We start from the raw sequence: 71,656 nt of genomic DNA, 5'->3' as shown, positions 1-71,656 counted from the left end.
CAGGTCTAATTCAGTAGGTCTGAGGTAGGGCCCAAGAACTTGCACCCTTACAAGCCCAGGTGACTGGTGCAGCTGGTCCATGGATCTCACTCTGAGAAGCTCTGTGCTAAAGGACTCAAGTCCTTGGAGGTCAGCATACAGCTAACATCTGCCCTTTGCCTGGTAGACTTACTGTGAAGCAAATGAAATCAGCTCCATGGCCCTCATTAGAGGGGCTTCAGCAACGTGTTCATGCGGGGTCATAATTTGTAAAACTTGTAAAACCCAAGTTGGTTAAGACCATCATCTTCCACTCTGACAAACGCTCCATTACATTTCCCTTTCTGCCGGGTGATGTGGAGGAACCAATGGCATTTGGGGGATGGTATTAAGGGGAGATTGAATTGGCCATCCATTTGGTTGGCTAAGTGGGGTATATTTTTGTGGTTTCCAGCCACTTGCATGAACAGAGTTACCGCAGGTGGTTCTAGTGTAGGAAGTTGCACCCCTTCTGCTGACCTTCCAGTACTAAGTAGATCAGAGCCTTACAGACGTTCCATAGCACCAAACACAGAAGTATGTAGGTCGTGGGGGAGAAAGGAGGATTGAAATGGAATCTGTGAGAAATATTTCCAGTCATCAGACATTTATAATTGTAAGTGGAGGGTTCACTTATTAAAGGTACCTGGTCAAAATGGAAGCTCTTGCCTGTAGAGATCTATATGGTGATTCAGCTAATATAATTATAAACAAACCGTCCTCTTTTCTTTTTTTTTTTCCTTTTGTAAAGAGAAAGATGTTTTGATAAAGCTTGAAGACATTGTTTTACCTGAATTTGGCAAGAGGTTTTGAAATGTATCAATAAAAAACAAGTGAAGAGTTACGGTCCAAATTTGGATATAGAAAAGAGGTATTTCTTTTGGTCATCATTAAATTTATTTATTTAAAAGCTAAAAGAAAAATCCAGCTAAAAATTAATGGAATGTAAAACAAAAGCCATTAGTTGAACAATGTAGTGATCAGTAGGAATTATGCTGACATTTAGAAGTAAGTTGTAGCAATTGTGTTTCTTTTTATTAAACCAAAAGTAGTAATTCATTAAAAGAAAGTAATACATTTTGAGTGGAAATAAAGAATAGACTCTCTGAGTTGTTCAGTTATCTGATTAATGAAGAGGAGTCTATTCTATGAACAAAATGGAAAATATTTAACTCCCACTGATTTGGCACAAACCACAGATAGTGGAATCAACAACAACAACGCAAACCTCATAAGAAACCTTGGTGACAAAATGAGTGTTACCAACACAAAGATTTTTTAGAGATTAATTAATGTACAAAAAAAGTTGAAAAGTCCTTTAAAAAGTCCTTGAAAACCTACTGTAGAGCACAGGTAACTGTATTCAATATCTTATAATAACCTATAAGGGAAAAGAATCTGAAAAAGAATATATATATATATATATATATATATATATATATATGTATAACTGAAACACTTTGCTGTACACCTTAAACATAGTAAATCAATTATACTTCAGTTTTAAAAAGTCTCACCTCTGAAACTTTTCCTCAGAAAAATAAGTCCCTGAAAGTCCTTTATTGTATGAACAAAACTCAATAGATGTTTTCCCAAATTTGACAATAATCCTAGAACTCAACCAATAACAAATTGAGCAACTACACAAAAATTTTTTTAAACTAGCAATAGTTTAAAAAATTTGGTCAATATCAATCAACAATGCTGGAAGAAAGACTGAATTATCTTTCTAGTCTCTTTATAGAAAAATACGACAAAATCGCCATCTGAAGAAAGTGAAAAGCCACAAAAATCCAGGAGAAACAAGCACTTATAGAGGACAATCAGATAGTTAATTAAAATGTTTTTACAAATTTTGCAGTGTTTGTGCTATTTATTGGCATTTTAAATATAATGATTCTAAATTTAATGATATATTATTTCTTCTATCATTTGAAATATTCAATTTAAATATTCATTTGTATTTGCAATTATTTTTTCTTTAAGAAGGCGTATAAATTGCGAGTTTTAGGCTCCACAAAGCCAGAATTTACCCCCATCCTTCTCCCAGTACTTATGAAGTGAAATGAGAGAAACTTCTGTAAGCAAATGGACCTAGGAAATGCTTTCTTTACTCTTGCATCCCCAGCACCTAGCACATAGTAGGTGCTTAATAAAACTAAAGTAAAAACTTGTTAAAGAGTAAATGAAGAGTGAAGCCATGAGCAAATAATGACGAGCAATTATCCAAGACAGAGCTAGCTATAGCATCAGGAGGGGTGACAGAACCCACATAAGGCAGAGCACACCCTTTGATGAGTGCCACTGAGGTGGGGAGGTCGTACGATGGACGTCAGAGGAGAGAGACCACCCAGGGTCGAGGTAGTTGGGACAAATTCATGGAAAAGTCACTCCAAAGCAGAAGAAAGGAGAGGAAGTTGGGGTTGGGTGGTCTCCTTGAGAAGGGACAGAAGGCAAACCACTCGGGATGAGTAGGAAGGTCAGACAGGAAAGTCTGAAGGGAGAGGTTGGAGCTGCTTTGGGATAATCAATCATGAAAGCCAAGAATACTCGACCAAGGAGCTTGGCCCCATCCTAAGGGGAGAAAAGACCATGCGAAGAGTCTGTGTACGGGGAGACATATTTGTGTAGGGTTCAGAATGCCTTGTCCGCAGGGCACGGAGGAGGGCTTGGAAAGAGAGACCCCAGGCAGGGAGACCAGACCAGAGGCGATTCCACCAGCTCAGGAGCAGGTACACACAGGCCAGGGCTGCGGAGGTGGGGTGAAAACAGAGAAGGGGGTATGGGGCTGAGACACAATGGAAAAAAGAAGGGCTTGGAGGTTTGTGTGTTTGCTTTGAACGTTTATTGAACACCTAGTGTACAGCACATGCTTTTTCATGGACCACTTCATTTAATCCTCAAACTCCCCTGAGATAACGGAGGCCATCATCCCCATGACACACGTAAGGAAAGAGGGGCTCAGGAAGTGATCCCCTCACTACCAGACAGGCAGGATTCAGGTCCGGCAGTCTGAGGACATTTCCTTCTCCTTTCATGCTCATTGCAGACCCCACGCCACTGCAGGGGCAAAGGGAGAGGTCGAGTCAAGAACAGCTTCTGACTTTGCCCCTTGGAGACTGTAGGCCGTCTGCCAACGAGCCGGGCGGCGGGAAGGAGAGGATCCCCAGTTTAAGGAGAATCTTCTAGAAGCGTATTTCTATTTGAACAGCTGGAGGACAGCTTCTTTGTCCTTGTTCTCCCAGTCTGACAAGTATTTTGAGCCCTGGGACTTTGAGAGAACCACTCCGCAGCTGTCCCTGACATTTCAAAATCTGTTCCCAGTTTGAAGTAAGTGGAGTCTTCAGTCTTGGATGTGAGAGTTATTGCAAAAATAAACGTTGTAGAAAGCAGTTTATTTCAGCTTTTCTTCCTTGTGGCAACTGACCTTCTAAATAAGAATATGCGATACAGACATGCTTCCCTGTCTCCAGCGAGGGAAATTCTAGGCGTACAGATCCAACAGCATCCACGGCTGGGTGGTCCCGGATCTGCCTCCCAGAAAGGGGTTTGCTCTGCCTTGTTCCCCATTGCTGGGCCACAGTCGCCCTGGAGGGTAAGCTAATAAAATGCGAGTACTTCTTCCACGTGTGTATTTTCCACTTTCTCCAACTGTCTGAAGCTCCATCCTTGGGGAAAATTCAAACACTGAGGTATTCTCTGGAGAGATGTACTTCTCCTGTTCAGTACAGGAGGAACTATTTAAGTATTTACATAAATAGACATGTAACAAAGCATGTTGATTTATTTAAATATTTCCTGACAGGCCCCTTTTAACATCTTATATTAATCTGCCAAAGACAACTCACTACAGCTGAAAAAAAAAAATCCCCCCTTACAAAAATCAAAAAAGCTGATCACTTTAAAAGTTCCTCTTGCTGTGGAAAGTGTGAAAATTAAAGAAACACAAAAATGGTGATACTATAACAGGAAGCTGACTAAAGGCCCTGCAGACATTCTTGATGGTTTAAGGAAATGCTATCAAAAATGAAAGTAACAATCTCTACTGACACCAATTAGTTGAATATTATCTTTAAACTTTCATTTTCAATCGCACACGTGTTATGTGGTCATCGTTAAAGACCCAGATGTTATAGAAATACACTTCTAGAACATCCCTTCTTTCACTGGAAGGAAATCCACAGATTATTGGACTGTTGTGATAATTACATATAAACTTTTCAGCATAAAATTTATAGTATATATTCCAGGGATACAATGGTCACTGCTTGCTCAGAAAGTGCAAGGCTCTTGACCGCGTTGCCTTAGCTACATCACAGACCTCCTGCATGTGTAGCATCCATCTGAGTCCATCACATCGCCCACGTGGGACCTGGGGCCAAGAGGAATCAATGCAAATATGCTGGTACTCATCTGCTCATCATACTATGAGTAAAAATGTCCTTTGTTTCATGTCTTGTGCCAGCATCCATGAACCAATAACAGGTTAGCTTCTTAGCTTTTGCAAATAAGGTAAATCCTCTGAATCGTCACAGTTCTTAACAATTGTTTAAGAAAAAATAACATCAAGGTATTATGAAATTTATAACGTAAATAGAAGTTAAATGTGTGTGATAGAACAAAGAAGGTAAGAGATTAAATGGAAAGGTGTTACTGCAAGTTTCTCACGGACGCATACTATAACCTCTAGAGCGGCGTGGTCTAATGGTAACATACCATAAACCAGAAATGCAAGCTGCATATGTAATTTTAATTTCTCTACCAGCCAGTTCAGAAATATAAAAAAGAGGACGTTAATTTTAGTATTTTATTTAACTCAGTATCTTGAAAACACTATCATTTCAACATGTAATCAACATAAGAAATTATCTGTGAGATGTTTCACATTCTTTTCTTATACTAATTCTTCAAAAATGAGTGTATATTTAAACTATCAGCACATCTCAGTTCATTTTAGCCCCGTTTCAAGTGCTAGTGTAGCTAAAGCCTCGCCTATTGGACCCCACAGCTCTAAAGCCACCACTAACAACAGAAAACAAGGAGGGACAGTTAAAAAGCAGGCAGAGGAGATAAAATGGAATACTAAAGAAATACTATATTAATCCAGAAGAAATCAGGAAAGAAAAAACAAGTACAAGAATCGATGGAACAAATAACACATCTAGGCATGGAGGATTAATCCATTCCTTCCAGGTGCAGGGAAGGTGAGGAGCTGGCTCAAGTAATGCAAATGAAGAGTTTTAGTCCCAAATCTACCATTAATAATTTTGGGGAATTTAGACAGGAGACCTCATCCTTCTCATTCTGTACTTATTCCTTTATCATATAGTATACCTGTTTATCGAAGCAATAGAGTGTCATGGTTCAGAAAATGGATTTGGTTTTTAGCCCCAGATTTGTCTCGACTCTGCCCCTATGTGACCTTGGACAAATCGCTTAATTGCTCTAAAGTTCAGTTTCTTCATCTTTAATATGGGTACTATTTAAAGTCCACCTTAAATCTACATAAAACACAGTGCCTGTTATCTTAGAAGCCCTCAAGAATATTCGTTGTTTTTTTTTTATTATCATTATTATTATCATTAAGCCAGATACGTGTCTAAGGACCATGAACTATGGGTTAGACACCATTCAAGGCAGCAATGAGTCAAGTGTGAATGGCAAAGCCCCTTTCTTCAATAGAGGAGCCAGACACATATCTGACTGCCCACTTAAATAGCTGTTATGAGGCTAAAGTAAGAAAACAGAGAGAGGTATTAGGGTAAAAATATGTTGCTGTGTCAGCGTTCATATTATGATGTGCAATCTTTTTCCTTGACAAAGCACGGTAACCAGGGAGCCTGGAAAAATCATGAATCAGGTTCTGTTCTAGTCATTCGTTCCAAAAATTAGGAGGCTTTATTCTACAAGTGAATGGGAAGTAAATTATTCTCCTTTACCTCAAAAGAGCAGTTTCTACTTGTTCACCAGGAAGCTTGAATCTTCTGAATCTCACTGTTGGGGGCTAGTATTCTACTGATATTTTTCGTCACCAGTATCCCTTTTACAAAAGTCTTGTGGTCATTCCCATCTATGACCTAGCCCCTAATTTACAGAGTAAGAGTCATTCCACAACGAGGATTACCAGGTTTTTAGCGCCAAATACATAACAAGCACTTTCCATATATACTCAACCTAGTTTTGTTTTCAAACCTGAAACATGGGTTTAGCAAGCTTCCCTTCATAGATGAGAGTCTGGGACTTGCCAAGGTCACACAGTGGTCAGTCGTGGGGCCGAATGAGGATGAAGGTCAGCCTGACTCCACCCACCCCTTACAAAGCTTCCTCTCCTGGTGCTGCTTAGGAGAGGTTGAGCAACAGTCTCTGTCAATAGTAAAAGTCATGCCGTGGAAGAATTGTAAGTGACCAGTGTAGAGAGTGCAGTATGTTACAGTATGGGCAATTTGTACAGTGTGATTGTGTGTGTGTGTGTGTGTGTGTGTGTGTGTACCAAAAAGATATTTCACAGAATGTCAGTGCTTATCTCTGGGTGTTGAGATTATGGGTGATTATTTTTCCTCTCTCCAGCTTCCCTGCCCCATCTCCCTGCGGGGGAGGGTTATCCTGTGTATCTCCAAAGTCCTTCATTAGAATATATTACTTTAAGAATGAGAAACAAAAAGAGAGAAAGAGAAACTGCGATGTACTTTCGGAAAAAGATGACATCACACTTTGTGAACTTCCTGGGGATCCCAGACCCTCAGGCGAGGGAGAGCTCTTGCTTTGCCTTACCCGTGAGATGACTCACTAGGTCGAGAAGTCCAGTTGGCAAGGCCACAAAGACAAGCTTGTTGGGCTATACCCTTCCTCTATACTTCATCTATTCAGTCTGAAGTATTCTACCAAGTACCTGCTCTGTGCTAGGCATTGGGCATACAATAGGCAGGAGGAAAAGAGAGAAAGAGAAAGGAGGAAGGATGAGAAGGAGGGAGGGAAGAAGAAAGATTTCTTATATATCATGAGGGACTCTGATGTTAACCAGATGGTGGCCTTGAGCAGTGCTGTGAAGAGGTGACATCCCCCCAGGTGCACAAGCCTGTTTTAGGGGGAGTTGCCAGTGGTGGCAGTCATGGCTCTGAAGGAAGTTCAGGCATTAAAGCAAGGAAGAGGTGTGAGCATTCCAGGGCAAGTTAACAGCCTGTGCTGGAAACGCTGGGTCAGGAGGGAGCAGGGTTGCTATAGAAACAGAGAGAGGGCTGGGGGCAGCAGGGGCTTGGAACGGGAGAGACGAAATCAGGGGCAAGGCCTTATGGACGCATTCAGGACCCCCGAAGGGCTTTGGATCTGAGAGGGGGTAGGAAGGATCCTGGGAGACCCTGAGGCTTCCCGTCCCGGGTGGCAGCGGACGGACATGGGTGGGATGAGCGATCCTCACACAGTCACATGGAAAGCGCTTGGTAATGGACAGACTATTTTTAAGGGACTTCATCTCTGACTCCCTGCTGGGGAGTCTACAATCTTAAGTTTCAAAAGCTCGAACAAAGGAAAGACCAGCTTTTTGAGCAGGAAGTGACAACGCAGGGCTGTGGCTTTTTAACACAATTAAATTCTACGTGAGCAGAGGCCACAGCCATGGAAAGTACTGTTTTGCCTGAAAAGTACAAAGTGATTTTTCCCGCTTTATTCAACAATAACCTTACAATTGGAGCTGACACAGTCAAGCTTCAAAGCAAAAGCAAAGAGCTAAGTTTGTGAATATTAAGTGACTTGCTGCGAAACGGTCTGACCTTTGTTTCAGTGGCATCCGGTGGACACAGGAAAGGGGATGCTTATTAGACCTCTTCGGGGGCTGGTCATCTCACAGGCCACCTTCTGTGGCCTCTTCTCTTCTGAGCTTTCGAGGTCCTGTTTTCCATCGTGACTTCACATTTCTAGTGGGAAGATATTTCTTCTAATGAGAAGGTGTTTACATCCCAGGAAGGTCCATCCGTTTAGTCACTTGCCAGGGGGTGTAGGGCCTGAATTTGGCTGAAGTGAAAAGTCTGCAAACTAGATTACTGAGAAACTCTTGAGCCTGGCACTCAGGGCATCTCCCCGTATATGGTTTCCTCTAAAAACGAAAGTATTAATTAAAAAAAGTTTACCATTTATTAATTATTATTGACTTTTTCAAAGGTAAAGAAACTTACATTCAGAGAGGTTATGTGACTTGCCAATGCCACACAGTAGAGGCAAGATTTCAGTCCAGGCCTATCTGACTACAAAACCTGCTCCCTCTGTACGACTCCAACTTGTCCTCCTCCCCCATAGCTGCAATTCTTCTCTGAGGGAGGCCAAGGTCCAGCCCACTCCTGGAAGCTTCGCAGGTCATGTCTCATCAACTTCCAAGTAGTGGGGATAATTTGCTTCAATATCACTTATAGGGGAAGATAAGCAAGCAGAAAGGCACAGGGGAGAAAGGATAATTTTCTCAGGGGTCAAGAAATTGGGTTCTGGGATCCAACCATCTGACTTTCAACTTGACACTAATACATGTGTGATCTTGGACTAGTTACTAACTATGCCTCTTTTTTCTCATCTGGAGAACAAGGATTAACATAATACAAGCCCAGAATCCCTTAACTAAAATCTTTGGGAACAGATGTATTTTAAAGTTTGGAATTTCTTGATTTTAGAAAGGCAAGAGGATTTATACTTCATAACACCCCCAGTGGGGTCGGGTGCAGGACCCATCACCCAATAAACAGTCACTTTAATATTTCTGCAGTGAAACAAATGAATATTCATATAGTGAGATAAATGAAGACTGTAAATTAAACCTATTAAACTGATGAAATGTTATAGTCTCATCAATTTAGATCAGATTTTCTACCAAAAGGGTTCCAAAAACATATATATTCTTTCCTTTTTCAGGACCTGGGGATTTCAGAGTTGTGGATGGGAGAATCACAAGGTTATACCTACCTTGTAAGGCTGTTGTGAGGATTAAAGAAGTGAGGAAATATGCATATTAAAGTGTTTAGAAGAGTGCCCTGCATATAACGGGTCCAACACACTTGGTTGCTCTTATGTATTCCAGAGGAGAAAAAACACAGGCCACTTCAAAGATTATCATTTCTATGTCAAAATTACCGCTGAATAATAGGGAATAAAAAGGGAACAGAAAGCTCTCCATTGTACCTCTTCAGAAGGATCCTAGGTGGATCCAGCGGCCACTGCCAGGAGAGAGAAATGAAGAAACTCTCCAGGGGTCTGATGCAGAGAACAGGTAAGTTCATTTATTCCAGCTACCACCTGCCAATCCAGCAAAACGTGCTCTCAGATAATTTGGCTTTTATGTGACAAGTACCAATGCCCCCATGACTGGAAGTTTTTGAACCAACCGGAATTCGTGGCACTATTGAAGCCCAGGCCTAGGGCGCCAGCTGCGACAACGAATCAGGAATCTTCTTTATACCACGGAAGAGAGATCCGTCCATTCGTTACCACACTCCTGGTTTCCTCCCGAATGCTTTTCCTTCAGCTTATTAAAATCACTTCGATCTTATCCGAATGAAATCTTGAGAGCATTCTCGACTTGAGCAGAGGTTTAGCTACAAGTTGCTGGTTTGTCCCGTGCTGTAGAGAATTTTTAGGCAACGTGTATCAGTCCTTTCAGACTAGACCTTCCCTCCCTGAATCTCGGAGCAGTTTCTTCTGCCCTAATCAGATACTGCAATTTGCTCTTTTCATCATTGGAAAATTGATCAGATTGACCTACAGAGCCCACCTCCTCCTTGGTCCAGCATAGGTGTTCCTCAAACAAGCAAAATTCATTTCTGTTTGTAGTTTGTCATAGGACTTATAGATCCGTTTAGAAACCAAGTACTTTGCATGTAGTGTCTCCAGGATAATTAAATATTAATAAATGTTGCTTAAACATTAGTAATGATAATAAACGGGGCAATAATAAGGAAATCGGGGAGCGATATTTCAGATAAGCCTGCTACAGTTTGTCTGTTGGAGCAATTATCAGAAAGCCCTGGTGAGCTTCCAATCTGGGGTCTTTTTTTTTTAAGTTAGTGTATATATGCAATAAGTTGAAAATATTTTGGAAAGCTCCGTCCAATTTTCTATGGAAAACCCAAGCAATCTTTCAAGAAGCAAAGTCTCTTTAATAAACAATGATACTAAATAAATCTGTTGATTGTTGTCTCCTCCCACTAGAAAGTACCCTCTGTGATAACCAAGACTTTGTTTTCTGTTTTCCTGGCACTTGCGATCATAGCTGCCATGCTGGAGTGCTTCGTAAATATTTGCTGAATAAACGAGGGAATGAATCTGAAGCAAGTAGATGAATAGATGCACTTTTCCCTGTTTTCTGTAGAAAGCAGACTGTTTCTATGCTTTTCTATCAGATACAGACATATACTCCATGATATCAAGACTCCAAGGGGTTTTAGCGGGATCTCACACTTTCCTTGGGATGAATGTCCCAGAAGCCTGGGAGACCGTGGAAAGACTCTACTGAAAAGCCTAGCTGGCCGGTACCAACCCTACAAGATGCTCGTGTAGTCCACATAACAAACAGTAGGTGTGAAAATAAAGAGCAAAACCTCAGCTGTTAGCCCTGGAGGGGGTTGGGGGGTGGCGCTAAATGGTGTTACACAGGAGGTAGCACAGCTTCCTGACTTCTACACACGAGGGGAACGGTTTTTCGGTGGCACTCAATCTGGAAGGCAAAAGTGAGAAGAGATCACACCTGTCTCTTCCCTCTGAAATGTGGCAGAAACCCAGGGACAGGCCACAGAGAAAGGGAGCAAAGCGGCAGTGCTATATGAAGGGAAAATGTCACCTAATATCATAAATGTTGGAAGGGCATTAAAGGAGAGCAGCCACAGTTGAACGCAAAAGACGGTGAAGACACATTTGCCTCTATTAGCGAGAGTCCTCTATCAGCAGGGTTGTATAGTCAGGGCTGTCGGCCAGCAGCTGGCACGCGAAAGGTGGATAGAATTGGCCTGAAGCCCCTGCCGTGCACTGCGAAAGTGCGGGGCCCACGCTGGGACTGAACCACTTTCCAAAGGGAGCTGTACTTCCTGGGGAAACACAGCTGAGGCCAACGTGAAACCCTGTCCTTTTCTCAGTACACACACACGCACACACATGCACACACATGCACGTGCACACAGGTGTGCACACGCGCATTCCTGGAGTGTGTAAGTCTCCACTGAACCTGTGAGAGTCACAGGGTGGAGAGGGCATCACACAGCAACCCTACAGCAAGCAATTTAGAATCTGTCTGCCCTTAGATGACCTTGGGCTCTCCCGGCTGCTTCCTCCTGCCCGGCAGCTGCGGACTTTCAGCGGCTCACGTCTCCCTCCTTCCCTCCACTCCTTTGTCTCTCCTGTCCCTCGCTCTCTGCAGCATAATCCAGTAACCTGGTGTAATATATATATTTTTTTGCATAGTTCTTTTTTCTAACATCTTTATTGGAGTATAATTGCTTTACAATGGTGTGTTAGTTTCTGCTTTATAACAAAGTGAATCAGTTATACATATACATATGTTCCCATATCTCCTCCCTCTTGCGTCTCCCTCCCTCCCACCCTCCCTATCCCACCCCTCTAGGTGGTCACAAAGCACCGAGCTGATCTCCCTGTGCTGTGCGGCTGCTTCCCACTAGCCATCTATTTCACGTTTGGTAGTGTATATATGTCCATGCCACTCTCTCGCTTTGTCCCAGCTTACCCTTCCCCCTCCCCGTGTCCTCAAGTCCATGCTCTAGCAGGTCTGTGTCTTTATTCCCGTCTTACCCCTACGTTCTTCATGACCTTTTTTTTTCTTAGATTCCATATATATGTGTAATCTTATCTTCTCCTGTGGAGGCGCTTCACCCTCACTTCCTCATGTCACTGGACTCTTACCCTCAGCCTCCCTTTTATTCTTAAAGCCTCTCCTTAAACATCAGTGTTTTCTTAAGAACACTGTCAGTGACAGCCAGCCTGACGAGAACGTTTCCACCTGGCAAGAAAAGAAAGGCGCCATCCCCAAGCGAACCTCTGTGGAAAGAAAGCAGCTTGAGACACAGAGGAAGAGGATTATTTAAAAGAGTAGAAGAGAAATCTGAACGAGACAGAACAGCACAGCTTCTTCAGCAGGACATGCTCAGGGGCTGGAAGTCAACACCAGAGCCTGATGGTATATTCAGTTCCATTTCCACAGATGTAACCATATTTTAAATAACCATCATAAACCGATCCTAATTTTATTTTAGAGTTAGGGAACAAGACCTTCTCAACTAACTCTTTTGCTGTCTTCATGAAGCTCCTAATTAAAGAACTCCTCAAGACACTACGCGCTAATTGAACTAGGCGAGTCATAGCTGATGATTTCAGGTCAATCGTGGTTCTCAGTAGCAGAACTCCTTAGAGAAAGTGGCTTATTCCTATTCCTATACAGATGTTCTACAAAATGTTGCCTGTCGTTTAGCAGAAGAACGTTTTATTAAGAACTTAGATGAGCGGCCTATTCCGGAGCTTCCCTGGTGGCGCAGTGGTTGAGAGTCCGCCTGCCGACGCAGGGGACGTGGGTTCGTGCCCCGGTGCGGGAAGATCCCACGTGCCGCAGAGCGGCTGGGCCCGTGAGCCATGGCCGCTGAGCCTGTGCTCCGCAACGGGAGAGGCCCGCGTACCGCAAAAAAAAAAAAAAAAAAAAAAAGAACTTATTTGATTTTTAAAAATTGTACACTCTGCAACAGGCCAAATCCCATCATCCAGAGCAGAGGTCCTCACACCTGGGGCCCCCAGCCCGGCAGCAGTGGCCTCACCTGGGAACGTGTTAGAAATCAGGTTCTCAGGCCAGACCCCAGACTTCTTAGACTGTGTAATCTGTGTGAATGAGCCTTCCAGGTGATGGTGATGCCCTTTCAAGTCTGAGAACCACTCCTCCAGAGCCACCGCGTCACCAGAGTCCATATTTCTAGACGTCAGTGCAACCCCTGAATTACGATTCTTTTCATGGCTAGGTCCTTTGATTTACAAAAATCTGTCGCCTGGCCTTCAAAGGAGGATCTTGTTTCCCTCTTGGGGCCGCTCGTGGTCTCTGCCTGGGTTTCTGCTCCCTGCCCCGCGCTCCGGGGTCCTTCAACTGGTGGGCGGCGCTGCTCTGCGGGGTCGAGGGGCGTGGCCTCAACTGCCCCCCTGGCTGACTGTTCACAGCTGTCTCAACAAGGCGCTCTCAGAAGTCCCTAGGGAAAGCCAGGCTCCACCTTGCTGTCCTGGAATCAGCGGCACTCTCAGGCTTCCTCCGGAGCCCACGGCCCTCCCCATAAGTTCTCACCCCCTGAGCTCCTGTTCTCAGCCCATCCGCCCTCCCACCCACACAGACTAGATGGGGCTACCTTGTCTCTTCTTACAGCAACTTACCCACCTCTCGGGAGGGGCTCTAATTTCCCCTTGAGTCTCACAAAAGCCAGCGGTCCTTCAGCTGGAGCGTGTGTCAGACCCATGTGATGGGCTTATTAAAGCACATCTGCAGCTCCACCCCAGAGTTCGTGCTCCAGTGGGTCTTTGGTGGAGCCCAAGAACTTGCATTTCTAACAAACTCTTGGTGGAATTCATACTTGTGGTCCAGGAACCGCACTTTGAGAATCGCTATTAAAAGCCAATGTCACTGAACTTAAGAAAATCAATCCCCAAGTGACTATGCCCTGCTCTCTCCCTAGAAATCCAAAGTATCCATCAAGTAAGTCAACTTATTTGTTTGTCTTCACTGATAATTAAATTCCACTTATTACAAAAACAAGTTTGGAAGTGCCTTTAATTCTTATTTAAGCCATGGGCAGAAATCGTGAACTTACCCAGGGCGCTCAGAGAAACGCTTTTCCTCCCGAGGGAAATAGTGTTTTCCGTGGCTTCTAAAATCTGCCGGCCTTGGTCCTGACTCTGGTTCTCTCAAACTACGGTGGAGCTGAGGCTGGGCGTGGGGAATCAGGGTTGAGAAACTTTGCTGTCACAATGCAGGACCACAGAGGAAGGGGGACAGAGAGACAGATTCTTGGCTTTGAAAAGAAAGTGGGACATGACATTAGTAATCCTGCCACTGACCAACACAAGTCTTCAAAGGGAGGCCCTCACCTCCCCGCCCTTCCCCCCCCTTCCCACCAAGCTGAGCCCAGAAATAGAACCCAGCTCGCTTCTCAGGGCTCTTCTCTCCATCTCGTCTCCAGAGACCACAGCTACTGCCCCCCAGAGCACTGCCCTGTCCTCCCAGCTGCACAGTCGCTTCTGAAATCTTAATCCTGGAGCTGAAGCCGGAGAAAAGTGCCAACAAGGCGAAAGCCTAATTCCAGATCCCAAATGTCCTTCTGCAGCCCCCCAAATGCCAAACGCTGCTGGCCGGCCCCAGCCAGGCCCCTGGGCCACAGCCCACATCAGAGGCCCCTGGGAACAGGGGACCCAGTGATGGAAAGCATGTGGAGGCCTGTGGTTTCGCTTTCCTGAGTTCTCTGCCCCACCCGGGGGCAGGGCTGTAAGGAGGGTGGGGCAGGAAAGAGGGCTCTTTGGGGGCCCAGTTATAAGGTCCTGCATCACTTGCTAGCCCCTCTCTTTGAAAGCAGAAAGTCAAACATTAGCCACCCCGGACCCAGACGAGCCTGACGCGTTGATTCAAGCGCCAAAGGTTCTGGGGAACAGCATTCAGAGGTCTCAGCTAACTGCCTTTTGCTTCTCCGAGTGGTTCCCCAAGGAGCATAAAATTTGAGAAGTGAAACTGAACATGTCCCCCCTTTATGAGAGGAGGGGAAGCACCCCGAGGGCCCTTTCTCTTGGGCCAGTTATTCTTCTGTTGGTCACACACAGAACCTCGCCATGCAGGTGCTCATGGCCGCCTTTCTTGTCTGGACTCTGCTGTCTCCCCAGGGCCGTGGCGGGGAAGCCTGGCCTACACACACGGCCTGCAGGGATGAGAGCTTGCAAGTCCTCTACCAGAGCTGCGGTAAGCGCTTTCTGAATGTCCATTTCTGTTCATGGGGAAATTAAGGCCCACAGATGTGAGCTGCTGGAGTGTTTTGTTGGGGTGGGGGAAGGGTGAGGGGGACAGTGGCCAAACAGGTCTGCGAGGACCCCTGGGAGCCCTGGGCAGAAGCAGTGATCGGCCGGGAGAGAGCTTAAGAGTATGGCAAGAGGAACAGAAAAAGACAGTGAGAGTCTAGATACAGCGATTCATTAACATCACAGAGCCCGAAAAAGAACAGACTGACCGGTGAGTCTACCAAATCGTGAAACGTCGCCAGTTCAAGATCAGGCCCAGAGCGGCTGGGCCCGTGAGCCATGGCCGCTGAGCCTGCGTGTCCGGAGCCCGTGCTCCGCAACGGGAGAGGCCCACGTACCGCAAAAAAAAAAAAAAAAAAGAACTTATTTGATTTTTTAAAAATGAGATGCTTCTGTCGCCTCCCTCGGTTGTACACCCGGGACACCTTGCCAAGTTACTTCATTTGCAAGTTGAGTGAAAAGGTCATTTACACCGAAGGAGAACACTCCTGTCCTGATGACACTCCCAGAGCTTCTATCACAGCAGCAACATCATTCATTCATTCAACAAACACTTATCTGGCAGCTGCCGATGCCAGGATTTTCTCTAGCGCTGGACATAACAAAAGGGAATGAGCTACGTTACCCTATGGGGCAAACGTAGATACCAACCAAAATTGCAATCTAATGAATAGAATGCTGGGAACTGCCATAATCAGTGTCGGAACCGAGTCTTTGGAGTGTATATTCATCTACTGGAGCTGTTAGAACACCACAGACTGGGAGGCTTAAACAGCAGAAGTGTATCGTCTCACAGTTCTGGAAGCTGCAAGTCCAAGATCAAGTGTCGGAAGGGTTGGTTACTCCTTAGGCCTCTCTCCTTGGCTTGCAGACGGCCGTCTGCTTCTCCTGTCTTTGCTTGGTCTTTGCTCTGTGCCCACATGTTCCTAGTATGTCTGTGTCTCTTCTTATAAGGACATCAGTCATATTGGATCAGGGCCCACAAGTATGACCTCGTTTAATCTTAGTCACCCTTTGAAGACCCTTACTCCATATACCGCCATATTTTAAGGTACCGAGGGGTAGGACTTCCACATATGGATGGGGTTGGGGAATTCAATCCATAAAGGGGGCCTGAGTGACCAGAAAGCAGCCCAGTCTCAGGATCACAGCTTGAATGAAGATTAGGGGGACTGGCTCATGAAGACAGTGTGAAATAGGCCACTTTGGAGGTGGACAGGGGTCAGAATGCTGTTGGACGGTAGGAGGTGGAACGGAGACGCCCTTTAAGCACCCAAGTCGGCTGCGTGGTAAGCTGAGGAGTAGTGTAGATGTTACACTGAGCAGAAGCCGATCCCTACGGCGGCCACCCGAGGAGCTGCCTCAGAGAGGTCCACATTTCACTCTTTAAAAAAGAAGGAACATCGAACATTGAAATGCACACACACATTTTTTTAGCGTAAAAGAGAAGGAATGGCTGGATGCTGGAAGTGTTGATCCCCGGGCTCCTGCTCTGCCTGCGGGGATGGGATGCTTTCTGCTGGCACCTGTTCATTTCAGATGCAGGACCCGAAGCAAGACTCGAGATGAATGCCCTGCTCAGGATTTGTTTTTCCAATTCGTCCTCCCGTGAACAGTTGCCATGGCTGGTCGATCCCTCAGACCAGCCTGACGCCTGCAGCATTCGTCCAAGCCTGGCAAGCCCCTGCCGTGAGAGACGAGAGGAGCAGATGTATCAGGGAAAGAGTGAGAGCTTCTCACCCACCCGCCCAGGGAAGACTCCTCCCTCTGAAGGGGTGGTGGCGCCGTGGGGTCGAATGCTGAGCACAAACCCTGCTCCTCCGGGCACTCAGCAAAAGGAATGGCGGAGACGCAGTCCTAGTCCAAGAGTGGTGGGAGGATGAGACAAGCACTAGGGTACAGGCTGTGTGTGAAGGGCTGCAACAGAGGCACAGGTCCAGCACCAGGGGACATGATGGCTGGAGAGGGTGAGATTGGGACCTAAACCCATCGGGGAAAGGTCATCAAGCTTGAGTTCAACCTTAAAGGATGATACAAACAGTAATTATAGCATCTCATGTTCATAGAACGTTTATAGGTGCCGGGCACCGCGCTAAGGGCTTTCTAAGGGTTATTCTCATTTACAGATGTGTAAATGGAGGATTAGAGATGTCAGGTAACTTCTCCGAGGCCACAAAGGTAATAGTGGCAGAATCACATCCCCAGTGGCACAGAGGAGGCGTTAGGTAAATATTTGTGGGATTAAAATAAATTGATCCCAGGCCTGTCTGACTCCAGAGCCTACTCTGAATCACCTGCCGTCTAGAATTTTGTCAGAAGGCAAATGGAGTGGAGGTGGGCAGCGGGAAGGAGCATTTCGGCAGAGAACAGCGTGTGTGAAGTTCGGGAAACGTGCCCAGGATTAGAGTTCACGGAGCTGTGGAAGGGATGGGACGTTGGGGAGGGTGAGAGATGAGGTGGGAGTTGTGGGCAGAGCCCGGGTATGATGGGTAATTTTATGTGTCAGTGTGACTGGGCCATGGGATGCCCAGATAGCTGCTTAAACTTCATGTCTGGGTGTGTCTGTGACGGTGTTTCCTGACGAGATTAACACTGGAATCAGGGGACTGAGTAAAGCACATGGTCCGGCCGATGTGAATGGGCCTCAGCCAGCCTGCGAGGGCCTGAGTAGAACACAAAGGCAGAAGAAGGTTGAATTCACTCTCTACCCAACTGCAGACCTGGGGCCCTGATCTCCCACTTGCAGCCCTCCTGGTTGTCAGGCCTTCAAACGACACCACCAGCCTTCCTGGGGCCCCAGCATGCGGATGGCACATCGTGAGACTTTTCAGGCTCCATCCTCATGTGAGCCGACACCTTGCAATAACTCTCTTTCTAGAATAGAGGCATATATGTAATTCCATTGGTTCTGTTTCTCTGGAGAGCCCTGACTAATACACCAAGAGACCCAGACAAGGTTGGGCTGTATCCTTTTGGCAATGAGGAAAGGATTGCGTTTTGGCAAGATTCCTCAGGTAAGGGTAGGAGCGTGGAAATGAGACTGAAAACTGTTTGAGGCTTCAGGCAGGATTTGTAGCCTAGAGAATCAATCATCCAGGAAAGAAATCACGGGAGCTAAAGAGCAGAATTTCAACAGGCTTCATGTCAGAAGGAACCTTTGGTGTACACTGAGATCAGCAGAGAGGAAAGCAGTGTCCCGGGAGCTCCTCTAGGGATGGGCCTCCCTCCTCTCTTGAGAGCCTTTGAGCTCTCGGGGACTGAATGGCTGCATACCCCTCAGCAGATGGAGATGCCCCCTCCGCAGCTGGATTCACAGCGGGGCCGCCCCTCGAGGCCTTCGCACTGATGACATAGACATAGTATGTGATCCTTCAGTTGTGATGCTAAATCCAGGCCTGGGGGTTAGACATCCCTGGGCACATCAGGGGTCCCGACATGTGCACAGATGTGGGAGGATCAGCTGACAAAGATAAAGGATCTACCGTCTTCTGGGTTTAGCGCAGAAAATCCTTCATTTTTCCTTTCTCTTTTTGTTTTATCATTTTAGTGGGAGGGGGGATTTTCAGCTAGAAACTGTTCTGAATAAGACAACAATCCTCGAGGTGAATGAAAGAATTTCATAAACAGTTATGCGGCTCTGAACACAGACCAGGAAGTGAGCAAAAGTGTCTGAAAAAGCAGAAGTTCTGCTCTGTCCAACCGTTAGTGCCGCAGCAAAGAAGAGAGGGGCAGTCTTCGTAAAAGCCAAAGGGGGAACAAACGCAGTCAGGGGCCTTTCTTTTGTTAAATCGTAAGACAATTTCCAGGGCTAGAAAAAGCCCAGGGGCCCCACCCCACATACATGCCCCAAATGTCCACCAATGTGTTTACTGAGGTGCTGCTTCTATCACACAAAGATGTGACGTGTATCACAAAAGTGCACGTGGTCGGAAGATGAACTAGATGGTAGGGGAAGTGGTGGGGTGGGGAGGGGGGAGGGGAATAATAAAGCCGGGGGGGTTGGGGAGGTCAGGACACTTACAACAGAGGGGGCAGCGGCGTGAGGGATAGGAGCTTGGGGTCTGGAATCATTCCAACCCCTAGGCAATACTCTCTGTTTCCTGTCTTTGATTGTAAAGTGGGTTTCCTTGGTGTTTGGTGGCTTTAAAGGACGTGCATTGATTCTTTTAGAGTTTTGGAGGCCAGGAGTCTAAAGTCAGTTTCACTTGGTCAAAGGGCACCCTCACTTGGAATCTCCAGGGGAGGATCCTCTCCTTGCTTTGTCCAGCTTCTGCAGCTACTTTCCTGCATCCTTTGGCCCACAGCCCCCTCCTGCGTCTTCAAAGCCAGCAGCATTGCACCTGGCCTCAGCTGTCACATTCCTTCCTTCTTCTGTGTCAAGTCTCCCTCAGCCTCCCTCTCGTGAGGACACTTGTGATTAGGATAATCTCACGACCTCAGGATCCTTATAGCTTAATCACTTCTGCAAAGTCTTTTTTGCCACTTAAGGTAACATTTACAGGCTCTGGGGATCGGGGCATGGATATCTTTGGGAACAATTATCCAGCCCACTACAATAGGGCTTATCATTTTATCGGCATCTCAGGGCTGTGTGAGGATTAAGTGAAAAGGACTGTGTGAACAGTGCTGGGCACATACTATGTGCTCAGTAAATCTTTGCTGCTGCTGACTTGTAAGATATTTCACCATCACAAGAGGTGTATTTGACTCTGAGCTTCCTTGAAGCCAGATCAAACAAGGAAATTACACTGTTTACAAAGTCAAGCCAGTTTTCAAGGAGATGTCCAGCTTTTCCTGACCCTGGAATAAGCTGTGAGAAGCATTTCTCCCTGGAGCAAGTGGCATCTGGAGAACATCTCTACAAGAGATGCCACAGTGACTCACATCCACTGCTTTTTGTGGTGCCCCTCAGTGTAGACCAAGGGCTCATTACCAAAATGAAACTCAGGATCGATTTTGCAAAAGCCCACAGTAGAACCGTCCTTGAATGCAGCACGTGCAGGTCTGGGTTGCTCAAGGGGAATTTGGACACCCATAGGAATGAGTGAGCCGCAGGTGCTCCAGGACCCATCCGTAAATACCATTCTTGTGACCATTGCTGCTGTTATGGGGTTTTTGATAAGGGTTGGAGAGCAGAGATCTAAGTTGTGTTTTCTGGCAAGAGCCTTGAGTGTACACTTCAGTGTTGTCAGTTAACCTGCCTTGACGTCAACCAGGCAGAGAGGAGAGTCATAAAAAGTAAAGGACCTGTGACACATGCCCAAATCACTTCATGTCCCCCTTTTTGGTTTCTCTGATACTCACAGTCAACCTGGCCGTTCACTTGGCTCCTGGGGGTCGTCTAGGGCAAAGGTCAGCAAAGGAAGCCCACAGGCCAAATCCCACCTGCTGCCTGTTTTTGCACAGCCCACGAGCTAAGAATGGCTTTTACATTTTTAAATGGCTAAAAAAAAAAAAAAATCAAAAGAAGAATAATATTTGTGACATGCGAAAATTACATGAAATTCACATTTCTGTGTCCACAAATAAAGTGTTTCGGAACTGTGCTACAGTGGCAGTGAGGAGTGTGACAGTGACTGAGGGCCCCCACAGCCGAAAATATTAACTATTTGGCCCTTCATCGAAAAAGTTTGCTGCTCCCTAGTCAAGGTCAGAAAGAACCTCTCAAGCTCTTCACCAGATCAGAGCCTCAGGTTCTGGGTCTCCTGGATGATTCTAGCCATAAAGAAACTCCATGGCCAAGTGAACTTGGCACCAAAACCACCACGACTGCAAAGGACTTGTAGGATCCCGTTGAGAGAATCGTCGTTGCCATAACGATCTCCTGCTTCTGAATAACGTTTTACAACTTATAAAGTTCTTCCACTTGTAAGGTCTCGTTCAGTCCTCATGAATAGCCCTAGGAGGTATGAAGGGTGTGTATTTCCATTTTCCAGATATAAAAACAGAAGCACATATATATTAAATATCTTAACAAAGTAACATACCTGAGCCCTTGATACAAACCAACCTAAGTGACTCCATGCCCGGTGACCTAAAGCTGTTATCGCGGAACTCTGATACGGAGTAAAAGCCATGCCAGCTGATCCCAGAAACATAGCGTGGGGACAGGGAGAAGGCCCAGCTGAAAAACGAAGTCTTTGGGTGAAGAGGTGAAAACCATAAGTACTAGCAAAAGGAGGAGGAAAAAGAGGAGGGCGCAGAGGGAGAGGGAAGGAAGACACAGGGAGAAAGGGGGCTGGGCAGGAGAGAGATTTGTCTTCTGAGTCAAGGGTTGTTTCCCCCTCCCACCCCTCCCCACCAGTCTCCCCTCTCTGCACAAGTTCAGAGCTGGGCCAGTATGGCTCTTCCCAAGTGTCCACCAGGACCTGTAGCAGCCACAGAAGACAAGGAAACCCACATCTATGTTTATCAGCCTTGGGTACCGAGTCCTCTTTTGCGGCAAGGTGTCTGGAAATGACACCTCCCAAATTAAAAGAAGCAAATGAAAGGCCATTCTCCTATGGGTGAGAACAACACATTTTACGGCAGAGCCCTCCTGCGCGGATGTCATGCTCACCTCATGGGGAAACCCTATTTCCCTCACACCTGAGAGCAGCTTCCTCTGTGAAGAAGCTGGGGGAAGCCCCATCTCCGGCAGTAAGTTGAGGGCTGTGGGTGGTACCTGTGGGACAGACCAGCCACCTGGGATGTCCTAGGGTCAGGGGACCATGGCATCTGATCGCTGTGATTCAAACTTGCAGCCAACACCGGCTCTCGCCCCCTGAAGGGATCAGCTTTGTCCACTTCTGCCCAAATCAGTTTCACTTTATCTGACCTCCAAAAAGTCCTTAATGACAAAGTCAAAATCAGGTCACATGCGCCCGAATAAGCCATAAGGAGAGTCACACAGGACAATGCATCAGACTCTAAGAATGCGAAACGACGCTGGCCACATTTCCTTCCGAGCAGAGGGTGAACCGCGATGGCCTGGCTGCAGAGCGGAAGGACTTTGATAAAATATCCTAGGAAAAAAATTGTTTTAAACAGCCTGGAAGGAAAGGGAGGGGGGAAAACCTCCTTTCCTCAAAACCTAATAATTCTTCAGTAAACGGAGCATAAAACAAACAAAAGAAGCAATGACATCAAGAAATAATAATATGAATGGAAAACATCACATGCCACGTAGTCATTTAAAAATACTTTAAAAAATTACACGCAGAAAGCAATTTCTCTGTTTATTTTCCTAGATTAATAGGGATATAAATACCGGGCAATTAAAGAAAAGTAAACAGTCAGAGAACCAAAGATGCAACTTCAAAGGGAAAACTTAGGGCCTGCAGGATTCAACAGCTAGTGGCCTTGAGCAGAGTGGGGCCTTTTTGCCAAACTTAAAGACAGGAAGTTGATTTAAAAAAAAAAAGAATGTCAACATTGAGATGCAGATTTTTAAAAATGGGAACAGGAAAAAGTCAAAACTGGACAGGAGCTGAAGGGGAAACAGCCCAGCCCACAGATGCGCTTCTGCCAGAGACCCTGTGTTCCTCCCTGTTTCCCTCTGGTTGTTACCATTTATGGCCAAGTCTCCAAGGTGGTGTTACTTCTCCTAAGAGCTGTTTAAGAGATGCTGAGTAACTTACTGAATAGGGACCTATGGAGACAAAAGACCCAAGAGTCTGTGAGTGTAAGAGGCTCTTTCCATCCTCAGGCAAAATCGGAGGGGCAGCTTAGCTCGAGTTTGGGGAGGAGCCTCTTTGGAGAGTTAGCGATGAGGGAAGACCATCCTCCAGCTCTGCAGCTATTTTGGTAAAGACTACAACGCAGAGGACACACTGCAAAAGCAGCCGCCAGTGTGAGGTCCTGGGCCGGGCTGCAGACTCAGGCCGGCAGAAGGGGCAGCGCGGGTCCAAAGCAGCTTTTTTCTTAGAGGCCGAGGAAAGCGAAGGAGAGAGTCCCCTTCCCAGCTCCAGCTCTTCTCGCTGGAGCACCTGGCAGAGCCCGGCAGGTACCAGGCTCCCGTCACCCAGGAGCCCCAGGCTGGCAGCGCCCTCAGCATCACTGGTGAGAGCAGTCGGAAGGCACAAAGCAGGGGCGTGCTGGTCAAGCATACAGGTGGGGAGTGGCGGCGGGGGCACCCTCCAAACCTCAACCCTAAACAACAGTTCAGGGAAAAGGATAATTGAAAGAAAAGGGCCACCCACCCAGGAACTGTGTGCCATCTGGCTTAGCGTGCGTTCCTTCTCTGGGATGCCTTGTGAAGTGAGAGCCCAGGCTCCTGATCTAGTATTTCATTCTGGGGTCCTAGAGTAGCCAGGTGAGCATCCCTGGAAGTACTCTGGGGTCTCCCAGGAAACAAGCGCTATAGAATTCGCGCATGCGTCTGGGTGCAGCCGGGGTGATTCCTGCGCAGTGGGCAATGGGCAAGCCTGTGTCTGCTGGCCTCCTTGTGAGGGATCCAAGAAGGCCGAGTTGTGCCTCCGTGCCCTTTTGAAATTCTGCGCCCGTTTCCCCTGCGGTGCCTCTCCGCTTCCGGAACAGAAGGAAGTAGTAACCAGGCCAGGAGGTAATGGCCAGGAGGAAAATGAAAAAGACCCTCAGCCCAGAAAGCACTGCTTCCAAGCACAACTTAACAGTGGGAGATTCACACAGGCTGTCTGGGGACCTAGAGTGAGGTCAATGGGCTCCCTTATTTGAAGCCTGGCATCTCCCCTCTGGCCAGGTGGGAACTGCGCCAGCCCCGGCGACAAATCCAGACGAGAATGATCAGGGTTCCCTCTGCCTGTTCACCATTAGAATCCTTTCCCGTAGCTGGGAACTTTCTTATTCGGAGGGCTTCTCCGTATGTTTCAGTGCTCAATTTCATGCCTCCCGTACTGAATTAAAAATAGCCCTTTAAACAATTAAACTCTACTTGCATAATTAATAAATCAAAACTTTGTAAATTTAACAAATTACTTTTATTGCAGGCATATATCCATGGGTCAGAAATTTTTTAATAGAATTCTCTTAAGCATGTAAACAAATACAGCGGATTTCCTTAAATGCTTTAAAATCTTTAAAGGCAGAGGCAAAGCAAGCAGAAGTTATCGCGGTGATTGTTCCATTTACTATGACCCTTTCCTTAAACTAGTGTCAAAATATCGGTACTATGCGCTTAACTTTATTTCTTTATCATCTTTACATTGATGTTTATTCTCCCCTGTATTCTTATTTTTCTTGGAGTTATAAAAATACTTAGTGCAGTATTTTCCCAGCTGTCTAGTATGTTCCAGACCAAAGATGAATACTCTCACTCAGACCAACCAGGACGCAGGTTTTGAGTCACCAATCAGTTGATCCTAGGCCTGGCGGCACCGGGTCAGCAAGTTGAGGTCTCTGTACTTAAACTTGACCTATTACATCCTGAAGACCTTTTCAGCCCCTTGCTTTCACAGGGTTCCCTGTATGCCGCTGCTCTTTCATCAATTGATGAGTGTTTTGCTGGGTCATTGTGATGCCATCCTGGCATTATTATGCATTAACCCAGCCTGTCAGCATTGCTGGAAACGTACACCTACCACCCTAATGTCAGAAATACAGTGAGAGGGGTCATTTAGAGGAGATGATGGATTTTGTCTGCACAGTTGAGGCTCATCTTTACGACATTTAGCTAACTCATCCTCTTAGAACATAGCACTGGACTGTCTCTCTACTTGTATATTCTGTGTGGTTTCTGGTGCTGACTTGACTCTCGTCCAGCTTTCTATCCAATTTTTATATGAGGCCACTTGAGCTGATCAATCCTTCTGTTCTAATTTTTCCCAAGCACTTCTGTTATATGTATATACATATACTTTTTTTCTGGCTTATTCACAATGCTTTGTCCTTACTACTACCTACTTACAAAGATAGAAAAAAAATTCCGTGGTTCTCTCCACTCTGTCCAAACGGGTGGGGACTCTCTGAACCTCTAAGAACAAGGCTTCGTGCTCATCCAGTGTTTGGGATGTGACGCAACTCCCTTTTCATCTTTGCTCGGGCTGCCTCACGCAGACAAACCTGTGAAATGATTCTGAAAGAATCGCGAGCGTTGAGGTCTTCAAGAGCCCCAAACAGCAGGCAATGCCTTTCTTCCTATTCCCAGAAACTGCCTGGTATCGCCCCAATCAGCAGAAGCGAGCAGGTCCCCGGTGATCTCCTCCCACCTGCCCCCTCCCGGTCAGAGATGGTCCAACAGGGCACCGCCCCCTGCCCCCCACAGCGTTGGCTTGCCCTCTCTTTCCAGCTCCGTGGCCAGTGTAGAGGACTTTGGTCTGTCCAGTTACAGTTTGCTGTGGCTGTAGAGCTGCTAACGGACAGGAAGGGAGCACACTGCAGCACGGGGGGAGGTTCCTAGAGCCGCTCTTGGTGGAGCCTTACGCTCCGTGAGGCTAAAGGATCTGTTTCTGACCGTGGCCTTGTGGCCGTCTTTTGTGGTCACGGATGTAAGTGGCCTCGAAAGGAGCCGGGCGGCCAGGGACTGTCACATGACCACCTATTTATTTCTCCACCAGCCTGGGGCTCTGCAGGCAGGTGGGGAGGGGTCAGCATTCTTTCAGTCCCCGCCCACAGGCTCAGAGCAGCCGGGGGACCTCTTACGGAACTGGGAAATGTGCTGGCCAGACAGAACCTCAGGGCTTCAGTCCGAGCACCTCCGTGTTCAGAAGAGGAAACTCGGAGCCAGAGAAGCAATGTGTCCCGATCACAGCCACAGAGCAGGGTGGTGGCGGCCCCATCCCAGGACCCTCCTGGGCAGCTCTGCGTCCTGTCCTCTGCATAAACGCCATGATGTGAACTCACCCAATGTCAGGCCAGAGATACTGCGTACACCGCGACCAGATCTTCCCCTTCATACTCACACCCCCGAAGTGCACAGGATCCTCTTTCTAGGCAGCCCTTCTCTTAAGGCGATGTGCCCTCATCCCTCCCTGCCAGGCCCCTACAAAACAAGGGATTTTGTGTATACACAAGAGCTAAGGGGGCTCGTTTATAATACTGAGAGGACCATTTAGTTCCATAAATGTCCTAACACTGCAAACTTTACATACAAATGACATAGTTTCATAGAACAGTGAAGGCGAGAGCTCCCCTGGCGCCAGCAGGCTTGGGTCTAGAACCTGCCTGGTGACTGTTCCAGAAGGGTAGTACTGGAGACTCAGTTCTCTGGAGTCTAAATTCTAGCCTGACTTATACGGAGCTGATGGAATTCCAGCAGGACGGAGAGTGGATAGGAAGATCGTGTTCCAGGGTGAACAGCTTTTCTGCCTCACACTTGGCTTTGGTTTTAACTAAATGAAAGAACAATTCTTGTGTCAGTGAGTGTGCATGTTTCCCCCAAAAAAAATACCTGAGGAGAAAATTGCCAATGGCTCTCAGTTTACTTGAAGCAGTGGTTGGACAGCAAGTATCAAGTGTCCAATTGTGTCTGAGGTTTTAGAGCTGGGAGCCAAAATAATGAGCAGAAGTGTGTAAACACTGCCTGCTCTCGGGGTCTCAGCGGTGCTGCCTTCCTGGGGGAGCGGACCTTCAGAATTCTGGAAAACGGTGACAGAGAGAAGACCATGGTTCCCTTCCTGCAAAACTCATCAATTCCTTACATCTCACCCATTCCAGAAGCTATAGGGCTCGGCTCAAACGCTCAAATACACTCATGGAAAAGGCAAATTATGAAGGAGGTGGGTCAGTTGTAATTTACAATAGAAAGTTACAGGGACTATAGCTCTCCTCTCATCTCGAAGAGGAAACTACTATTCAGCTCCATCCGATCGCTGTGTGGGATTGTGGGACTTGGGATGTCTAACCTTCTGTTATACTTTTTCAGAAGAAAAGTTCCTAATCTAGAAGGACAACCTCCTAATTTATGAATACAGCAATTAGTCTAAGTGTTTTTTTTTTTTAACATCTTTATTGGAGTATAATTGCTTTACAATGGTGTGTTAGTTTCTGCTATATAACAAAATGAATCAGCTATACATATACACACATCCCCATATCTCCTCCCTCTTGTATCTCCCTCCCACCCTCCCTATCCCACCCCTCTAGGTGGTCACAAAGCACTGAGCTGATCTCCCTGTGCTATGCGGCTGCTTCCCACTAGCTATCTGTTCTACATTTGGTAGTGTATATATATGTCCATGCCACTCTCTCACTTCGTCCCAGCTTACCCTGCCCCCTCCCCGTGTCCTCAGGTCCATTCTCTATGTCTGCGTCTATATTCCTGTCCTGCCCCTAGGTTCTTCAGAACAGTTTTTGTTTGTTTGTTTGTTTGTTTTTTAGATTCCATATATATGTGTTAGCATACGGTATTTGTTTTTCTCTTTCTGACTTACTTCACTCTGTATGACAGACTCTAGGTCCATCCACCTCACTACAAATAACTTAATTTCATTTCTTTTTATGGCTGAGTAATATTCCATTGTATATGTGCCACATCTTCTTTATCCATTCATCTGTCGATGGACACTTATAGCCTAAGTGTTTTTAAACATTGTGCAGGCCAAAAAACACATCTGAAAGCTAGGAGCAAATCAAGCTCTAGCCATTTATGGCCTCTGCTGTAGAGAGGGGAGACTTTAGTCTGGTTATGCCTTTTTTTTTTTTTGCTACCTAGACCTGAATGGCTTCCCTTCCTGGACTCAGAGTATCTCTAAAAAACCATCTTACAGTTCAGTTTTAACATCACTACCCTCTGTATCAAAGTGACGTCACCATATGAATCCCCAAGAATGCCAAATATGTAAAAGTTAGGTAACCAGTTACTCAATTTGGAATATTCTTGCTGGCCTAAGAATCAAGTATTCAAGTATGTCCAGTCCGTGCTATTTCCATCATCATCCAAACACCTGGAACTGCCAGTTAGATTTTGACCCAGATCTGTTGAAATGCTTCTGGCCACCTACAAACTTCACTAAAATGTGTATTTCTAAAAAAACGCTAGAAAGCAGGAGGCCTAGAATATAAACTACTCTAAAGATGAAACTATTTCTTTGCATTTGTCTTTGAAACCACAACAATTAGCACCATATACATAGTCAATATTCGTTATAAAGTAGAGGAATAAGCTTAAGTGTTAAGTTTAGAGTTTCCTGAGAAATGATCAGTGACACAGGAATTGAGTGCAAATTTATTTAAGAAATGATTCTGGGAAGAACCAGAAGAGAGTGAAAAAGTGAGGCAGGGAAGAAAAGGAAGCCAATCCAGGTAACCACTGTGGGCAACTGAAGCCTGGTCCTTCTGGGGACCCCTGGGAGACCCGTGAAACATGCCTTATGGTGGTCAGGTCTGAAGGGAGAAGAAATTGGGGCATTGGTCTAGCAACTTCTATCTGTCATGGTTGTTCCTGGGTACACTGGCTCCCCAGCACTACTGGCTTGACAGTGTATAGAACAAGCTCACTCCCACACCCAGAGAAAGCCCTCAGGCAGTCATAGGTATCTGCAGGAAGGCTTTGGAGAGAATAAATCCCCTTTGTGCATTGGAACTTCTCATATACACAAAAGCATTCATGAAGAGGACGCAGACAAAAGAGAGACAAAGACAACCCACAAAAAGTGGCCATTGCAGGTGAAATGGGCAAGCTTCTGGTCTCCACATCATGAAAAACTGTCTTGCTATAAAACATCTGGGTACGATGTGACACAAATCTTTTTAAATGCATAGGTAAGCTTGCATGAAAGAACGGGAGGTTTCCAAGAGCCAGAGCTGAAAGAAAGCACAAAAGCAGAGTGGAAAGCCAGCACCGAGGCTATGTCTGTCCTCAGAACAGGTGTTTGACTCCGTGGGCCAGAATGTGGCTTCAATGGCTCTGTGAGAGTCTGGCAAGCATGCCCTGTGCTGTGCAAGATGGAAATCAATCCCATCATGAAACAAGGACCGTCAAAGAGTTATAGCCACAATTAAAAGTGGACCAAAAAAACCACATTCTTCAGCAAAATGGAAGACAAAGAAACTTACCTGACTCTGCTTGGCCTCTGGAGAAAGTAACTCTTCCCTGAGAAGCAGTAACTCCAGACCTGATATCACCACTGGTTTGGGGCTCAAACCTCTATATACAAAAATGTATATTCCCTTCGTGATCCAGGAAATCCCAAGCCTAGAAATTAAATTAAAGTGGGTCTTGATTGGGAATACCTGGGACATATTGACAGAAGAAAATGCAAACTTTCTCTGGAGGAATACATACTCTCAATTCAGGTTTCACATGATTTCTGAAGATTGAGCTCACGATCCAAAATTTAAAAACACAAGGAAATAAGCCACCATGAGGGAAAGTCAGCAGAAAAACAAAAAGCTAAATTATAGCCCTATATGTTTTAGATTTGGAAAATATAAGATACATATGAATATGAAACTGAGAACATGTCATTTGTTTAAAGAAATAAAAGAGGGAATCTAAAACATGAGCAAGGAAAAATACAATGTAAAAAAACACATCTGAAAGATTTGAAAAAGAATCAAAGAGAAACCCTTAAAATAAAATATTTAATTGTTGAAATAAAAAAATCATGGCTAGGTTAAAACACAGATTTTAAAATAGCTTAGAGAGAACTAATGAACTGGATGAAAGGTCTGGAGATATGACTCAAAATGCGTCATGGAGAAATCGAGAGATATGAGCTACAGCTATAAAACAAAACAGAGATAATAGGGAAAAGGCAATTTCTGAAGAAAAGTACTGGGATTTCCTGGAATTCATGAAAGACATGAATCTTCAAATTCAGTAAACACAACAATTCCCATGTGGGATTCATAAAAAGAATTCCACAACTAGACCCATCGGAGTAAAACCACAAATTAACAAAGGGAAAAAAAATAACTGGTATAAATATATAGCAAGAGAAATCATGTAGCAAAAAATTATATTTAGACTGATAGAAGATTTTAATATAGCAACAGCAATATACTCAGAGAAAAGAGAAAACAGCAATCGACTTCAACTTCTCTATTTAACTAATTACCACTCAAAAATAAGAGTGAATTAAAGACTTTTTTTGACAAACAAAATCTAGAGTTTGCCACCAAAAGACTCACAGTAATGGAACTTTCTAAGGCAGGGGTCCCCAAGCCCCCAGGCCGTGGACCACTACTGGTCCATAGCCTCTTAGGAACAGGCCCACAAAGCAGGAGGTGAGTGGCGGGTGAGCAAGCGAAGCTTCATCTGCTGCTCCCCATCGCTAGCATTACCGCCTGAACCATCATCCCACCACCACCACTCCCCCCACCCCCGCATCCCATCCGTGGAAAAATTGTCTTCCACGAAACCGGTCCCTGGTGCCAAAAAGGTTGGGGGCCACTGTTCTAAGGGATACTTCAGAAAGAAATAAAATGTTCCCAGAAATAAGTTCTGAAATGCAAGATGGAATGGGAGAAAGGAATTAATACATTAAAAGAAACAATGAATGATAATAATATCTAATTTGAAACAGGAATGTATTTGTTTCCTATTGTTGCATAATGAATTACCCTAAAATTTAGCAGTTTAAAACAACAACCATTATTATCCCACAGTTTTTAATGGCTGAATAACTTACATATATATAACTATAATAAAATGTTTATCCACTCATCCATCAGTGGACATTTAGTTTGTTTCCGTGTCTTGACTATTGTAAATAATACTGCTGTGAACATGGGGGTGCAGATATCTTTCCAAGTTAATGTTTGTGTTTCCTTTGGATCTATTCCCAGAAGTGGAATTGCTAAATCATATGGTAGTTCTATTTTTAATTTTTTGAGGATCTACCAGATTGAATTTTAAAAATAAGCTCTCTGCTCTTTAAAGAAATGTACCTAAAATACAAATCTACAGTAAACATCACACTTAATGGTGAAACATTGGAAACATTCCCTTTAAAACCAAGAACCAGAAAAGAGCACCCACCATCACCAGTTACATTGAACATGACACTGAAGGCCCTCACCAGCACAGTAAACAAAATGTTTAAGGATTTGAAAAGAGGATACAAAATATTATTATATGCATACAATATGACTGTCAACATAGAAAAACCTAATTAAAATTTATTGGAATTAATGGGAGTTGAACTAACAATTTATTTTGAAATCAGTGTATTATATTATTCCAAGAGATAGCTAGCATACGTGGCTTTGGTTAATTCACTTTCACAGATGTAGAATATATCATTATTTGCATAGACTAAAATTATATACATTCTCCTTTTTTAAAATATTTTTTAAAACTTATTTATTTTATTTATTTATTTTTGGATCTGTTGGGTCTTCGTTGCTGAGCATGGGCTTTCTCTAGCTGAGGTGAGCAGGGGCTACTCTTTGTTGTGGTGCACGGGCTCCTCATTGCGGTGGCTTCTCTTGTTGTGGAGCATGGGCTCTAGGTGCATGGGCTTCAGTAGTTGCAGCACGCAGGCTCGGCAGTTGTGGCTCATGGGCTCTAGAGCCAGGCTCAGTAGTTGTGGTGCACGGGCTTATTTGCTCTGCGGCATTTCGGATCTTCCCGGAGCAGGGATTGAACCCGTGCCCCCTGCATTGGCAAGCAGATTCTTAACCACTGTGCCACCAGGGAAGCCCCTATACATTCTCCCTTTAATAAATATTTAGGTTGCCTCTAATTTTTCACAATTACAAACGGTTGTGAGCACCTATTATTTATGTCTCCTTATGTCAGAAAATGCTTCCCAACCCAGGACTTTTCTTTCCATTTCTCTGAGGCTTAGTTAAGCCTAGGCAAAGGTATGTAGAAGAATTTCTCTAGTTTAACCAGTTTTGTCTAGTAATGTTTCCATACAATAACAGTTTTTAAATGCTATGTTCTGAAAACACACGAACAGATGGCAAAAAAAAAAAAAAGGCTGAACGATATCCAAATGGTTCCAATGATGGCGTGAAGGAGATGGGTGAGGTGTTGAGTCAGGTCTGCTTGAAACTTTGCAGTGATCAGCTCACGTGCTGCACTGAACTTGTGTGCAGGTCATTGGGGCAGGTAGTCTGTGGTTATTCAGTAAGTGCATGACTCATTTATTAATCTGAAGTCAGGTTTCCATCTTATTTTTCACGTCAGTTTGCAATGTTCCAACAGAATTCTTTTTATATTTTTAGCAAAAGTATTTTTAATCCTCTAAACAGGAGGAAACTAATAGGATTGTGTTGATTCAGGAAGCAGAGAAATGAGTTCTTTTCTTAATTAAGAATTTATTTTGCTGGCAGAGGATCCAAACTAAAGGCAGCTGGTTCTTTTCTCCTCCAGTATCGACCAGTGAGCGCTTGTAGACCTATGTCATTCCTGTCACGGGATTCTGTTCCTGGGTGGTCCATGCCACACAATGAGAAACATCCTTCTCCTTCCCATCAGGGAGAGCTCTACTGCAAAGCTGGGACATCCAGCAGATTCATTCTGGCTCCATCTCCTAATGTGAGACATGCAAGAATAAGAGGTGAACCAGTTCTGGGAATTTGGAATCCTGCTTCCCGGATTTCAGTACAAGACATCCTGGTGGAAACTCTCATTGGGTACCGACTCCACCTTCTCAGTAAATCTCCAGGGTGTTTTTAGGAAGAGTCGATTAAATGTTCTGGAGATACTGTGCCTCTTATTCTCTCAGGAAGGATGCATCTGTGATCCCCCTTGAACACTTCCTCTCCCTTTCAGTGCCTTCTGTTGGGCACTCATGCTCATTCCATATCAGGGTGGTCAATTCAGAAACAGTGTCACTCTCTGGACCCTTTTCTGACTGCTAACAGTGAAGAGGAGGGTCTTTACACGTGTTATGGACTGTATTGTCTCCCTAAAAGTCATATGCTGAAGCTCTAAACCTCAATGTGGTGGTATTTGGAGGAGGGGTGTTTGGGAGGTAATTAGGGTTAGATGAGGTCATGAGGGTGGGGCCCTGTGATGGAATTAGTGACCTTCTAAGAGGAAGAGACCAGAGAGGTCTCTCTCTCTGTCTCTGCCATATGAGGACACATGGAGAAGTCAGCAAACCAGGAAGAGGGCTCCTACCAGGAGGCAAATCAGCCAGAATCCTGATCTTGGACTCCCCAGCTTCCAGAACTGTGAGAAATTAAGCCACCCAGTCTGTGGTATTTTGTTGTGACAGCCTGACAAACTAAGACAAACCATCAGCTCCGTCAGTAGGCTTGCCTCCTAGGAAAAGTGTACATTGATGTTTCCTCCTGTGACTCTGATGGGGGGTTGGAGGCAGCAGTGGACACTTTGTTACCCAGTGTGGGGAGAGCAGGACTCAAGGGGGAAGAAGTATATAGTAAGTTGCTCTCACACTAGAAAGCGCTGGGGAAACAAGTCATAAGAATTAGCACTTGTTCTGCAGGCCTCCATGTGACGGCATGACAAGAACTTCCTCAGGGGTCCTGAACACAGCGCTGGGAAGGAAGGGGGGCTATGGAAGGAAACCCCCATCACGGCTGGTCATCCAAGCCGCCCTCCACCAGATGGACATTAACAACCATTAGCCACTGCTGCGTGTGCATCTCACAGCTTCTAGGAGTTGATCATTCCTGAGAACTTCCACCTCACGTCATGGAGGGAGTTTTGCCTGAACCTTGAAGGCTGAGTGGGCAAAAAAGTTGTCAACCCCCTGTAGTTGTTGACTACAGCCCCTTTCCCGATTCCTCCCAGGGAACAAGCTTCTTGGGCAAGTGTTTCTCTTAAGAGGGCATGCCTACTAGGCTGGAGGGAATGTTATATGCACGGCCACTGTGGAAAACTGGCTGTTTCTTATAAAACCAAACATACGCTTACCATATAACCCAGCAACCCCAGTCCTGGGTATTTATCCCAGAGAAATGAAGACCGTGTTCATACAAAAACTTGTATGTGAAAGCTTTATTTCTAATAGTCCCAAACTGGCCAGATGTCCTTCAACAGGTGAGTAGTTAAACAAGCTGTGAAACGTCCACACTACAGAAAACAACTCAGCCACAAAAACGAATGAGACACACAACCACCTGGATGGGTCTCCAGGACACCATGGAGAATGAAAAAAATCCAATCTCAAAAGGTCGCATATGAGGTGATCATTTTGTAATGTATAAAAATATTGAATCACTATGCTGTATACCTGAAACTAATATAATATTGTAAGTCCACTATACTTCAATTTAAAAAATATATATATATATATGACAAGTTAAGAAGCAAGCGTACATATTGTATGGTTCCATTTGGATAACATTCTCAAGATGACAAAATGATACTGCTGGAGCAGTCAGTGATTCATGGTTTCTGGGGTGTAGGGAAGGGGAGGTGGGGTAGGGAGTGCCTGTCAAAGGACAGCATGAGGAGCATTCTCTGTGTCTGTATCTTGATTGCGGTGGTAGTAGTTGAAGGAGTGAATAACAACACCGTTACTAAGATTGTGTTTAACCTGCAAAGGGGCCAGGCCAGGTAGTGTGGAGTGAGAGCATGGGAGATACGCCTTGCATGCAGAAGACAGTTTGACTCTATGTTGACTATAAAATGAGAGATTTAGAGTATACGTGTATCTTTTATTGAGTTTGTGTTTGGACCATGTAGTATCGTAATTAGGTGATGGAAGTGTTATACTCCAGATGAAAGCAGCAGCCTGTTCTGGTTTGTCTTTGTATCCCCAAGGCCTCGTGTTCTTCCTGCCATGTGTCAGGTACTCAGTAAAATGAACGAGAGGCTAAGTTGCAGTTCCCATTCTCCAGCCACTAAGAGGCACTGTCACCTGTAAGACAGGTTCAAGTTTGCTCGTACGCTCATGTTAAGATTTTTTGTGGCACCATGATACCCCCTTGGTAACATGCAATAAAACTGCGCATTTAGTGTTTATTGTCAATCTACACTTGAGATGCAAAAGATCGATCTTAATAGCTTCAAATGGGTCGTTATTTTCCCTGAGACATTTGGCAAGGTGTTTTGGATGAAACCTCATCCTCATTGCCATTTCTCTCTTTTTGGTCTCTAATGTGTATACTATCATACAAAAACCATCTCCCCCTAAGCTCGTGGAAGCCAAACACAGGTTACTCCTGGGGAGTGGAATTCAGAGGCCAAAAGAGGATGCAGTTCACACCCCTTCTCCATCAATACTGAGTTCCAGTGAATCCAAAGCAGACAAGGTGAGGGATCCAGGATTTTGAATTTGGCAGCCCAAACCTACCTTCACACTCAAAAATGCATTCACCAGGCTTACCAGGCGGCCTGCGGGGTGTAGGAATTCTTGCCCTCTGTACAGCTACAAGCAGGAGCTGTTCCACTGTGACGGTGTTCATGCATTTTGGTCGTGTTTGATATCAGGAACCATGTTTAAGCATTTTCAAACACCCACTCTACATGTTCAAGCTGAAGAAACAAAAAGCCAGATTGTATACCCAACTTTGGCCAGGTGAGTCAATTCCCAATGAAATGCTGACCAAGGAGACTGGAATGGGGCAGAGCTACTATTATTTGAAATATAATAGCCCATCGGGGAGCTTTGCCGTGCTATTCTATAGTAATAAGATTTGACAGGTGGAGGAAAAAGGAGAGATCAGGAAATAACAGAACAACTAGCTAGAATACATTTACCACCTTGTAAGTCATTTCTTTCTCTTCAGTGGCAGGGAAGGAGGATGAGGGAACGGGGGAAGAAACACACCACAACGCATCAAGGACAGAAAAGAGGATATTAATTTTCTGTTGCCATGGTAATGGATTTCCAGCAATGGCTTCTCACCGAAGACTCCCCCCCCCATCCATATTTTTTAGGGATCCACAATGACCCTTGAATGTTATCCTAGGAATCACACAAGAAAATTAAACCCCCGCCATGAAAATACTGCCATGTAAGAAAGGAAACTTTCAGATCCATGCACAACCAGGCCTGTACTGTAAACAGTACAAGCTTGCAGAGCTGGTAATCACCCAACCTAAAAGAAGAAGTCAAAAGCAACGTCTGTTTGTTTAGTTTTATTTGCAAAAGAATTCTGAAAGATAGTAGAGGTACATCTGCTAATATTTGGCCTGGGACTAGATTTTCAACCACACTCAGAAACTCCATCCTAAGTGCCAAGGCAAATACCCTGGTTATTATGATGATAATATGTACTAACATCTTTCCAAAGAGCCTTCCAAGTGTGGGGAAAATCAATCACTGGCTTCAAAACTCAGGCTTCCCAAGTGATCGCTGGCACCCATCACAGATGGACGTGAAAGCCCAGCTTCCCTCCTGGTGTCATCAAACTGCCCAACCTTCTCTCCTTTTCATCTATTTGTCCAACCAGCTGAGACTTGTGGGCGTGTCCAGTACTAGATGCTGGTTATGTAAGGATGGATAAATAAGACAGAATTCCTAACCTCCACAGCTTATACCCTAGTGTCATCTACCTATGCGAGATACAAACCAGCAAGAGTTCCCGCACTTCATGATGATAAAGATATGATGAAGATGTACAGAGCGAGCCATGCATGAGAGACCTTAGGAAGGACAGATCAGGAAACTCCAGGGCATCCTGGGGAGGAGAGTGGTCGAGCTGGATTGTGAAGATACAAAAGGCAGGAGAGAGACAAACAAGGTTTTCCTATATGAGATCCAGCCCTCTCCCACTTACTGGAAATTGTCCAAATTTTCATGCTGCAGATAGAGGTAAACAGTTTCAAAAGGTAGAGAATAAAGCGAGAGCCATTTATCCTGCAACTCTGAGTTAGCACCTGCGCTGGAGATACATGAGGTCAGACGCAATGAGAAGGGGAGAGTAATCAAAAATATAAGAGGATATAACAAAATGATATATAAGAGAAAACTCCCACCCTCTTGGGCCTGACTTTGGTTGAGGAGGCAGGACAGTATCATATAAGATCGTGTGTATGTAGTATGAATACTAGGTAGTCTACACTAAGTAACTGGCATAGATCTAAGTTCGTAGGGGCAGAGAGAAAGAAGCTGGGGGAACAAGGCAACATTTCCCAGAGAGGCCAGGATTTGGACAGAAAGGAGAGAACTGATCGCAGGCAATGAAAGCACAGGTCAGATCCTGTCACGCCCTTCCTCTAGAACCATCGATGGCTCCCCAGGCACAGTTTCTGGCTCACTCTCTATGCTTCCCTGGGACGAGGACAGCCCTATCTATAATACTTCTAAAAACTAAGTTGGCTTTTTCTCACCCTCAGCCCCTCTTATATGAGCCAGTTTCTTAAGATAAATCTCTCAATAGACAGATATATTATATTTCTATATATGTACATGATAAATACCCTCTATGTGTTATATCTGTGTCTATGTCTAGCTAGGTAGCTAGATATCATCTCTATATATCCTATTGCTTCTGCTTCTCTGAAAAACTGTAATATATAGGGTTTTATTAAAGAGCAAGAAGCTATCCAGTGCTATTTTATTAACCAACAGAAGCAGACCAGCTTTGCTCACATTCTGTTTGCCCACGTTTTTCTTCTCTCCATAAACCATTAGAGTCGATTTCACCAGTGCATCCGAGCGATGTGCTGACAGTAAGCCCCTCCCCTGTCTCTGTTGTCCTCCTCTACCCTCCCCAAGCCATGCCTCTATTGGAAACGTGCTATAAAACATGCCGTGGAATATCGAACTCCCCTGGAGCAGCCTGTTTTCTGCCAACAGCACACGGAGGAAGCGATATCAGCTCCTAAAGTCATGGGTTAAGGGATGGGTGGGTTAAGGGATGTTAGAAGAAAGTCACTGCTCTGGATCTCAGGATGTAGCCCACCTAAGTGCTGGAGGGGAGCACAGAGAAAGAGGGAAGGAGTGGGAGGGAGAAAGAGAGAAAGAAGGAGAAAGAGAGAGAGGCTACCTTCACGCAGCAGGAAGGTCGTGGACAGCCTTGGATGGACTTGGACGTGAACGTGGGGAAGGCTAGTGGAGGGGAGGCTGGAGGGGTGTCAGCTCTTTTTCAGGGTGACACTGCTGTCGGAATTCCACCCTCCCCCCCACGGGAGCAGGAAAGCCAATGCTTCAACCACTTTGCAACAACATTTAAATCCTAAGCAACAGAATTCCACACATGTGCACACGCGTGAACAAGTGTGAGTAAAACTAGTAAAATCTGAAAGGGCCCTGTGGGTTGTGCCAACATTGGTCTCTTTGTTTTGATACTGTACTATGCGTAAGATGTCACCGTGGCGGGGAAGCTGGGTGAAGGGTACCTGAAACTTCTATCTTTTTGCAACTTCCTGTAAGAATATAATGATTTCAAAATACAAAAATTTTGTAAAAGCCTCAAGCAGAGGTATGAAATCGGAAAATGAGACTAGCAGCATGAGAGACGGCCCCCCGTCCTCTGTCCTTCAGACCATGAAACCAGCAGCACAGAGGATGGACACAGGGCACAGAGCAACAACCACGGACTCGAGGACCTAGGGATGCGTGGCTCGGCCTAGACACACCGGCTCCTGGCCCCACCAGGCCCTGGGCCCCGCCATCCTCGGGGAGGAACTGCACTTCCAGAGGCTGAGTTTTGTCGTCTTCTCCCTGATTCCAGTTGAGAGCCCAACGCTGGCCAGAAACACCCCAGGCCAGCTCATCCTCTCCTGGACAACTGCCCAGGGCCAGCCCTGCCAGGGAGAGCACAGGCAAGGAACAGAACTCAAGGCCCAAGAATGGCTCTGAAGCTGAGATGTGTAAAGAACTTGCACATGCTAAAGCTTACCCGTTTATCTAAGTCTATGCTACTCCACGAAGGAGCGTGAAACAGTTCCAGCATGCATTTGACTGCCCTTAGCAGGAATGCAGATGCCGCTGGCTGCTTCCCCAGCCTCTCTCCCCACCCACCGAGGGATTTCCTGTCAGCCGTTTGGAGGAGTCTGCCTTCCAGGCACACCTGCCCCTGGTGTGTGCAGACAGCAGGGCAGGTTGCGGCACATCGGCCTCGCCCACTGTAACTGCGGGCCTCTCTTAGGCAGAAGTCACACATGAGGACAGAACAGACAGAAAGGGGGTATAGCTTAGAGGCAAAGGAAAAAATATTTTCCATGAACAGGTCATATATTTTCCTATGAAGCTTTGCCTCTTTCCTCAGTCCATTCACTGCTATACAGTGAAGTGTCTGGAAGAAACATTTTTTTTTAAAAATTAATTTTATTTATTTATTTTTGGCTGCGTTGGGTCTTCCTTGCTGCGTGCGTGCTTTCTCTAGTTGTGGCGAGTGGGGGCTACTCTTTGTTGCGGTGCATGGGCTTCTCATTGCGGTGGCTTCTCTCGTTGTGGAGCACGGGCTCTAGACGCACGGGCTCCGTAGTCGTCGTTCACAGGCTCCAGAGCACAGGCTCAGTAGTTGTGGTGCACGGGCTTCGTTGCTCTGCGGCATGTGGGAACCTCCCGGACCAGGGCTCGAACCCGCGTCCCCCACATCGGCAGGCGGACTCCCAACCACTGCGCCACCAGGGACGCCCTGGAAGAAACATTTATCTCTGCCCTCGAGGCCCAGGAACGCCAGCTCTCATTAACTTTCCCATTTTATTCTTTCAGAGGATCCACATTCGGATAATCCAATGTATATGTGGTCAAACTTACCTGAGGCAAGTGTCCAAGGAAAAATCCCCCCACCCTTGCCCCCAGTCAATTCTTACACTGTATAAGGAGAACTCCTTTAAAAATGCAACCCACTGTCTTGAATTTTGGTAGGTGATTCTGAGGCATTTGTCTGGCAATTGAGAACAATTCTTTAAAGCAATCGCTCTCCACCAGGCGAGTTTGTCCCCCAGGGGATATTTGGCAATGTCTGTAACCTATTTGGGCTGGAATTGGGGCTGGGATGTTACTGGTTTCTAGTGGGTAGAGGTGTTGCTGCACAGGACAGCCACCCCCCAAAAAAGATTTCTGACCCAAAATGTCAATAGTGACAAGGTTGAGAAATCTGGCTTTAAAGTTCTGCACAAGTTGATTACAGATAACCTCTATTATTCATTCAACAAACCACTACTTGGAACCTAGTATAATCTTAAGATATTATGCTGGGCCCTGAAGCAGGGGAGCCTGCCTTGAAGCATCTAGTAGAGGTTTACAGGAAAATATAATGTAGTGTAAAGCAGCGGTCCCCAGTGTTTTTGGCACCAGGGACTGGTTTCGTGGAAGACGGTTTTGCCACAGACAGGGGGTGGGGGGTTTGGGGGTGTAGGGGTGGTGCACGCGGTAATGGGAGCCATGGGGAGCACCAGATGAAGCTTCGCTTACTTGCCCGCCGCTCACCTCGTGCCGTGTGGCCCCGGTTCTTAACAGACCTCGGACGCTATCGGTCCAGAGCCCATGGGTTGGGGACCCCTGGTATAGAGCATGCCAAGCGCCAGGGTGAAAATACAAGTCAAAAGAGGAAAGGCTATAAGTGTGTGAGGCTGGGATTGGGGGGATGGGAGGAATGGATGTCATTTTCCCCAAGACAACTGCAAAGTGCATACTCCCTCCCAAATATAAAATCCACTCTTAAATATAAAATTTGCTCTCAAATATAAAATTGAAATAACTGCTAGAAAAGAGCACCAAAGCCCTAAGCACTTTTTAAGCAATCTATCTTTCTGTTTTTATACTCACATCCTCGGAGAGAAGCAATCCGCTGCTTCCTTTTTAACTTTGTTTCTTATTAAGATTATTTTCCTAACAAGAATATTTTTCCAGTGCCAGGGAGATGTTTTATCTCCTTCTCCTGCCCTTAGTTTATTCTCTCCATCTATACATTTAAAGTTTTGAGAAGCACAGTGTAATTGTTCACCTGCTAATTAGCTAAGCGACACGCGTTAGCCTCTTTTACCTTCCGCAGATCGCGACTTAAATTTGCTCACAATTTTGAGGATGCACGTTCCCAAACGTCTGTTAGCTTGGCCTCTTTTTCGATACCGAGGGCAAAATGTGTAGCAGAAACAATTGTCTCCTTACCCCCTGGTCCCATTTTCCAAGACGAAAGAAACCCTGGGATGACACGAAGATGCCGGTGAAGAAGTAAACTAAGCATAAGAGAAAATGGCTTTTATCCCTCCAGAAAACTAGTGACCAGATCATAGGGGCGTTCATCAAACGAAAGTGCACCTAGATTAGATTCGCAAGGCTGAATAGCCTAGTGATCATTTCCACGGCAGATATCACAGACAGTTATATGTCCTCCAGGTCAGCGATGTGGATGATTAAACGGTCTGGAACGCTCCCATCGACAATGTGAGCTCATATTTAAGCTGAAATTGAAGCCAGTTATGAAACAGAACCGCTAGATGCCATATGTCTGCATGCAAATGCCATATGTCTGCATGCAAATGTTCCAGGCAATCTTACTAATCAGAAACTTAACATACGTCTTCAAGGCTCTACTTTGTGAGTGCCTCTGTTCAGTACTGGGGGGCAACTTCTTATTTATTCGTTTTTAAGTCTGGGTTTGAACCTTGACTCTGCCACTTGCTAGTTCTTGAACCTAGGTAAGTCAGCACCACCTCTCTGAGTCTTTATTTCCCCACCTGTGAAGTAAGGACAGTCACGCCTACCTCTCTCTAATGTCGTTCATTCTATCAGTCTAGGTCTGGTCAGGAACTCAGGGACCCTGTCAGTCATCTCCACGGAGAAACTTTAATACAGAGTGTTGGTTAAGCAGTTGTTAGAGAACCAGAAAAGCAGAAGGAAGCAGTGAGGAAGCAACTGCCCCCAGAGGGCTATGAGCAGAGGACAGAGGTTAGGGTTGTTAGAACCCGGAAGCTTGAAAGAAGGGCCTGAGGTGCTGAGACGCTGCCAGCTGGGGAAGGGGCGATGGCCTCCGAGGTACCATCATCACAGGAGCTTGGAGCCAGTAGAGCTGAGCCTCAGCTGATTCCAAGAAGGTGCAAGGCAAAATAAATAAAGTGTAGTATAAAGTAAAAAAAAAAAGAGAGAGAGAGAGAGAGAGGGACACTGGAACCAACAGCCACTGCCAGGGTGACAGGCCATCACCGGGCGACACGCTCAAGCATCAGCAAGTGGGTAAGAAGGAGCAAGTCCTTCTCCCGCTCAGCCCCAGTCTGACCTCTGGCACATCTCTGGCAGGTGGCAAAGGAGAAACGTGGTTGAAGAGCGCCCCCAGCTTCACACAGCAGAGCCCTGAAGGGTGAACTTGAAGCTGAGGTAGCTTCATACGTGGCCCATTCATCCACTCACGTGTGCATTTATGGAGTGCTTACTATGTGTCCGACTGCAAGGCTCTGTGCTAGGCACTGGGGAGTCTGAAGAATTAAGTCGATAGCTCATAAAGTGCACAGTTCAGTGACCCACATAACATAGACTCTCAGTTAAAATCAGTCGTCCTCTCTGGGGCCCAGTGGGAAACATGAAGGAAAAGGACATGGAAAGCAAAACGATACAAACAAAACAAACACTGGCTCTTGCCTCTAAGAGCTCTGTGTTTAGGTTAATTATTGTGGGACAAGTCAAAGAGCAAAGTACAAAGTAATACGTGCTTGTATACTTTAAAAAGTATTTCGAAAAAAAAAAAAAATTGGGGCTTCCGTGGTGGCGCAGTGGTTGAGAGTCCGCCTGCCGATGCAGGGGACATGGGTTCGTGCCCCGGTCCGGGAGAATCCCACGTGCCGCGGAGCGGCTGGGCCCGTGAGCCATGGCCGCTGAGCCTGCGCGTCCGGAGCCTGTGCTCCGCAACGGGAGAAGCCACAACAGTGAGAGGCCCGCGTACCGCAAAAAAAAAAAGAAGTATTTCGGATACAGGAAGGAAGGAAGGGAGGAAGGAAGGACAGGTATTGAGGACATGGGGAGGGGGAAGGGGAAGCTGGGACGAAGTGAGAGCGTGGCATGGACGTATCTATACTACCAAACGTAAAATAGATAGCTAGCGGGAAGCAGCCGCATAGCACAGCGAGATCAGCTCGGTGCTCTGTGACCACCTAGAGGGGTGGGATAGGGAGGGTGGGAGGGAGGGAGACGCAAGAGGGAGGGGATATGGGGACATATGTATACGTATAGCTGATTCTCTGTTATACAGCAGAAACTAACACACAATTGTAAGGCAATTATCCTCCAATAAAGATGTTAAAATAAATAAATAATAATAATTTAAAAAAGAAGAAGAATTGCTGTACATTTTGAATGCGAGCTTGCAGCATTCAGTGCAGTGAGTGCCCTCACACCTAATCTGTTGTTTTCTTCTTGGCAGACGCGTTACAAGATTTTGGCTTGTCTGTTGACCAGTGTCTCAAACAACTAAAACCAAATACCCACATCAGATTTGGAATCATTCTGAGTAAGTAAAAATTATTGACATAATATAAAACATTACACAACCTCTTCGCGGCCCAGACGCCCAGGTGCCCGTGTTTACTGTGGCGGCTGTGGCGACACCACTGCTCCCATCACTCTCTGGAATGAACTCTAGTGCCATTTTCATTTTCATTTCTCTCTCTGGGTAATATCCAGATAGAGCAGAACTCTCACTTCATGCTGTGCTTTTGTACCAAAAAGACCCTAGGCACTCATTTGGGTATTACAAGCCCCTGCAATCAGTATATGAAACAAAATAAAGAAAATATTTTGAGCCTAAATATTGGTGTCTGCTTGAGAGACCTTTTTTGCTTAGTTATCTCAGCCCCAAACAAGCCACAACCAGCAGCATGGTTTATCTTTGCATTATTTCATTCCCCAAATAGCTCTTGTAAGTTCTTAAACCTTGACACAGGCAAAGACATGGAATATCTTCTCCCTGCACCCCAATCCATGAGCCAGAATGCTTTCTGATTGTTTATTTTTACGTGGTCGTGTCATTACCGTTGGTCATTACATTGCTATAGCTGCTAGTGTATCTCCTTTCTAACACAGATTCATCAAAACCAGGGCAGAAGGAGTTAATAAACTGAGCATGTGGGATCACTCCAGAGAAACGGAGGGAACATTCCGGAGGCCAAGAACTCTCATGCATCTTCATATTTCCAGACCCTGCACAGCCTCTGGGCTCTATACCAGCAGCTCCATGGATGCTTTAGGGAGAGACAGAGAGGAAAGAGGAATAGAAGGAGGAGTGAGTGAAACATAAAAGGGAGGGATGGAGAAAAGGGCAGAAAGTCGGGAGCCAGCTCTGCAGAGCAGCCGGAAGCTTCCTGTGTGACAACGGGACAATGTCTGCCTGCCATCAGCGGTGAGGGTAGGCAGGCTGGACCACAGCCCACGGCTCTCAGGGGAGGCACCTGGGACTACGTAGCTGAGAAGCTGTGGAAGCCAGGCCCCCGGCCGCCACATTCAGGGGCCATGGCATCAGGCCAGGGGAGCAGGTCAGCTACCTGCTCCAAGCAGATGAAGTTCGTGAAAGGGCCGCATTTCATCCCCAGGGCTGTCCCAGTAGCGTTGCCCCCCTGCTGTTTTACCAAAAAAGAAAACTGTTCCCCATACAGCGCAGATTTCTGGAAAAGAAAGGTCCTTTGGCTCACGCTTTTATGAATTTTGAACACCGTGATGCACAGCAAAACCCACACTAACAGGAAAGCTGGTCTTCCCTTTCCCTTCAGGGGAGGATATCAAGGAGCTGTTTCTGGACATCGCTCTCTTCAGTAAAGGCCTGTCCATTCTGAACTTCTCCTACCCCATCTGTGAAGTGGATCTACCCAAGTTTTCTTTCTGCGGAAGAAGGAAAGGAGGTAGGTGTCTGGCTGGCTGATGCCCAGAGGGAGGTGGACAGGAGCTCACGGTGGAGGTCAGGACACCCAGGCCGGCGTCTGGGTCTCCCCCCTCACCTGTGGACGAGCTTAACCTCACGTATCATCACGTGTTGTATAAAAACGACCACACGGCCCATCCCACAGGGCCTGCCTTACGGGGGAGTGTGAACAGCAGATGAAATGTGCCTATCGGGTGTTTACAGAGAGAAACTTGTCACTGTCAGTGGTGGCACCTTGTGAAAAATGACTAGCGACAGAAAGAACCAGTAGCTTCCCCAAATCCACTGAGATTCAGTGTTTCCAGGCTTCTCGTCAGCGATCCCTTTAGTGGCAGGGTCTCCTCGATATACGCTGGCGGGATAAAATGAAGCTTTCCAAATGTCCCTGTTAAACTGTGGTCATTCCCTTTGAGCCAATGGCCAATAGGGACATTAGGTATCTTGATTCAAAATATATTGAACAGAAGCGTGAAACCCGCTGTATTTTCTCCAATTCACCAACCCCCAACCCTCTGCTAGCCGTACCCCACTCTGGCCTGTCCCCCGCCACGTCCTCCTTTGTCCTCACCACCGTCTTCACTGAGGCCCTGAGATGCCTCTGTATTTAACTAAAACTTGGGTCTGACCTGTGACTGACCTTCCCCGGAAGCTGCTCTCGTCCCCCTTCCCGGGGCCTCCTTCCCGTCCCCGTCGGCCAAGGGGGAGCAGACCCTTAATCCCACAGCCCACAAACACCTGCTCCTCTATTTCCACATTCACGCAAACTAGAGAGAAAACAGCGAGTTATGCTTTCTGAACAAACAATCGAGAAGAATTGGGGTCCCCTTCGCATCCTAAGGGACGCAGACAAGGGAGGTTTGTGCAAGAAGATGGGGGAATTTAGGGCGCGCAGGCTGGAAGGAGCAGGCTGGACTTGGCTGTGATATGGAGGCGGCAAGCCTCAGCTCAGCCCTCCCTCGCGACCCTCCTCTCTGCTCCCCGAAGTGCGGGACTCATAACTCAGTTCTAGCACCTGCCATGTTGGCCTCCAATCGCTCACTCTCATTTGTCATCCCCCATAGACTTCCTGTGGATGGGGTGCTACCGTCTCCATCTTCTTATTCCCAGGATATTGAATGCACTGATACACAGGGAGTGCTAAGGACAGCACATATACAGAGGGAAATAGCTAATGCAATATTAAGCACTGGTACCACACACTGTTCTAAGAGCTTTTCATCCAGTGAGTCATTTACTTCCTACCCCACCCTCAAGAGTTAGTATTATTAATACTCTACAGATGCAGAAAACAAGGCACAGAGTTTTAGGACCTTGTGCCGTCACAGAGCTGGTGAGGGACCCATGGCTTCAACCCGGACAGGCTGGCTCCAGAGCCATAATCTTGGCTTCTAAGGAATGAATGAGCAAAAGAACAAACAATGAAATGTATGAATGTGCCTTTTGACCAGGAGTTTATTTAAAATTTTTTATTTAAGAACTCTTTCTGGCCAGTGATCTGACTTTGTTTCGAATCAGGACATTTTAAAATTCTTAACTAACCTACCAAAGAATGGTTAGTCAGTTTTCCTTTTTCAACTTACTGGAAATATTTCTGATTAATCGGGTGCATTGATGTATTTCCCCAGCACGGTGAACTCTTCATGAGTTGGCCCCTATTTAACTTTTTCTACCTGCCCTCGGCCATGCCTGTACCAAACTCCTCACCCTACAGTCAGTCTCCTTCCCATTTCCTTCCTTCCTTCCTTCTTTCAACACTAAGTCCCTACTCCATGCCAAGCACTTTGGGGAGCCTGCAGATGAACCAAAAATAGTTTCTGCCTTCAAAGACATTCATGACAGTCTGAAGGGATTGGAGAGTCACAAGACAACTCTTCCAAGTTGCATTCAAGAGGTATAAAATGCCAAGGAAACTGGATGGGTAGAGGTCATTCCCAATGGATTCAACCTGTTGGAACAGGGCAATCTGGGAAATTTAATACAGAATTACTTTCCTGATTGCCTTAGGTTCTTTGAAAACCAGTTAGAGGCTATATATAATATAGCATAAAATGCTGATGGTCTGCAAGCATTCCTGATTTTACAGAACGTTTTGGAGGACCTCAAAGCATCTTGAACTGATAACTAAATAATAACCCCCCTGAGAAAGACTGACGTCTTCATAAGCTGATACCTCTAGCCAGCGTCTACTGTCCTATCTCCTGTCTTTGGCTTATCTTTCCAGTGTTCTTCCCAAATAAGTATCCTTGAACCCAAATGTATGATATGCATTCTTCCAAGCATACTGGCATAGTGGTATGCTTGGAAGTACCGCCAGCTTAGTAAGAAAGGACACATACTGGGCTGTCCTTCACTCCTCCTTCCTTCTACTCCCTGGATAAAGTCTCCCCATCTCCCTCCTGGATGACAGAAATGGCTTCTAATTGGTTTCCCTCCCTCCCTACTGCCACCAGCATGGTTTTCTCAAATACCGATCTGATCACGTCTCCCCTCTTCCCAAAAGACTCCAAGAGTCCCCATCTCTACAGAACAAAGTCTAAGCTCTTTAGTGACCAAAGTTCATCACACATTTGACTCTAGCCTGTTTCTAGACACATGCTGTCCCACGAGGACGCACCCTTAGCGCCAGCTTTATCGTAAGTCATTTGCCACTGTCCGACCACACCCTGTGTTTTCACTCACATGACGTTGCTCTGATGGTCCCCTTGGCTTCGAATATCTGTTCTCCCTTTGTCTTCTGCCCAGACCTCACTCAAGGATCACCTCCTCTGGGAAACATTCCTCCAGCCCCCAACCTGGTGAAATGCTCCCTCTGGATCCTCCTGGAGAATCACATTCTTACTTATCTCAGTTGAAGTTATACTATATAGTGTGTGTGCGTGTGAGTCTTCCTTGAAGGAAGACACTTCAAACTGTGATCTCCCTGAAGGAAGGGGGAATCTTTCTTGCTCCTTTCTATCTCCGCAGACCTGACAAAGAGAGCCTGGCACTGAATAAAGATACAATAAATAATTGAGTTTGCCTATGATGGATGAAATGCAAGTTTACCAGCCCACTTCAGAAGTGACCATCTGACGATGTTTACGCATACCACAGGCAAAAAGCATGTCAAACCCTAGTAAATATCTTGGTCCTCCAAGTTTAAGAAAACTGAACCAGTTTTTCCTCCGTGAATGGTTTTAATAAGTTTAATAAAACAAGAGATATTATTCCCCAAAACTGAGGTAGTCCAACTCAGTTCAGCAGCTTGAAAGGCTGGTGTTTATCTTATCTGAACACTGGGCAGCCCTGCGGCCATTTATTGGCTTTCTTGCTGTGGGGTTAATAATTGCACCGGGGAGTTGAGAAGCCAAACTTGTGGAATCGCCAGGAAGTTTGATCAGAAAAGCGATACACAAATGCGGCATAAACAAATGCTTAGGTAAATTACATAAGCCAAGAAAGAGTAAAATCTTACATTCAGAGGCTTCTTGGGTTATTAAATTTTTTTAACCCACCCACAAGCCTACTGCAGGAACGATTCTATTGAAAAGAAGTGATTCGAAAAGGGGACAAAACGGCACCGATGAGCAGCAAGGTCACTTCCAGCTCAAACACCAGTGGTGGCTGGTGATGTGTTAAGGAGAAAGCTGAGTGCCTCCGGGGTTGCAGGTCCTTCTCAGCAGAGCGGTGACAAGACTTGTTGTCCCCACCACAGGCTACACAGTACGTACGGTATCAGCCGCAGTTGAGGGATGTTTCCACGGCATTACGATGCATTCCTCTGCACCCAGCCGGCTGTTCCCCAAGCCAGATAACACTGCAGAATGGGTCAGGCTTAATAAGACCGTATGAATAAAACGCCGTTGCCTTTTCTTTTGCATCTTCCTCAGCTAGCTCTAAGGCAAAAGCACATGGGATTCGAAGAGCCAAGGATGCTCTTTTGACATTCCCATCTAGGGTGTGATGGATAATTTGGGGGCAACAGCCTATAGGTCCAATTATAGGGAATGGGCTGAATTCAGCCAATTTTTCAGCCAAACAAAGGTACAATCTGCTGTGCTTTTAAATGATGCTGTAGGAGATTATGAAGGTACACAAAAAGATACTCATAAAAATATTGTTAAGTTACAAAGAAGCTGCCATAAAAGAGTACCCACTATTGGATTTTGTTTTTATTAAAATGTATGTAAGTGTATACACCAAAAAACTCTGAAACAGTATACACTTAGGTGTTAATCATGATTACCTCTAAATGGTGGCACTGCAGAACTTTATTTTCATCTTTTTGGAAATCTCTTTCGTTAGTATAATAAATTTACAAGGTTTTGCTCTTTTAAATATTAGTTGATCTTTGTAGGAAAGACTAGAGAGGATGAATTCTCTCCCCTCCGGATAGTAAATAAGAGTTTTCAAAAAAGAATCATAATCTACTTAACACTCAATGATATTTGGAGTTACACAGAATCTGAATCAAAGTGTTGGATCATCCCGTATCCATTCTGTACTCTTTCTCTGTGTTCCCACAGCCCCCTTTACTGGCTGTGGGTTCATTTAGCAGGAACCAAACTTGGCCCCTGTTTTACTTCCTACTCTACTTCCTGCTCCTTTCTCTCCTCCTGGCATCAGGTCATATAGATCCATTTGCTTTGCTTGGTCTTGATGCTTTCAAACTGGCTCCATCAATGTTTACGACTGAATTGGGATTAAATTGAATGTCCCTAGAGACCACACCTAATTACTATCCCTGAGGAGGGAAGCTGCAGTAAACTTCTTTTTTTGTTTTTTAACATCTTTATTGGAGTATAATTGCCTTACAATGGTGTGTTAGTTTATAACAAAGTGAATCAGCTATACATATACATATGTCCCCATATCTCTTCCCTCTTGCGTCTCCCTCCCTCCCACCCTCCCTATCCCACCGCTCTAGGTGGTCACAAAGCACGGAGCTGATCTCCCTGTGCTATGCAGCTGCTTCCCACTAGCTAGCTATTTCACGTTTGGTAGTGTATATATGTCCACGCCACTCTCTCGCTTTGTCCCAGCTTACCCTTCCCCCTCCCCATATCCTCAAGTCCATTCTCTAGTAGGTCTGTGTCTCATGTTATAAGACTAATGGTGGTAGAATCTCCATGTGGTTAGATAGTGTGTCCCTGCGTGTATGCACGTGTGCATGTGTATGCCCACGTACGCACAGGATATATAAGATCATACACTAGGAGACCTTCAGGGTAAGGGCTCTTCTTTGACACTTGACGGCTGTGATTGACATGGAGGAAGCATGATGAGAGGACTTGACATCGTACATGTGTCAGAATCCCAGAGAAGAGAGCAATCCCGTGAGAACTGCTGACGCGTGGTGCACCCATCCCTGTACCTGTGCAACAACCGCTTTCCAGAAGGAGCAAAAGTCTATTATGAGATACACGCAACAGATATTGACGTACCTCACTTCGTGCAATGTATAGGCTACGGGCAAACATTAGTTGTGGACTTAATTTTAAATGCATCGGGAAAGCTTGGAATTAAAATAAACACGATAGTGACACGTTTTGCAAGTTGCTGAGTCAAGAAATAATTGCTCCCTAGTTTATCTTTTGTGTAAAATCCAAGCTTACCTACGTTCAGTGTTTGTCCAAAGTGGGGACTACGTCATAATTAGATGAATTTCAATATACGGAAGAGAAGATCCCCTGAGAACAGTTTTTCAGGTCTGACATGACATTGCCCGCAAGGCAGATACTATTCCTGACGGCAGCTAAGGGATGCTGCTGCAAGTCTCACTGATTTCACACCTATGAATAGATGAAGGTGAAATCTTAGTGGGCACTCATGCCAGCCACCTGTCTTCTCTGCCTCTTGAAAAACCTGGGCATTTCTTGTCTGTCCTGGTTCACACTGAGCATGTGAGCCCGGCCATCGCCCGAGACCATCAATTACAGAGGCTTCTCAATCTGACAGTCACTAGAGTTCAGTCCTAACAGCTCTGTCTAGATCAGCAATTCACGTTTCATCAGCTAGAGTTCCATTGCCCTTGCTGTCTCTGTTTCTAAGTGCTCTTTTTCTCGGGTCTAAGAAATGGAAGAAACTTGAAAATTGCCTCGACTTGGAAAAATTCCCACAAACGCCTTCTGCAAAATGCCTCCTACCTTGCACCTATAGAAAAAAAACAGGACAAAACACCTTCCAGGCAAGTGCTACCTTGAAGAAGCTCCACCGTTTATCCATGCCAATGGCCCAAAAGCCTCTATCAAGCACACCGCAGCCTTACCTCCGGCCTCAATTTTCAAATGTTCTGCATTCACAGCACATGTTATTAATAAATGCAGGCCCCAGGAACGCAGTCACTGATTTCTGCTCTAAAAGAAGGGGAATAAGTGGCTTCACCTGAGGCCTCAGTTTCAGAATACATCTTCTCTGGGGTAGCATCGCCTGCCTGTTTGCTCATCTTCGATTTCTGGGCCGTTGTAGACCTCTTGCTTCTCCAAGTTGCTTTGCTTCAGGCTTTCTGCTCTGCTGGGTCCTTGGGATTTTTCCTCAGTCTCTCCCCATCCCAGCTTCTGGGCCTGTCCTTCACCCACCACTGGTCAGAGCCCAGATGACAGTGTGGCCTACGTGGGAACTCGTGTGTCTTGGTTCCGTTTCCTCTGGATGAGTCGACAGACCCCCGGAGGGAGTGATGCTTCTTTGCCACCTGGGAATCACACAGGTTCTCTGCCGTCATCACCCTCACTGTCATGTTAGAGCTGCAGGCAGCATGCCGCCAAAGCCAATATTATTTCGTAAGGATTTCCTGCTGCCTGCCTCACCCCTGGAGAGCGGGCAGCTTAGCCCGGTCCAGTGGTTCTCAAACTCGAACCTGCCTCAGCGTCACTTGGAGGGTTTCTTCAACCACAACTTGCTGGACCCACCCCCAGTGTCCCCTTCAGCACCTCCGGGGAGGAGCCTGAGAATTTTCCAAGTCCCCAGATGAGGTTGATGATGCTGGTCTAGGGACCACACCTTGGGAACCACTAGCCTGGTTCCGAATAAGCACAGGGTTGGAAGCCACACTTACATAGTGACGAACCGTTACTGTCCCTTATGGTTACACGACTTCAGGCAAAACTACACTGAGCCTTGGTTTCTGCATCTGACAACACGGAGGTACAAGTGACTTCCCGGGATTGTTGTAAGGATAGAATTGGACAATATATACAAAGCCCTTAGGATAGAGTCTGGCATACAGGCCGCGCTCAGTAAGTGATAAATGGCAGCGACTTGCTGCAGCTGTCGTGGGATTTCTCAAGCAAGGGCTCTGAGCCCCTGAAGTCGTCATTCTCAGAGTGGAAGTCTGCATTTTAACAAGGCCTGGGGAGGCAGCAGAGCCTTGGAGGCTTAGAAGTTCAGGACCTTTTTCCTCAGAGGTAGCAGGAGCCTGACTTCGGTCCAAGCTGTGTATTCTCTGGTGGCTGACGAAGCAGAGCCTACGCAGCCCCCTTTCGCCTGAGGAGAGCGGCCTGTCTGCATTTCTCATGGAACTGGAAAGTTGACGCGCCAGCAGTTTAGCCTTCAGCCTTTCTTCTCTTCGTGGTTCACTCTTTGTCTGCATGCTTCAGGCAGCTGCGCATTTCCTGCCTGTGACGACCAGGCAGCTGCTGCTGCTGCAAGTTCACGGAGAATCAGCAAAAACGGTGGTTTATTATTGCATTGGCAGAAAATGCCCACCCTTGAACTGCCCAAAACAAAACTAACAATAGAAACAATGGTCACCCTAGAGAGGGTGCCCGCAATGACCAAGCAAAAAAAAAAAAGACTTTTTTTACTGAGAGAAGAAAGAAAGAGAGAAAGAGAAAGAAAGAAAGAAAGAAAGAAAGAAAGAAAGAAAGAAAGAAAGAAAGAAAAGAAGGAAGGAAGGAAGGAAGAGAGAGAGAGAGAAAGAAAGAAAGAGAAAGAAAGAAAGAAAGAAAGAAAAAGAAAGAAAGAAAGAAAGGAAAGAAGGAAGGAAGGAAGGAAGAGAGAGAGAGAGAAAGAAAGAAAGAAAGAAAGAAAAAGAAAGAAAGAAAGGAAAGAAGGAAGGAAGGAAGGAAGAGAGAGAGAGAGAAAGAAAGGAAAGAAGGAAGGAAGGAAGGAAGAGAGAGAGAGAGAAAGAAAGAAAGAGAGAAAGAAAGAAAGAAAAAGAAAGTAAGGAAGAAAAAGAAAGAAAGAAAGGAAAGAAGGAAGGGAGAGAGAGAGAAAAAGAAAGAAAGAGAAAGAAAAAGAAAGACAGAAAGAAAGAAAGAAAAAGAAAGACAGAAAGAAAGAAAGAAAGAAAAAGAAAGGAAAGAAGGAAGGAAGGAAGGAAGAGAGAGAGAGAAAGAAAGACAGACAGAAAGAAAGAAAGACAGAAAGGAAGACAGAAAGAAAGAAAGAAAAAGAAAAAGAAAGAAAGAAAGGAAGGAAGGAAGAGAGAGAAAGAAAGAAAGAAAGGAAGGAAGGAAGGGAGGGAGGGAGGGAGGGAGAGAGAGAGAGAAAGAAAGAAAGAAAGAAAGAAAGAAAGAAGGAAAGAAAGAAAGAAAAAGAAAGAAAGTGAGAAAAAAGAAAGAAAACATATTGCCTGTTAAGCATATGGCCTGTTAAGGAATCCTGTAGCCCTGGGAGCTTTCCCTCCATCTTCAAATTCATGCCTTTTTGTAAATGAGCCAAGAATGTGTCGAACTTGTCCTTTGACATCCATCAATTCTTCATTTTTGTTGAGCCCAGAATATTGAGGCTAATGATGACTTAGGACCAAAGAATTTTTAATTCTCCAAGACAACATGGGATCCTTTACAAATTCTCGGCCTGTTGTGGAATTTCATAAATCTGATTCAGTGACTTACACTTCCGTGCAATAATCATTTAAGAAGCTAGTTGAGAAGGCCAACTCCCAGCTCCCCTGTATCACTCCAAAACTTGGACCCCATGGGTTGCTGGTAACAAAGAGCCTGGGAGCTCTGAGACCCCCAGTCTGAGGAAGGCCACACTCTGTGATGTCTATTTCATCATTTCCAGTCACACTGCTGTTTCCTGTGGCTGCCACAGGTGTCTGAAGATCAACTCAACTTCTCTTCTCTCTCCTCCCACCACCATCTTCTTCATTTCCATTTCTGGGAATCTAATCAGCCTACCGATGCACAATTTGTATTTTGAGAGTCATAGTAAATGCTTATCCACAGAAATCCAGAACTAGCTTGGTAGGGAAAAAACTTTAAATCCTCCTTCCCTTCTTACTGCCAGATGTTACAGGTCTCACAGAGGAAACCTGGGCAGCAAAGACAAAAAATCCTTGTAGGAGAAATGAAGTTGGGGAAAATCGTTTCACCTCCTGGGCCACCGTGACATAATCATTAGCCCTGTCCAGTACAGTAACCACTAGTCTCACGTGGCTTTTTTTTTTTTTTTTTTTTTTTGCGGTACGCGGGCCTCTCACTGTTGTGGCCTCTCCCGTTGCGGAGCACAGGCTCCGGACGTGCAGGCTCAGCGGCCATGGCTCACGGGCCCAGCCGCTCCGCGGCACGTGGGATCTTCCCGGACCGGGGCACGAACCCGCGTCCCCTGCATCGAAAGGCGGACTCCCAACCTCTGCGCCACCAGGCAAGCCCTGAGTGGCTACTGAGCATCAGAAATGTGGCCCGTCCAAAGTGAGATGTGCTCTAAGTGTAGAGTATACACCAGATTTTGAAGACTTTGTAGAAAAAAGGATTTAAAATATCTCATCAATACTTTTATATTGGTTGTACATTGAATTATAATATTTTTAATATTCAGGTTAATATACATGCATTATTAAGTTAATTTCACTTGTTTCTGTTTCCTTTTTTCAAATACAAATGTGGCTCACATTATATTTCTATTAGACAGTGCTGACCTAAAACTGTACTGTCCATATGTGGATAGCGGCTGCCACATTTAACGCTGCAGATATGGAACAGTCGCATCTTTGCGGAATGCTATACTGAACATCACTGACCTGGCAGTTTCTACATGGCTCTAAATTTTTTTAACCATCTGTCCTGAGTTCAGCTGTATGAATTTATGCTAGAAATTTCACTCTCTAGTCCAGCCATAGGCCCGGGTACCGTCTCTTTTGCTGAAATCCTAGATTATGCTGGTGTCCTGGTTCCAAAGGGCCCTTTGCTGGGACCCCAAATCCAAACAAGCCACCACTCTTGGCCCCTCTCTGAGTCCAAGATCAGTGTATTCGTTTCCTACTGCTGCTGTGACAAATCACTGCACTGCTGTGACCTCAGTAACTTGCAACACAAATGTATTCTTTTACAGTTCTGGACATCAGAAGTCTGAAATCAGGGTCGGCAGAACTGTGCTCCTTCTGACGGCTTCCGGGGAAAATCCATTTCCTTGACGTTTTTAGTTTCTAGTGGCAGCTGGCATTCTTTGGCTTGTAGCCTCATCACTCCTCTCTGCTTCATCCTCACGTCACCTTCTCCCTCTGAGCTCCTCCCTCTTATGAGGACCCTTATGGTTGCACCGGACTCACTCAGATCATCCAGGATGATCTCCCATCTCAAAATCCTTGACATGATTGCATCTGCAAGGTGCCTTTTGCCTTGTAAGGTAGTATTTACAGGTGCTGGGAATTAGCACATGGACATCTTTGGTGGGGCGGGGGGAGGGCATCAGTAGCCTGTACCATCTCCAAATGGAAAACCAGTACAGCTTGTCCGACCTCTGCATACCATGACCATGTGAAGAGGCCAAATAACTGTGCATAATCCAAGGAAAACTCATACTCTGTATGTTTTCAATGAAAAATGCCCTCCTAGAAGTCACAGTTCTGAGAATTTCACAGATCATACAGCTGCTCGTGTAGCTGGGGCAAGATACGGGTTTCTTGGTTAGGGGATCCTATCACTGCTCAGAAAAGGTTTGCCTTATTGGGCTGTTCTTGTCGCCCTTTCCCAGACCCCATAAAGCTCCCACCTGCCATATCACCTGCCCAGAGGAGAAACTATTTGGCTAGAAGTCAGTGACAAGACCCATGTGTGGGAACATTTCTCTAAAGGGAGTAAGATGGACAACAAGCCCTGATAGGAGTTTGTCATTGAGAAGAGGTAGCGTGATATTAGGGTAAAAAGGGCGGGGTGACAAGCTGGAGAGGTGGAATGGCAGGACCATGAATGAGTAAGCCCTGGAAGGATGCTCATCTTATAGTTTTATACATGATCCATTGCAAGTACACAGTGAATGTCTCCAAGTATAAATAACAGTAGGTTTCTCTAGTAGTAAAAGGTCATGCAGGGCTTCCCTGGTGGCGCAGTGGTTGAGAGGCCGCCTGCCGATGCAGGGGACACGGGTTCGTGTCCCGGGCCGGGAGGATCCCACATGCCGCAGAGCGGCTGGGCCCGTGAGCCATGGCCGCTGAGCCTGCATGTCCGGAGCCTGTGCTCCGCAATGGGAGAGGCCACAGCAGTGAGAGACCTGCGTACCGCAAAAAAAAAAAGGTCATACAGAAGATCTCACAAGCCTGTTTGAATGGACAGGGAAAGAAATCAAAGTAGTCAGCATGGGCAAAACTAAGGTAACTTGTGTAGGAGCCCAAACTCTGATTAGATAGTCACGAGCTCCAAAGTACCACTGTGATTCTGACAAGGACAAGCTACGATTCCTGGAACAGGCTGACCCTCCATGCAGCCAAAGGGGCCAACAACTGGCTGGACATCTCGTGATATGCTGGGGATGAAACTGATCATGTTCTAACCACTGAGCCCTCAGTAGCAGCAGAAATGATCCTCCCAACGAAAGGGTCGTCTGACATGCCAAGGAATCCCAAAGCTCTCAACTCCAGGTTTTTAAAGTTTACTTTATATATTACAGGCTACACCACTGGGCGGACTACTCAGTGACAATACAACTCCATCCAGCTGAATGAAGGGGAAAAAGCCCGCGAGGCTGGCCATGCGCCTCTCCCCTCCTTTCTCTGCTCCCTCTTCCCTCAGACTTGCTGGCGCCCTCCCAGCCGCACCCACATCCAGCTCACCCTCTTCCGGGCACAGCTGCGGTCGTCACCTCTCTCTTCGCCCTATCCTCTGGAAGGGTGATGCTGGAGCCGTCACAGGAACGATCCAGGGCATCCATCCTCCTTCCTGTTCTTTGGGGCTAAAGTCAGAGAACAGGTTCCAGGGGCTTCAGATTTACATTCTAGGCTGCGTGGCTCCATCACCAGAAACAGGTCCAAATACACTGGCAGCCAGGTTTCCAGGACCACCTCTAGCTCCTACATGGCCTTCATACAAACTGGGAAAAGTGTACCTTCTGCCAGGAAGCGTCTCAGTTTGGGGTCCCTCCCCGCCCACAGCAAAGCCAGAGACAAGGACTCGGAGGGTAGTTTATTGGATAGTGATGTCAGGAAGCAGGGTGAGAGGGGAGTGAGACGGACTCGGGGCAGGAGGAAAAGCCAGGGAGCGATGTGTCAGGGACCTGATTACCAGCGTGGAGTAGGGTCGGCCCACTGGACCCTTGGGGAACCGAGATGTGTGTCTCAGAATCATCCCTCTGAAGGTCAGAAGGCTGCGGGCATTCATCCCTGGATTCCAATCCTCCCTGGTTGAGGGCATCCTCGGGGGGACACGGTCCTGCACCGCCCGGTCGCCCTCCATGGGCTGCTGAGCCGCAGGAAAGTGGGAAGCCCTTGACCTGGGAGGATGTCGGAGAGCGTGGTGGCTGCCACCTGGGCTAAGGGACGTGGCCCGGGACACCGGGAGTCTCTGCTCCCACTCACATCCCCTGTGGCCCTGTCTGCTCTACTGCACCGGTGTAGCTGCAGGATCGCTCTTGAGATGGTGCAGGCACGCTCACAGCACGGAAGTCCTCCTCTGACCTCCCCTCAGGGGGGACCTGCCGAGGCTCTAGAGGGTAACAGGCTGCATGGCCCAGGAGACAGAGAAGCTGACCAATCAGGACACACCAAAAATATATAATAAAAAAATCAGATCTGGGCCTGGACTTAGCCTGGGGCTACCTGCCCACCCCTGCCCAGAATCCACTGAAACCTTGATAGAACCTCAAGGCTTTGGGGCCGCACAGGGGTTCAATCTACAGCCGCATCCACCCCAGAGGCAGTGAACACTCCTCTGTGTCCCCACCCCAGGCAGGTTCTTTATTAATTTAAATGAGGGCCCTACCCAGCAACTAGCTCAGCACTGCCCGGTGGGACCAGAGATGCTGACACACCCTCTGGGGTTGGAGACCGAAGGAAGCAGGGCCGGTCAGAGCTCGGGAGCTGACGATGTGGTTCACAAGGGGCTGCATTTGGTGCCTTTAAGGAAATGCCCACAGGCAGACAGGAAGGACAAGTGTAAAGTTTACTCAGAGTAAAGCGCTCACTCCCTCTCACTCCAGAGACGAGGCTCTTGGTCCGCCTGGAACCTCCCTCTTCACCCTGGGACCACTGCCCACAGCAGCCCTTGTTCACGCTTCCTGGACCCCATGACGCCGCCCACTCACTGGACGGCAGGATGTGGGCTGTGTCCTCCTAGTTCAACGCTGCCCCCCAGTCCCTGGGGGCCAAACGGGAGTAAATGAATAAAGGATCCATGTAAAAAAGTCTTTGCTCTGAATATACAATTGGCCTATTTTTGATAAATTGTAACTCGAAGTATTTTTACACTGTCAAGAACCTTAATGATGCTTAAATATTGATGACATTTTGTAATAAGTTTGAAAGACCGCAGGGAATTCCCGTAAGATACTAGCAAGGGCTGGGAAATGGTGAGACTCCATCTAACGAAATCCACACAATCAACAAGCACTTCCTTCCAGGCCAGGATCTGCCCCGGTTGCTGAGCAGCTCCCAGCCTCATATCAGTCTGATCCACACTCTTTGGGACCTTTAATTTCCACATTTTAAAATCCATTTCCTCTCTAAAAAAACACTGTGTGCCAATCACACAAAGACCTGGGTCCCCGGAAAAGCTGACCGGCAGAAATGACTTCAAGTATTCAGAGGCAGAAGGGTGAAGTTCTTTGACTCACTGCAATTAAAAACCGATCAAGGGCTTCCCTGGTGGCGCAGTGGTTGAGAGTTCGCCTGCCGATGCAGGGGACACGGGTTCGTGCCCCGGTCCGGGAAGATCCCACGTGCCGCGGAGCGGCTGGGCCCGTGAGCCATGGCCACTGACCCTGCGCGTCCGGAACCTGTGCTCCGCAACGGGAGACGCCACAGCAGTGAGAGGCCCGTGTACCGCAAAAGAAAGAAAAAAAAAAAAAACTGATCAAGATTCCTAAATAAGGAAAGGAAGAAGTGGGTACAGACATACTGGGGCTCTTTTTATCGTATTGGAGTGTGAGGATGTTAATTAAAGGAATCTCCGAATCAGAGATGATCTGAAAAAGGAAGGTGTTGTTTCATCCGGTTAAAAAAAAAAACAGATAGTTTCATGAGTTACTTGCAGCAACTCTCAGGAACTTCGTGGGTCCCCAGAAAAGCTCCAGTTGAAACTGTAAAGTGAAGAGGATCTAGTTCATGACACTCTTTCATCCCAGTAAAGGACCTTAACAGTGAAGCACAAATGAGCAATTCTTAGAGCATTAAATGAGCAAAACAAAATGCTAGGTATCATTCGACTGGTGTTCTTCCAAGAACAGCACTCATACGTTTTTTTAAAACAGAAGTTTAAAAAAAAAACAAAAAAGATACCAGTAGAACTTAGCAGTTGTGCACATGGGCTCAGGAAGAAGGTTCCCAAACCCAGCCTCGGTGTGTTTCTCAGCATCCCCTACGCAAGCCGTCACACCTCACTCTCCTTCACATCCAGTGAATAACTGCACAACGAACAACTGCTGTCTCTACCCTTACTGGGCACCCCAGTCTTCTCCGTGAGCTGACACACAAGTTCCGAGTCCTCTCAGTGCCTTGTAGGTGAGGTGTTCCTATTTCTACTTTGCAAGTGCAGAAGGTGAGTCGCCATCTTAAAAGCAAATCACCCATCAACACTTAGTGAGTAGGAAAGCTGGGCCCTGAACCCGTCTATCAGCCTCCAGGGTCAAGCAGTTGGCACTGTGTCACCTCAGAACACTAAAGAGAAGAATGAAGTGGGTACAAGACGTGTCCGAGGGAATCCAGCCAGACCTGACATGGATGGACACACTCACTCCCGTCCTGGGACCCTGCTCCTGAGTCGGCTGTGTCCCATTCTCCAAGGGCCAGCATGAGGGATTTTAACCGGTTCCTGCCCCTAGCAACCATGGTCCCTGAGCTGCAGGCAGCAAAACCCTAGTCCAGCCAACAAAAGCAAAGGGATTTTCTTGGAAGGCTACCTAGGAGTCACAGAATCAGCGGGAAGGCTGCAAGTGGACAGCTCTAGACTGAAATGAAGCGAAGCATCTCTTGCCCGAGCAGATGGGTCCCCAGTCCCTTCGACCCTCTGCTCAGATCGTCCTGACTCGGGTCAGAGTGTACACCAGGGAAGAGATAATAGGTCACGTCCTAAAAAGAAACCACGTACTGGCAGCTGGGCCCCTGTGCCGCACAAGCCCAGGGGCAGCGTGGATCCTAACGTGAACGGTATGCCCTGGGGCTGCAGACCCTCCGGCCCTACGGATGAAACCCGGCAGCCCCGCTGAGCTCTCTGCTCTCTTAGGTTCACCGCCCACACCCTCTGCTCACCCCTCACACAGTTAACTCTGTAGCTAGTCATTGTCTCTTCCCCAGTCGCACTGGAAGACTCCTGAGGATATGATTCAGGACCTCAGCATTTCTATTTCTAATACCACACGGTACAGAGCGGCAGTTTCCAATAAGCCTCTTGCTTATATCCACAAACAAATATGTTTCCTTTTAACAACGAATGGAGCAGTACATCTCGAGCAATGAAATAGGGATGTCTTGCCCCCCACCAGGTTTGCGTGTCATCCCTGCAAGGTACCAGGAAGTGACCGTGGGGAGGAAGGGTAGGACATGGGCATTGAACAGAAGCCAAAGGCTATGCTAAGCACAGGTCTTGTGGTAGAAGTTCAGGTCTCGGGTTGCCCTCAGGCCCCTGACATGGTTCCACGTGGGCAGCTGCTAGCCACGCTGCCCCTGCCCCTGCCCCTTAACTGGGGAGAGCTTGGTCTGTCTCCAAATACTAACTGAGCAGCCATTAAGCACCAGGTGCTGGGCGAGGCAGGAAATCACCGTGCCATAAAGGAGCCCGGCACCCAACGCCATCAATAAACCGATACGCGTCTGTTCTCCTGCCTCCTCCCCCACCATCCCTCCACCTTGGCTGCTCTGAGTGGCTCCTTCCCCAATCCTGTCTTCTCTGTCAGCACGTGCCAGGCCTGGACCCTTCCAGCAGAAGGAGGATTACAATAGCGTGATTAAGAATGAAGTTGGTTGGCAAACCGCATCCTGGCTCTGGGTCTGCTCATTTGATGGCCTCATTCATTAACCATATATTGTACCCCAGCCATGTGTTGGGCTCTGGGCAGTGTACAGGGAGCCGTGCAAACCAGGAGACCCAGAGGTCCTGACCGGAGAAGGAAACAGCCCTGTAAACAATTGAGTAGAGTTCTGGGTGCTCAGTGGTTCAGGTGGTTCACATAACATTCTCGTCTACTGTGGCATCAGCACCTAGCAGAGCACCTGGCCTCTTTTAAATGGACGCCAGGAGTGTGGGTTGGCGGATGAACTAGGCAAGTCCTAGTTGAGCGTTTACCACGCGCCCGTCCCTCTTCGAACTCTGTTGCAAGAGTCTTACGTGTGCTAAATGTGCACGACACATGGGGCGGGTATTATTATCACCCCATTTCCTGATAAGGAAACTGAGGCACAGAGATGTTACATAATCCATCTACTTGGCAAGAAAAAGAGTCAAGAGTCAAGCCCAGCCCGGATAGTCTGGCCCGAGAGTCTGTGCCACTCTGCTCACCGTATGCTAAGTGCACGGTGCTGGGGGATCACAGAGGAGACGGCCACCGTCTGAGGTTTCAGTATTCAACACTGACACGAACCCACCCAGCACCACGATGTCTCAGCCCCTGGACCCCCTCACCTCCAACACCCAAGCCCCCCTTTCCGCCTCAGCACTCTCTCCCACGTGAGCCCTGCACGTGGTCACTGCAGCAAGGGCGCCATTTCTGAAATCTCGCCGTCAAGCCGTCCTCCCTGTGGCTTCACCACATCCTTCAGCTCAGGTACGCTAGGTCGTGGATCGCAGTGATGGAAACTCCATGCAGCCGACTCCACCGCAGATTTTACTATCGATCAACCCCTCCCGCCTTCATCGTCTCCTGCACCCTCCTCAGATTCCGTGGTCTGTTATCATCGACTTCTCTGCATCTCTTCCCAACAGCCTTGCCTTCCTCTCCTTACATTTGTCCAGCAAGACCCCAACTCAGCCATCTACCCCCTCTACCCTTGATCAGAGCTACTGAATGTTGCTGAGAAAATACGCATCTGGGCTGACTGCAGTCTCTTGAAATTTATGCCACAAATCTCAAAACAAAACCCAGAAAACAACAAACAAATGCAACACTGCCTAGCAATCCTGTCGTTTTTCAAGTAACTTTCTTTCGCACCGTCCACAATCCTCCACCTCTTTGCCCATGACCTTCACTAAGAAACAGAAGTAATCAGACAGGAGCCTGCCATTGGTCCACTGGCCAATCTACAGATCTGCCTACATCTGAACCTGTTCTGCTCTGTTTTCTCTCCTATAAACACGGGAACAACCTTTGTGCTCCTCTCAGGGGCAAACCTCTCCCCTCCCGCCTTCTGAAACACTCATCCTTTCCATTATTTCCTCTCTTCTGCGTCTTCAATCTCTCTCAAGATCATTAACTTCAAATGACAAATATGGTACGGTGTCTCCATCTTAGAGAAACAACCTTCTTAACCCACACCCTCCTCCAGTTTCCATTCATTTTTTTCTGCTTCTCTCACCTCCGTATTGGTCTTCAACTCACCCCATTTGGGCGTTTTTTCTCACTTCTCCAGTGTTTCTGTCAAGGTCACCAAATGACCTCCATGTCGCCAAGTCCACCGCACATTTCTGTCCTTATCTTACGTAAACTCTCAGCTGCATTCAACATGGTTGACTGTACCCTCCCTTTTGAAAACCATCCATCTCCTGGCTTCTCTGCCCCCTCCACTCCCTGGTTGCCCTGCACTCCATGGCCATTCCTTCTTAGTCTCCTTGGCTGTCCTCCCCTCTTCTCCCTAACTCCTGAATGTTGGAGGGACCCAGGAGTGGTCCTGGCCCTTCCCCCTTCCCTGCCTGTTAAGTCTGTATTCTTAGGGGAGGTCTCATCCTCACCCTGACTCCAGTAGGTCCTGGCTCTATCCCTGACCTCTTCCCCCATATTCCAAAGTCATGTGACCAACTGCTTTCAAGGACCCTTAATAACCACCTCCCAGAAATAGGAGTTAGTTAACACACTAACTAACTCTTTAGTTAACACACACACACACACACACACACACACACTCCTTCTTCTCGAGCCTCCCCCATCTCAGTGAATGGTACCCCATCTACCCAGATGCTCAGTCCCAAACCCTCCCGATATCATCCTGATTCCATTAGTTTTTCTCCAACTCCCCCCTACCACCATGCTTCACCAACCCATCACTCTCCTCGGCCACTAAACAGCCTCCACTCTAGGCCTCTCCACACAGCGGAATGATCTCTTCAAAGCATAGATTAGGTATCTTCACTTGACTTTTTGCCACCTGGCTCCTCACTGCGCCCTCAAGGTCCTGGAACATCTGCCTCCCCTCAGTCTTTCCAATCTCTTCCCAGCATGGACCCCTGCGTTCACTCTGCTTTGGTAAATCCATCTGCCTTCCATCCTTCCACATTCTCAAACTCTTTTCCACATCAGGGCCTTTGTCCCTATTCCGCGGCGCTGCAGTGCTCTTCATCCAGCTCTTTAAATAAATGCTGTATTTAAAATAGATAACCACCAACAAGGAGCTACTGTACAGAACAGGGAACTCAGCTCAATATTCTGTAATAACCTAAACGGGAAAAGAATTTGAAAAAGAAGAGACACGTGTGTATGTGTAACTGAATCGCTTTGCTGTCCACCTGAAGCTAACACACAACGTTGTTACTCAACTGTGCTCCGGTATCAAATAAAAGTTTTCAAATGATAATAATAATAATCGCCTCACTCTCCTCCCTCAGGGAGATCGTATCATGCAACGTCGTCTCCTTAGCGATGCCTTCCCGGACCAGCCACCTTCTCAAAACATGGCATCTCCCAGTTTGTAACTTTAGTAAATATTTATTGAGGGCTTTCCAGACATCGTTATCAGGCCTCTATGTTGATTAACTCTCCTCATTCCTCTCAGCTCTGTTATTCTCATTATTATACCCATCTTAAAAACGAGGAAACGGAGCCCAAAGCGATCAGAACTGTCTAAGGTCAATGAGAAGTTGTCTTAGGATGTAACCTTGAGCATCCCAGGGCCAGCCTGGCCTCCTAACCGTCCCTCCATCTGCCTCCCTCCCATGACCTGCGTGTCTCCTCGCGCTTTTTACAGTCTGGATGCTATCTCGTTTAGTGATTTATGTACCGTCAGTCTCCTCATTAGCATATAAACAACGTTTGCACAGAGACATTTGTCTTCATCAGTGGATCCCCAGAGCACAGCAATCACAGATAATAGAGCAAATCGTTCTTGTTTTCAATGACTGAATGACCTTATGTGTGTTTTGTCTGTTTCTCCAGAGCAGATTTCTTATGCCGGCCCTGTCTTTAATCCTGGATTTGAAATTCCTGAGGTAAGCTCTTGGTTTTCTGTTTTGTTTTGTTCCTTAATTACTGTATCTAGCAGTTTCTTAAAGAAGGAGACGCAGAGGAGGTGGAGGAGTGAATTAAACTAAAAACTTAAAGCTTTTGTTGGCCCGTCACGAAGAAAGCCCTTTCTCCGTGAAGCGGCTACCTCGTCGTGGGCACTTACTAATGCTTGACGCACAGGTTTCGGCATTTTGGTGTTTAACACTTTTGTCCTGTGGGGCAGCCCCTGTGTAGAAAGCTCCCGTGGGGAGGGATCCTGGGGCCCTGTCCTGCGGGTTGGCCTTGTCTGGGGAGCCTCCACACGGCTAGAGCTGTGAGGCAAGGGCGGCAGCCACAGACGGGCTGTTCGTTCAGAGAAAGTAAGAAACACACAGCCCGGAAAACATAAAGCTCCCCAGTTACTGTTCTCGCACAGGATTCACGAGCTACCACCCAGTAGATAAGATGACCGCGTCCTGCACATTCACTACTGAGGTTCCCAGCTACGAGTAGATTTTCCCTCTAATTCCTTTTCATTCAGTATATTCTGTGGCTTTAAGAAACAGCTGCACTCCAGCAGCTCCGACATAGCGATCCATTCACAACACACTACCCCTGAGAGCATCCTTCAGAAACACATCAAAAGAATCACAAAAACGTAACCATTTTCATTTTTTGGTCTTCAACTTCATCCTTTGCATCTTCCGAAACCTCATACGACTCTAGAAAAGAATCTCCTTCTCCATAAAGAATCTCTTGAACTCGTTTCGTTTCCCTGTATGTCTCCTTTCTGTCCCAGCCTCTGGGTTCCTCAGTCTCAAGCCACCAAGTCTCCAGACTATGTTGGACTTTCACTAGTTCTCCTCTGGCAGTTGGGAAGCGTCCAGCCTTCCAGAGTTTTCTCCTCAGGCCTTTCAGCATAATATGACAGTTGCGCAAACTCTCTTCCCGTCTAGGATGTGAGACAATTTCTCTCACGTAGTTTTTTGCCTTAAATCTTTGCCATTTGAATTCTTTTTCTTCCTCCATTTTCCTTTGGACCCTCCCCACACCTCCACTGGAGATGGACTTAAAATTTGCAAACAATTAACTTTAGTCTTGCATTATTAACTTTAAAGAAAAAAAGGTACTCAGCAATTGCTGTGAAACAGAGGCGAGAGAACTTAAAGTCACAGGATCACTTTGAAAGAAAAGGTAGCAGAGATGTAAAAAGCTTTATTGCTACCACCTGGGATGCGTGAGAGAGCGCATTACCTGCGTCCCTCAACAACAAACGGTACTCCTCGGGGGCATTGCCCGACGTGAGACTGAGACAAGGCCAGGTCACCTGGCCCCTGGCCTCCTTGTTCAAGCATCCACAGATGCCCTCTGCCCAGCCCTCCTACCTCTTCCCCTTCTGGGGCCTGGGCCTGGGGAGCAGAAACCCGGCCAGCCCTGACCCCGCCCCAGCCAGGCCTGACAGGGGACAGAAGAGTGGACACATGCGATCAGTCACGTAGGCAGCAGAGGCAGCTGGAGGCCTTAATCCCCAACTTGAGCTCCCACGCTGGCCCAAGACCAGCCCGGCGCCCCTGGCTGACAGCCAGCCTGCAAGGCTCAGAGACTTTGCTCCCTAATATGGGACAGAAATGGTGTGAAGACGTTTGGTTTTAAAAGACCTGCCCCAGATCCCGCCTCTTCCCGCCAAATCCCCCAGAGATGGGCTTTGTGCTAATTCTACTCCCGCTTGGCCGAAAACTTTTCCACTCGGCAGTCAGTCTTCAGTGTCTTGGTATAATCTTCTTTTTGACACAACCAGCCCCTTGGCCCCGATGGAAGTGCTGCCTGCAGTGGGCATCTGTCTATGGCTGCCGCTTTCTGACTTAGCATTTAGAGGCCCTTTGGGCTTCCAACTTGGATGCCAACTGGCAGGTACGGCCTGAACTGTGTAAGTGCAAAGGGTGCAACTACACACTCCTACCTGACAAATCCAGCGCTCTTCAAACAGCAGAAAGACCCCTGCTCTCTCTGCATCATCCTTTCCTCCTGCCCACAGGTGGGCCCTGTTGCCTAAATACTCTCGCCCCTTAAAGCAGAGTATGTATGTCTTGTAATTCGTAAGCTGGAACGCCTTCATTCAAATTCTACTTCTTTCACTAGGCTTAGAAAGCGATGGGGAAAATTCAGTTGGTTTTCAATAACTTTGCGTGGTGTGTACTTAAGTGCCCAGGGACAGTTAAAAGTAGCTGATGGTGATAACAATGATGGCGACGATGAAACGCCATCAGACGCAAGCGTGAGCTGGTCTTTACTCGGAACTAATTCTCTAACTTTTACACTCGGATGTAAACTCCTAACACTGCTTCTGAAATCACAGCTGCTGATATCTGAGCAGACTCAGGGAGCCCAGACTGTCAGAGAATCTTCAAGGTGAAGGGTGCCGGAAGACACCCTCAGCAGCCCTCACGCCTGAGACACCATCAGTGCTGGGGAACCCACTCACTCCTGGGCCTCTGCTAATTGCTAGAAAGCGCCTCTCTCGTAGCCCGAGACCTTTCATGCAACATCTACCCGGTGGTCTGATCTGTTCCTTCCCTTCCTCGGGTGACAGAGAGTCTGCAGGTTGGCCCTGCCACGTGGCTTGCAGGGCCGGGTGGAGCTTCAGCCACGAGCACGGCACACGTGGCTCAGGCCTGGGTTCCTTCTGCAGCTCCACACGGCCTGGCTGGCATTCCCTGACCACAGAGGGGGTCCTCTGCTGTGCGCTGTCGCCAGAAAGGAACCCTAAAAGGCAGAAATACTTTCTCTAGCGGAGCGTTTGGGTTTCATGCCGTTGGATTTTGCCCCCCCAGCTGCCTCCCTCTTCTCAGGAAACACCACTTTATCCCTCCTGTTGCTCAGGCCAGAGTCCTCGGGGTCACCCCTGACCCCTCTCTTTCCCACCCACGTGGGTTTCCTCAGCCAATCCTATCGGCTCTTCTTTCCGAATCCATCCAGAATCCCGCCCCTCTCCCCATCTCCACCACCTGCTCCAAACCTTCGCCACCTGCTACCCGGTCTTACTGCTTCCTACCCGCATCCCCGGCTTTTCTCCCCACGGCAGCCAGAGGGACCCCGCGGACAGGCACATCGGGACAGGCCACGCTTCAGGTGGAAGCCATTGCCAGCCTCTTCCCCTCTCCTCCTGTGGGCCTCTCCCCTCGAGCCCATCGGGCCCTCACTTTCCGCAGTCGGCATGGCGTGCTTCCGTACCACCTTCATGTCCTCACCCCAACGTCACCTCCTCAGGGGACCTGCCTCGACCACCATCCTCCCTAAAGCTGCAAACCAGCACACGCCAGCCCAGCGCAGCACCCCCGTGGGAGCTCCATCGGGAACACGAAACCCCTCAGGCTTAGCCATTCATCATGGACACCACCTGTCTCTCCCAGCCAGCCCGGGAGCCACAGCGGGTGGGGACGGTCTGTGTGGTTCGACTTTATCCCCGGTGCGTAGAGCAGAGGCTGCACGTAGAAGGGCTCCACAACCCCTTGCCGAAAGGTGATGGTTCTGGGCTCACACACCTCCTGCTTTCCCCGTATCCCTTCAGGGAGAGTACCAAGTTCTGCTAGAGCTATACAACCAAGACCACTCCACCGTGGCCTGCGCCAACGCCACCATCCTTTGTTCCTGAGCATCTTGACGCGTGGCGAGCTGTCCCGCGGGAACCGCAGCTTCCCACGCTCGCCCTGCCGTGAGGAAGGACCAGTGGACGACAGAGCAAGCCTCTGGGGACGCGCAGGTGCTGGTTTCAGCCCCAGGACCACAGGTCCCCAGGCTCCGCGGATGTAATGAGGCCCCCTGAAACATCTGCTTCTCAGGAGCTCCTGGGGGTCCTCCAGCAGTCTTGAGGGGCCGTCCCTCTTCCCTAAGTGGTCACCTGACATCACTCCCCTTTTTTCAGCTCCTGGGGGCCCTTCCTTGGTCGCCCAAAATAAAGAAACCGGCACCACAATTGTGCTTCCTGGTTTGTTAAAGAATCTTGGTACAATCCTGTAGCTCTAACATAAGTTCCTCTGCACACAGAGCCAGGGGCTGCCATGGCATCAGTGATGCTGAGAGATTCAGGACAGTGGCGGCCCAGTGGCAATGACAGCACTGGGGAGTGAGCCGTTCCTTCTCCTGGGGAAGCCCAGAAGCCGACGAAACCGCACAAGCAATACATCACGGTCTCCCCTGAACAAACCTCATTATCCTGAATCGCGGCTGTCCCGGCCCCAGCGCACCACGGCCCTTGTGAATGTGTTCGTTGATTCACTCAGCAAGTCACGGCCGGTCACCCACATGCTGGGCCCTGTGCTCAGCACTTAGGCTACTCCAGGGAGAAAGACAGACACTGTCCCCGCCCTCATGGAGCCTGCAGTCCCCTGGAATATTAGAAAACCACATGTCCACCAGGGGCCACATCGTGCATGTACAGAGACACCTCCTTTGATCCCCCCTGTAAATGACGAGGTGGCCTGTATGTTGCCAGAGCCGTTTGGTGTCCCTGGTGTCTCCTGTCCCCGGATGTGCAGCGTCCCTGGGGGGCTCCACCTCCCCTTCCACATCCTGTGCTCCCCCCACCTCTCTCCTTCCAGCATCCCTGGGCTCCACATCTGGCCCCCTTGCTCCTGTAGAGGGGTCGAAGTCGGCAGACTGGGTTGACCTCCTCAGTTGATAAAAGTGCCACTGTGTTAGAGATTAAAAGAGAAAAGAAATGCATAGTTTAAAAATCTTCGTTGCTATTAATTACTGTCTGTACATAGTTGAACTACCCGGAATAGCAGGCCATAAGAGCCTGGTGAACCAAAACCTTAAAAGCAGCATCTGAGGTTTTCTGGGTTGTGGAGAGAGAAAATTATAGCAGTGTCCTCGCCTACGCCCAAAATGCTCCAGAGAAGAGCCCCGCTGTGGCCATGCCAGGCTTGGGGGCAAACCTCTGAGCACACACAGCGGACACTGTTGTGTACCCAGACAGCAAACTGGATTGCTGGTCCTTCCCCATCCCCTCTGGTGAGACATTTCCCGCTCCCTTTCCAGAAACATCCCTACATCCAGTTAAGGGCCCTGAGTGGCTCCCGAGTACTCACATGTTCCCATGGCTCAGGACGGCTGTCACAGCCTTCCACAGACAGGGGCAGGGAACAGGGAACAAGCAGATCGAGCTGTTCCCTTTCCTGTCCTTCACTCTCTTCTTAAAATTCATTGAGTGTGTGTGTGTGTGTGTGTGTGTGTGTGTGTGTGAGAGAGAGAGAGAGACAGAGAGACAGAGACAGAGACAGAGAGAGTGAGAGAGAAAGAGAGGAGAGAGGGAGAGACGAAGGGAGAAAGAGGCTTAGTTAAACAGAGATTTCCACACATGCACAGGCAGACCCTAGCCTCGACTGAGTACACAGAAGCACACAGCCGCTGCACTAAGGGTGTAATTTGAGGGGGGAAAAGAGTGTTTCTCTGCCTCCAAAATCTGTCTGTCCTTAGCGTGGGCCTTACATTTCACTGAGTTTCACTCCTGCAAGTTGAGAAAGCTTTTCACTGTTTATAACTCTCCTATTAAAAAATACAAACAGTCCTGGTAGGAGAAACGCCAGAATCATTATCAAAACTCCAGCAGAACAGAATAACGAAGATGAAGTTTGGAAGTGTCATCCCAGGAAGAGGGAGGTGTTGAGGGGCAGTGGGCAGCCCAGGGCAAAAGCCCTCTTAGCTGGTCACCCACGTGTGCCTGGGTCGGGGGAGGGGGGAGGGCGACCTGCCAAAGAACTTCATTAATTCTCATCTTCTCATAAATGATTTGCCACTGTTTCAAAATCAACATCAAGTATTCTATAAACTTCTCCTGAATAAACTTCCCTGAAAAAAAAAATCGGTTTTATTCAAGATTATGCTATGCCTCCAAACCGAAGAACTCTCGTGGAAATCAGCCAGTGCCAGTCATTCTGGCGTCCGTAGGCCCTTCCTTATATTTTAAGGGAATGTGTGTGTGTGTGTGTGTGTGTGTATTTTTTAAGGGAACGCCAATGCCCAAGGAAAGCTTTGCCAAGCGAGGTCCAGGCAGGCAGCTGAAGATCCGTTTGGCCACTGTGATCGCCCCACTCGGAACGTTCGGCTGTAAAGAACGGAGACCAGCTCTGTCTGGTTACACACGCAGCTCAGGTCTGACTGCTAAGTCCCAGGTGGTTCAGGTATCAGCTGTGGTTTGCTACACAGGTGCAACTGTCACCAGCACTTCACCTCTACTTCTCCGAAGTTCCTTCACCTCTGGCCTCCGTGAATATTGGCTTCGCCCTCAGACAGTCTTTCCTGCAATGGCAAATAGTTTCACGCTTGTCCAAAGTACCAAGGAGAGAGACCTTTCTCCCGAAGTCCTGCATTCACCCTGATTTCACTGGCTTGGGTCACATGACCACTCCTGGCCAATCACTTTGGCCCCGTGCTGACTGGCTTGCCTAGATCACATGACCCACAACCAGAGCTGGATTGGCATTAGTCCCACTGGAACCACACCGTTCCTTAAGTGGACACTAGGGAAGTTGGAAAGGGTAAAGGGAGGAAAGGGGGAGACGCTAGTAGTGGAGGGTGCGTCTAGAATTAGACAGGCCGGCTTTTCAGCTGTTAACTGGGCGAGTGCCTCAGATTCTCTAAGCCTCTGTTTCCTCATCCGTACGTGTCAACAATAATAGCACCTGCCTTACAGAAATACCCTGAGAATTAAATGAGAGAACAGTGCCAGGCACATAACTCAATGAATGTGAGTCGTTACTCTGTTCAGGGGCTGCCTTAGTCTGTTCGGTGTGCTATAATAAAAACACCATAAGCTGGGTGGCTTACAAACAACAGACATTTATTTCTCACATTTTTCTCAGTTATTTCTGGATGCTGGAAAGACCAAGACCAAGTTGCCAGCAAATTCAGTGTCTGGTGAGGGGCCGCTTCCTGGATCACAGACAGCTGTCTTCCTGCTGTGTCTTCACGCGGTGGGAGGGGTGAGGAAAAGCTCTCCGCGGTCCCTTTTATAAAGACACTAATCACCTCCCAAAGACCCACCACCAATACCATCACACTGGGGGTAAGAATTTCAACATATGAATCGGGTGGTGGGGGACATAAACATTCAGTCTATAGCAGGTGGGTATTCACCTTGGAGCTGAAGCCCTGTTTCCTAATTTCCCTCTCCAATCCCTCCGACATCATCACAGCCAAACTGTCTTTGAGCCTTGACCTCACCCATAAGCCCACATTCCTTTTTAAGTCCTGAAATGGTTCCTTGGCACCTTGATTTCTTCAAAGCGTAGCTGGTTTAAGTAGACCTGGGATGTTCACTGAGCTACATGAACTCTGAAAAGAATTCAAGGGAAACATTAAG

The 71,656-nt window shown here is 47.0% G+C and overlaps 1 protein-coding gene across 1 annotated transcript; it reads left to right on the top strand.

Moving 5' to 3' along the window:
* Window positions 1-14,788: 14,788 nt before the first annotated feature.
* LY86 (lymphocyte antigen 86) lies at window positions 14,789-68,266 on the top strand. Its single transcript, XM_032650206.1, has 5 exons — window positions 14,789-14,974; window positions 43,105-43,191; window positions 44,447-44,575; window positions 64,246-64,298; window positions 67,862-68,266. The coding sequence occupies exons 1-5, from the start codon at window positions 14,848-14,850 to the stop codon at window positions 67,943-67,945; spliced, it is 480 nt and encodes a 159-aa protein (XP_032506097.1). The 5' UTR covers window positions 14,789-14,847; the 3' UTR covers window positions 67,946-68,266.
* Window positions 68,267-71,656: the final 3,390 nt, after the last annotated feature.

This window comes from Phocoena sinus, chromosome 11 (assembly GCF_008692025.1).
Source record: "Phocoena sinus isolate mPhoSin1 chromosome 11, mPhoSin1.pri, whole genome shotgun sequence".
NCBI lineage: Eukaryota > Metazoa > Chordata > Mammalia > Artiodactyla > Phocoenidae > Phocoena > Phocoena sinus.
The sequence above is the reverse complement of the archived record's forward strand: the minus strand, read 5'-3'. Positions and strand labels throughout refer to the sequence as shown.

What these genes read in the sequence shown, in the direction of transcription:
- LY86 (XM_032650206.1), top strand. Translation starts at nt 14,848, where the DNA reads ATGCAGGTGCTCATGGCCGCCTTTCTTGTCTGGACTCTGCTGTCTCCC. An exon ending in CAGATTTGGAATCATTCTGA is followed by an intron (nt 43,192 to 44,446) that starts GTAAGTAAAAAT and finishes CTTTCCCTTCAG; the next exon opens with GGGAGGATATCAAGGAGCTG. An exon ending in CTGGATTTGAAATTCCTGAG is followed by an intron (nt 64,299 to 67,861) that starts GTAAGCTCTTGG and finishes GTATCCCTTCAG; the next exon opens with GGAGAGTACCAAGTTCTGCT.